We start from the raw sequence: 72,089 nt of genomic DNA, 5'->3' as shown, positions 1-72,089 counted from the left end.
TTGGAAAGATTATTTTTATAACTTAATAATGATTCTGTTTCATAATTGGTATAGTAAGTGTGATACATAATTTTCTGTTTACAGAACCCCAAATAATGAAAAACAGTTGTTTTTATACTGATTTTAAGAGAAAACTTAACATCTTACAGCAGGTGATTATATTTCTTATTATTCAATATAGGTTTGCACCATATGTAGTGGAATATATTATAAAGGAATTTAAACAAGAAGTGACTTAGTGCTTGAATTAATTTCCGTGAATGGAATGCCATGTGATTAGATTTATGAAAGAAAGAGGACATTATATTTGACAAAAGGGAGTTTCTAGATTTATTTGACTGGGCAATAGTGTTTACAATTGGCATTGGACACTGGAACCAAACCATCTTTTAGCAGCCAGTGTAATCATTTGCAAGCCAAGAAAATGTTTATATTCTTCCTTACGTATTGATAGATGTCTCTTCCTCCTTCTTCCTCCCCCTCCTCCCCTCCTCCCCCTCCTCCCCCTCCCCCTCCCTCCTCCCCCTCCTCCCCCTCCTCCCCTCCTCCCCCTCCTCCCCCTCCTCCCCTCCTCCTCCCCCTCCCCCTCCCTCCTCCCCCTCCTCCCCCTCCTCCCCTCCTCCCCCTCCTCCCCTCCTCCCCCTCCTCCCCTCCTCCCCCTCCTCCCCCTCCTCCCCCTCCTCCCCCTCCTCCTCCTCCTCCTTCTCCTCCTTCTTCTTCTTCCTCCTGCCAAATGAAAGTTGTGCTAGACTATTTTTTTCTCTGACTGTTCCTTGGACCTGATCATAGCTTTTCAAGGCCTTTGTAAAAGTTTAAATGGTTTTCCCTTTTATACTTCCTAAAGGAAATGTCATATATTTTAATATTTTGCAAGTGATTGTCTATGTGTAGGTTATACTTGTTGATCTAAAACAAATAGACAGCCAGTTATTTTTCCAGCAAAGATGGGTTTATTCAGGATCTACAGAGAATTGCAATTGAGGTCTGCACCCATGGTGAGCCACGTACAAGTGCTTGCACAAGCCAGGGGGAGGAGAACTCTTTTATAGAGGGGAAAAGTTGGGAGGGCTACAGTAAACAGAGTCCATGGCTTTTCATTGGCTGAGTTGTTGCCAGGAAAGAAGAGGAGGAGTTTTTCTTCTTCCTGTTGGGCTCTGCTGTTGTCATATGGTGTGAGAATTCCCCCTTCTGGTCTCCTGAGTCTATTTAATTTAGGTTTCTGTTTATTAATTTTTCATATTTTTCCCTTTTAATCAAGATTTTTCTCTAAAAGCATCACTGATCAAGAGTCAGGTTTTCCAGTTTCAGTGGCTTTTTGTCCCTCAATGCCAGGAAGGGCCTTTCCTGAGTGTTCTGTGTCTTGTCAGAGGGAAAGTACACAGATGGGAAACATATTGAAGTCACATCTGAGTAACAAGGAGGGGTAGGAGGGGCAACCTCTCAGGCACTTTTTATCGAAAGTCCATATGTTATCAAGAGCATAGGCATTGGAGAGCATCTGAAGCGTTATGTTATCATCAAAGGTTTGGTGACAAAATTCTAAGAAGCATGGTTCAGATATCTTGGGAAATCTGTCTCATCAGATGTTATCTAGTTTATTTCTGGAAAATCTTTACTTTCAGGTCACCAGATGATGTGCAGATCCAGGTAGATTTCAGCACTTTCTTTAGGTGTGTCAGATAAATCCAAGAATCTATTCCTTGGAGTTTGGTAGCACAAGGGATGATTAGCAGTACCTGATAGGAGCCTTTTCAGCAAGATTGAAGAAAGTTCTTCTGGAGGTGTCTTTTCCAGTAGATGAAATTTCCAGTGGGTCACAATATTAGCTGTGGGTCAAAAGAAGCAGGAGCCAAGTGCATTGGGCATCCTGTGACTATCTCAAAGGGTGAGTGTTTATGAGTTCCAACAGTGGTGGATCTGAGATTTAGAAGGACCAGTGGCAATGCTTCTGGCCAGGGTATTAGGAGGGCCTCTACAAATTTTGCCAATGGTGTCTTAATAATGCTGTCAATTTATTCAACTAACAGGATTTAGGGTGTTAAGCGCAATAAAATACTGTAAAACTGGCCAAACAGTGAAGACTTGTCAAAGCACCTGACCAGGAAACTGGATTCCCCGATTATTATGAAGTTCAAGAGGAATTCCCCAAGCAGGGATAATTTTTTCCAAAAGAACTTTATCCACAGAAGAGGCAGTAGCCTGTCTGCAAGGGAAGGCTTCAGTCCAGCATGAAAACATACACACCGTGATTAAAATACATTTATATCCATGTGATGGAGGAAGTTGTATGAAATCCATTTGCTAACCCTCTAGTGGTCTATTAGGCAGTTTAAAATTTTCAGAAAGTTCTCTAGAATTACAACCAGAACACCAGCCCCACTAACTTATTGTACGATCAGGCTTGGGCAATTGCTAGTGATGACAAATTAAAATTATAATGGAGTAATCATAGTTCAGGCATACAAAAATGGATTTGGGCAGCCATTGAGCACCAGGTCTCAGGCACATCCCTGCACCACTAAGAACTTGAATTTTCTGTGAACTATACCTAACCCAAGGTTTTTAAAACGTCTGCTAGCTGCAACACTGTGTTTCAAGGTTCTTCTCCCTTCTAACTATGCAACCATTTCAGAGCCCAACCAATCCTTACTTAGCAAGCACCCTTACTTCTTGCCAGCTCCAATTATAATTCTTGATAAACAATTCATATAACTAACTGTAACCTTGTGCTTCTTGCCTTTATAATCCTCCCCCATTTTGACAGTTCAAGCGCTTCTTCAATCTATGTCTCCCGGGCTGCTGTCCTAACAAACCCCAAATAAGCCCCTTTTTATTTTAATCAGGTCTCTGTTTCTCAAATTTTGGTTAATACTAGATGACTTTATTGGGCAATTCCTAGGGCTTTTCCAATGCCTGTTGATTGGAACAAAACATAGGCTCCCACACAAAATATCTGATGAACCTGTTCATGACTATTACAATCAAATTCAGATTTTTTAAAAGAAAGTTCTGGTTTTCCTTCAGATGTTGATTCCACTCAGTAGCTTTTAACTCTGTTTATTAGCGGACTGAACCAGGCCCTTCCCCTTCCAGTAAAAAGGACCAGGGTGGGATGGGAAACATGTCCACTCCATATTTAATCTGTCAAACCTGCTCTAACACTCTAGATGAGTCACCTAAAAGGAAGATTGCCAGAGTTTTTAATCTTCAACTCCAGCAAATGAAGGCCCCTAAATGAAACCAAAACCCTCCTAGTTTCTGCTCTTTCCTGCTGTTGAGCTCCATTTCTTTTTCCAACTAGAAGTCTAGTGCAATAACATTTAGCAATTTCTTCAGTGCAATATACTTAAACCAAACTCCTAGCCTTTACCCTTGTGATATTCGTCAAACAAGTTACAGCCTCTCCCACTTCTCTCTTCTTTTAATGGTGTCTCTATTTTCCTAATTATCTAAACTTGAAACTGTGGACTCATTGCTGACTCTTTACCTCCACAACAGCACAACAGTAATTAAATTCTAATCATATTTTTTTAAAAAATCATTCCCATTTTTTTCCTTCTCATTCCTATGGTTGATGCTCAAATACAGATCCTTAATATTTCTAGGTGTATGGCAATAGCCTCTTAACTAATTTCTGCTAGGGACAGCATTCTCTCCCACTTGTCTCTAATTCATCCTAAACGCAGCCACTAGGTGAATTTTTCTGAAAGGCTATTTTAAACACCTCTTTTTCCTGAAGCAAACCCACAAATATTGTCTTCCCTATAGCATGAAGTTCAAACTTTCTTTTAAGCCTGGCATTCAAGGTTCTGAACACCCTGACCTCAAGTCTCTTTCCTGTCTATCTTCTTTTACCCCCTTACAAAACCACTCTCTCTCGAAAACACCTGTTTACTCACTATTGCTCAATTATATCTTACACTTTTATTTATGCCTTTGTTCCTGCTTTTGTTCTCATCTGGAATATATTTTACTATTCTGTTTATATCCAAATCATAAATATTCTCTATGATGCCTTATACCCATTCTAATCCTTAATAACTCAATTCTTTTAAACCACAGTATATATTATTTATATAATCTATTTATAATTACATATAAAAAATTTTAAATCTTTATATTGTTATGAAATTTTTTTGTTACTAATTCCTTGTCTCTGTGTCATAACTTCTTTGTATGGCACCTGGCACAATATTGAATATATAATAGATACTCATACTTAATGTCTGTTCCATTGAGTAAAAACTGGTTCCCAGAGTAAATACCTTTGAGTCCTTAGGAATGAGGGTCTTATTTGGCTGTATTTAGGAAAACCATTAAAAAAACTCTAAATGATAACAATTGATGAAGAGAAAATCAGGATATAGTCACAAAAGTGCTAAGCTAATTATTCTTAAATGAGAATTAATAAATAAACATATGTTATAGACACTTGAAAAAGCAGACTTAATAGTGTATTTGAGAAAGAAAGTGATAGCTGTATATCAGTGAAGATATTTGGAAATATCCAATGGTATATATTTTAGTCTCTTTTCCTTTTATATTAAATCTAGAGAGAAAATGAAAAAGAATTATTTCCCATGGAGCTCTCTGTAAAACAAAGGGGAAAAAATGAGCAATTTGACAAATCAATGAAAATCTAGAAGTTGGGAAATCCCCTTAAATGATTTTTTAAAGGATTATCTAAGGATTCTTATTCTAGAATGGTTAAAGAAGTGAATGGGTTACTGTTAATAACTATAATGCTTATATAGAATTTGTCATGTGTAAGGCACTGTTCTATGTGTTTTACATATAGAATATAAAATCCTACACATATAGAATCATAAAATCCTATAACCACCACAAGGGGCAAGTACTATTACTAATATTCTCATCTTACAGTTGAAGAAATTGAGGCACAGAGGGTTAAGGAGTTTACCCCAAGGTCAAACAGAGAGTAAGTTATGGCACCAGGATTCAAATCTAGGCAGTTTACTTCCAGAATCAACATTTTTTCTTTCTTTTTTTTAAAAAATGGAAATAAAACATACATACAGAAAAATATCATTCATAAATGTACAACACAATGAATTATCACAAAATGAACAAACTTCCCAGGTAAAGAAGTAGAGGACTGAAGCATGAGGAGAACTTCTGGGGTAGAGAGTCTATAATCCTATGTTCTTAACTACTCTCTCTATCGCCTCTCAATAGATTTCTGGACATTACTCTCCACCTTAAAGTTCTTACTATGATTTCAGTTGAAGTTGATTTATATTTATAGTGCTCATTCTTAAAAAGCAATAGAAAATAACAAAAACCCAAAAAGCCTGAAATGTGACGTTATTTTCTTGCCAGAGTTTGAATACTTTTTTTTTTAATTAATAAAGCCAGAAATCATTTTGTAATTCTACTGAATCTCTGGCAAAGTAAAGTAAAGGCTCACTTCTGAGCAGCACAGTTAATGCAGTTTTTTTTTTTTTTCCTAATTTTTTTTTTTTTTTTTTTTTTTTTTTGCTGCCCCGTGCAGCATGTGGGATCCTAGTTCCCCGACCAGGGATCGAACCCACGCCACCTGCACTGGACGCGCGGAGTGCTAACCACTGGTCCGCCAGGGAAGTCCCAATGCAGTTTTAACTATATGCAAACCCTAATGCTCTTGTTGTAGGTCTGTACTAAAGGACAAGGGCTGCGGAAAGGGTTAATGGTGAATGATGTCACACTTCTGTTTCTAGTCTTCTATTTGTCAGCCCCCAGTACCAAACTATCCTGCAGACCCTTGAGCTATTCCTTTTGGAGTTTAAACTGACAGAGTCTCTTTCTATTTTGAAGTTCCTGACAAAGTTTGACCTTGTATCAATACTTCATGGATACGTAATTATGGTTTGAGACAATTAGTTTATAGATCAAATCCAATGGAAGAGGTCTTTTCTTCAATGGCATGCAGAAGTTAAAATATTGTCTTTTTTGAAAAAATTATTATTACCAGAGAGGAGTTTGGAGAGTAAAAAGTGGAGGAGATGGTGCAGCTATTACATTGCTATGCAAGTCGAAGGCGATTCAACAGGGAGACACATATATATTTAAGTATTCATGACTACAAGAAGAGGATGGCATTCAATTCAGTGTTGAGCACATAGTCTGTACTAAATATTGTTTGAATTGAAATAAGGTTCTTTTTGTGTTTGTTTTCACCCAGCAGAGATGTTATAAGCAAAAACCAAAGAAAACCTCTGTGCCTTTTTGTACATTATTATTGAACATTAAATTGTTACAAAACATGGGTGGTCATAGATCATATTAAACTAAAGTTCTATTTACGATCCTTTGATTCATTATATTATTTTTATATGGGAGAACGCACATACTTATTTTTCCTAATTAGAGCTTGGAAATATATGGCCACACTGCTTCTGCTTCTCCTTCTCACCTTTTAGTTTTTCACATATAAAAAAAGCGTCATCCCAATCATGATTACTGTGGTTCTGTCTTTGCTTAGCTAACTATTATGTACCAAGCCCAGCCCCTGCCCTGTTTCTCTGTTTTCTGAAAAGATGGCGTTGTTACTGTAACCAGGAACCCATATCCTGTATCTATGTTTTTCCAGGTTATTGTCCAAGATCTGAACTACATAACTTTTAAGAGAGTCACCTCTAGAGTCCCTCTCAGTGATCTCCAGAAATCACGGGCTTAGCTTTTGGAAGCTGATATATAACTGTAGTAAGTGTGTGATTAGCATGACTGGCCTCAGGCACAGTTGTAAAACAAGTGACATTTTGCAACTTTCCTTTCTATTCATAATTAAGTACCACGTAAATCAATACAGTCAGTCCCCTACATAGGAACCTTCAAGTTGCGAACTTTCAAAGACGCGAATGTGCGTTCGCGTGCCCAGTCACGTAAGTTAGCTCACGTGTCTGGCGTACATGGTCACGTGCGTGCATCCTCTACAAGTTGTTGTGCTTTTGTGTACTTTCCTGTATAGTACTGCATAGAGTACAGTAAGACAGTATCTTTATATCAAGCCCAGGATGTCCGGAAGCAAGCATAAAAGCATCAGTGATACAGCTGGTACTGCTAAGAAGCATCAGCTGTTGTACAGTAGTGTACCACTGTACTTTTCAAGGTACTGTCCTATAAAGATTAAAAATGTTTTCTGTATTTTTTGTGTTTGTTTTTTATGTATTATTTGTGTGAAAAGTATTATAAACCTATTACAGTACAGTACTCTGTAGCTGACTGTGTTAGTTGGGTACCTAGGCTAACTTTGTTGAACTTACGAACAAATTGGACTTACGAAAGCACTGTCGAAACAGAACTTGTTTGTATGTAGGGGACTTACTGTATTATGTATATAATGCGTATGTGTCAGATAACATTACAAAACTAAACATGTATTCTTGCCCTGCTTTGTTTCTCACAGGGTATAGTTATCTATGAGAAACTTTTAAAAATTAGGGAAAAGATTGCTCTTTAATAGAATTGTGTGACAACATACTGCCATGGGCAACTAACCGCCTCTCCCCATGTCCTAAAGTTACATTTCCTCCCCATTTTCTGTGATTCTTGGCTCTCTTTTTCAAGACTCCTTCAAAAAACTGCTCAAGGGAGTCATGGCCTTGGTCACAGTTTTATATAATTAATTCTCCTCTTATAAGAGCCACCGATGTATAGAACATGCTGAACTCAGTTATGAAAAGCATGCTCAACTGATTCATTACAATTGGAGAAATTCTGGGGCATATATTACATTCATAATAGGTACGTTACTATATCATAGACTGTATTTAGATTTGGTTTTTAAAAATATCACTCAGTTTCTTCTAGATCCTAGTTGTTTTATATCCTGACTGGGTAGCTCTTCCTGTAGCCAGACCCCTTGGGTTAATGACTTTCCTAATTAGTTCATCTTTACTTCTATATCTCAGTCCAATGCTAGAGCTATTTCTATACTTCCTTTATCTCTGAGAAAGCAGAGCTCTATTTTTTTGGACCTTAGGTCATTTTTTCTTTTCTAGTTGAAACAGAATCTAGGCTGTCTAAATTCTGTTTCTCAAGGCCCAGTTCAATTTTTCCCTCTGTAAAATCTCTTGCCTTCCTATCTAGAACTCATTTCCTCCTTCACTGAATTCCTTATAGTATCTATTTCCTAATACTGCTTATTTTATATATCACTCACTTGGTATATAGTCAACACAACAATTAGAAAAATATTATTATCTATTGTATGGTAGGTCCCATGCTATACACTGGAAACACAGAGTTCAACAAGGTAACTGTTCTAAGTGTCAAGGAGCTAATAATTTAGTGGAGTAGATTGTATATACACAACCAACCATTATGTAATTTTATAAGTATTACAATAGAAGTCTGAAATGGTGGGGACATGGATAAAAATTGATTAGTATGGAGAAGAAAGGGAGTTTTATAAAAAGTTACAGCTCATAGGAATGGAATGAATGAATGTATCCTTCAAGAATAAGCTTTTGGGCACCATTTCTTCCTGAGCACCTTCCCTAAGCTTCCAGACTAGGTTTGGTCCTCTTTCTTCAGTGCTGGATATTCCTCTACTGTAGCACTTATCCTATTATATTGTAATGAACTCTATATGTCTGTTTCTGCTACTATACTGTAAATTTCTTGAAAAAAAGACTGTCAATTTTGCATATCTAATACCTAACACAGTGCCTGGTACATAATAGATAATCAATAAATATCTTAAAAACTGAACAACAAAAAGAAAACATGAGTATCTGGGGAATTGTAAGCAATTTGGTAGAGTGTGAGAGGCATGGGAGAAGGGAAAGAAGTTGCTGGAGATCAGGCTAGAAAATAGACTAGCACAAAGTTGTGAATGACCTGATTAACTAGGCTACATAATGGGCCATGTAGTGTTAGATTTATATGCATATTTATCTTTTTATATGCATATTTCTGGCCAGAATGCATTTTTTAGAGACAAAGATTACATTTTATATGTCATAGCATTTACTTCAGTATGAGGCATACTTTCTTGCAGATAATAGATATTCATTCGGCAAGTCAAAGGATAATTAAATCATCAGATGAGAGCATTTACTTAACGCACTTTGAAAACTGTTATTATTTAGATGTCAATGATTATTGATTGACAGTAAGCAGTGACTACACTCTGCCGTAAATAATGATAGAAGAAGGATTCTTTTGATCCATTATTTTCCTCTGAACTGAACCTATTGCCATTCTGAAATCATAGAGCCATAGCAAACTTAAAATATTGAAAAGTACAGTTACTTTTTTGTATTTGGCAAATTTGGGGGCTCTTCACTCATGAAAAAGGATCAAATGAGATGAAAACAAATTAACATAGTTTTCTTGTTTGTTCGTTTTGTTTTGTTGTAATAAAGTTTTCACACTGTGTCTTGGCACCAATATAGAGTCTGTCAAATTTCCTCTCTTTGACCTTAGCGAGACAAGAAAGAAAAAACTTCCTGGCTTGCTAAGGCTACAATTCTGTAGTGAGAATTGATTTATACAGTAATGTTTCTGAAGTACTGTGAAATAGAGTTTGATTCAATACTATGCTTGTAACTGTTTAACAACTGGCTTTCTAGAAAGGAAAAAAAAAAAACTCCCTAATTTGTAGTGTTTGCTGATTTTAGCAATTTAAATGGAAATACTTCCATCTTGGCCTACTCCAAGCTACCCACAGGAAATGACGGACATTTGGGGTTGGGAAGAGATGCCAGTGTTCAATTAATTAAACTGTAGGAGCCAGTCTAACCTTGCTAGTGTGATGTTAATAATAACTATCATAACTTAAGAAATGTTTAATGAATATCTATTTACACAGCCAACTCTCTTCTAAATGCCTTACATGGTGTATTTCATTTAGATCACACAACAGCCTATGAGGTAGGTTCTACTTTATAATTCCCATTTATAGGAATCTGTGTCTCAGAAAGGTTAAGTAGTTTGCTCACATTACACAGCAAGGAAGAAGTGGACCATAGCTTCAAACATAGACAATTTGACTCCAGAACCTACTCACCTAAATATTATTCTATTTTGCTTTCAGGATAAAAAATTATGTTTAGCATAGTTTTTATGTTAAATGTATTTTGTATTTAATGTAAATGTATGTAATTCCTTCAAAATTTGAAGTAAATTGTAGTTCTATGAATTTGCCATGTCCAGCTAAATATTTATTATGCAACCAACCAAAACAAAGTGACTAATCTCAGCAGAAAAACTATACAAAAGGAGAAAGCAATCTAAATAATTACAAGTTTGTATGATAAAAATCATAGACATTTTGCTATCTCAAAATTTTGAAAAGATTCTTGTGAAAGTTTAATTGAAAAGAATTCACAATTAATTTTTAAAAGAGGTGTTATTTACAGTTGCATGAATTCCAAAATAGTACAGACTCTTGCTTTTATTTCAGCAGCAAAGAATCTTTTAATTGATGCTGAAATTTATTAGACCATCAGATGAGTGTTGGAAATAGTTGAACATTTCCAGCACCACCCCCCCCGCCCTGGTTGTCCAACACTGAGGGCTCAGGTAAATGATTATTTTTGAATAGCTAAATATGTAAAAAATATAATAGTACATTAATGAAATAATATTTAGAACTAAAGAAAGGGGAGCAGATGAAACTGTGGATGTCTAAACATACAACATGGCTGTAAACTGGAAGGACTTCAGAAGATTTAAGTAAGGCCTGACATTTCACTTTAGGCAAATGAACCAGCATAGGCCCAAGACTTGGAATTGTGAAAGGGCTCTATATATTTGACGAATGGTGAGAAGCTTAGTGCTGCAGGAAAGCTAGTTGTGTTGTGGAAGTATACAGAAGCTGAAAAAACAGTTTGGAGATGAACTATGAAGAACTTTGCATGTCAAATTAAAGAGCTTGTATTTTATTCTGTATGTATCAAAGAGTCAAAAGAAGTTCTTAAGTCAGGAAACATGTAACAAAGTGATTAATATTTTAAGAAGAAAAGTCACATGGTAGTGGTGGGTAGAAGTGGAGGGGAGACTAGTAAAAAGATCGTTTTTTTACTGTTCTCAGCAGGAGATGATGAGGGCCTGAAATAAAGCTGAAACATTATGGATAAAGAATAGAAGATTAATTCCTGGGTTATATTTGATATAGAATTAACAATATTTGATGAATGTCTACATAGGGGTGGGGTGATGGGGAAAGACTGTAAAAGAGAGAAAAAATTAAGGATAACACTAAGAGTCTGTAGTTTAGGAGAGTGGGTAGATAATGATGTCATTAATGAAAATTGACAATAAGGAGGTGATTTAAAGCTTCAAGTATTTGCTTATACATTGTCTCATTTAAGACCATTTTATTGTTACAGTTGTTGCTCTGCTGAAAGGTTAATTGCATATGTGGATATACAGAGCACCATGGTTTTCTGAAATATTTTTCCAACTAGAACTTCTTAGTGACTTGATAAAAATTGCTTTTTGTGTTATTTATAGCAATATTTATTTTAAATATTTTTAGTAAGTGATATTTTCCTCTTTAACCCCTGTATTTTGTTTAAATTTTTTTAAATAAATTTTTTATTTTTATTTATTTTTGGCTGTGCTGGGTCTTTGTTGCTGCGCGTGGGCTTTCTCTAGTTCCTGCAAGCGGGGGCTACTCTTCGTTGCGGTGCGCGGGCTTCTCATTGCAGTGGCTTCTCTTGTTGCGGAGCACGGGCTCTAGAGTGTAGGATCAGTAGTTTTGGTGCACAGGCTTAGTTGCTCCGCGGCACGTGAGATCTTCCCGGACAGGGCTCGAACCCGTGTCCCCTGCATTGGCAGGCGGATTCTTAACCACTGTGCCACCAGGGAAGCCCTGGTTTAAATATTTTTGTTAGTTGTTCTTATTAAGTGTTTAAAATATATTTGATTATCTTGTCAGTCTGAAGTAAAGTTTTAGGTTGAGTGTATTTATTCATCATTTACATGCTTTATTAAAAGACATAAAAGAGAAAAACTGTCCTGTCGAATATCTGGTCTTACCATGAAATTTAAATGACATTAATACTGGTAATATTTAAAGTCAATTTTTGGCTCTATGTTGGTATGATCTCAAGCAAGTCTCCATTTTAACATATAAAATCAAAACCAAAACAAGAAGCTTAAAACACACTTAAGACACCACAAAATCCATTTGGATTGGTAAATGTATAGTAACAGTAATATAATTACATTTTTTCTCATTAACTGAAGTTAACTGAGGCACTGGGGATGTAAAAATGAATAGATCTTTGCCCTGATTAACACAGAGTCTGGTAGAGGGGATATAAACAACTCAATACAATGTTGTAAGTGTTATAGTATAGTTGAAAATTAAGTTCTACAGGAACACAGATGAGGATACAAATAATTTTGCCTGTGGTTTGGATAGGGCAGGGATGAGGTAGAGCTTTCACAGCAGAGGTAGATTTTGGGTAGAACCCTTGTAGGCCGAATAGGAATTTGTCAGATGGAGAAAGAGAAGGGCATTGAGAACATGCATGAAAAGACAAGAAAATAACAAACAGTCTCGTGTAGGCAGCACAGGGCAAATTGTGAAAAAAGATGAAGCCAAAAAAGTTAAGGTAGGATCTAGTTGTGAAGATCTGCCATACCGTGCTAAGGATATTGGACTTCAGGCATCCTGTGGTACTGAGTGAATTTCTGACTTAACTCTAACAGGAGCTTTTGTCATATTTTAAGTATGAGGTTTATCTCATTCTTTCATTCCTTCAGAGCTGAACTGTAATAGGACACCAAGCTGAAAGGAATGACAGGTGCTGGCCTTAAAGCTCAGTTTACTGTTTTTTAAGGAGGTAGGAGTTTTCTAAGGAAGGGCAGGTAAAGTGCTATAGAAAAATGTGACATTTGAAATGGGCCTTGAAGAGTAGGGAAGATTTGAACGTCTCATTTATATTTTGATTAAGATGAGTTGAAGATACAATTTCTTGCATTTCTCATAACTATTTGCAAGGTAGCATTTTAAAAATAAAGGAAAAACACACGTAGTAGTTTCAATAGGCATTGATTAAAATGACAGTGGTCATTAATGTAATGTTGAAATAAGTGCAGGAAAAGACTTCTTTTCCTGTCTTCATTGCTATGCTTCTTCAGAAACAAAAGAAAACAAAACAAAAAAAACCCCATACATTTCTGCACACTTAAGGGCATCTTAGACATAGTTCTCAAACAATTGTTGAATTAAACTGAAAACTTCTGGGTTTATTTGAATTCTAGTCCTTAAACAATGCATAATTTTAAAATAATGGTGTGATAGAGATTGAAAAAACAGTGTGTTCTTGGGAAAACTAGCAAGATGAGAAACAAACACCAAGTTTGTTTCAGATCAATCTAGATCAATCTAGAATCACAAAGCTATGGCATTTCCTATACAGATAGAAAGCTTATTTCTAATGTTGTGTTAATGTACCAGTTACATCCACCTTGGCTATGCAAGTCAGTCTAGAGGCTGACTAAAGCATAGAACAGAGTGCATTCGAATGGAATGTAGAACTGCAGAAAATCTGGGATAAAAAAACAATGGAACTAAAGATACATAGAAGCAGCACTTTGAGAACTCCCTGAGGTATAATCTGAGCCACTGCCACATTCTTATTTACAGCATTGATGAAGTGCTTATACTGTAAGGCTTTCAACAAATTTAAGTAAACGTTTCTCTGGAGGAATTCACAGCCAAAGTAATGTCTAGAATTGGAATCACAGCATATCTAAGTATTTACAAGACAGGAGGCTGATGAACATTTTTTTACCTAAAGTATTATGCCAGTCATATTTTGCCATTTATACGCCTATGGGTTATGAAATTAGGATTCCTGTTGCACATTATTGCAGTCCTTATAATTTTTTTTTTTTTTAACCAGGGAACATACAACTTAACAACTTTGAAACAATCATCAAGGGGACTGATGTTTTTGATTACTGAGCAGTAATTGCAAGTTTCTTAATAAACATTTTGAAAATCATTTTCTTCTTTAGAAGTACAACATTCACAAAACTCAGAATTGACTGAAGATAATAAATAAATTGTTCTCAAAGCAGAGGAAAAAGAAAAACAACACTTACAAAATTTATTATGTGTGACTCAGAACTGTATGATTATTCATGCTTACAATAAACAGAATAGCTGAAACATATAATTTTTATCTTTAAGTAGTGGCAGTCACAATATTGGGAAAGACAACTCCACAGCGCATATGAAAACTCTTTTTTTTCTACAGTCTTAAAATGAAGATTAATAATTTATCTGGATAATAGTTTCTACACACTTTTTTTCCTGAAATATTCAGATCGTTAAGTACCAGTGCCGTCCTTTCCCAAAACACACTTCATGAGTGAAGTGGAAACCTGATTTTTCAATGCCACTGGGGTCATTAAGAGCATTTTGGAAAGTTTTTCCGCACACGGAGAGATTTGGTTTGGTGTTTACAGAACTACACGGTTTTACTGGACAAGACGCTCGGGAGAAACTGTGGAGAAGTCGCTTCTGAGGAAAACACGGAGTTTTAGAATTAAAATAATAAAGCTGTTTCCGTTCACAAATTTAAAAAAAGAGATTCTGACTTTTCTCATTAATTCTACCAGAGGGAAGACAAAGTTTCGATCAGCTACAACCCTGGCAATTGCAAAGGGCGCTAAAAATAGACAAAGTAACGGTCCCAGGCGCTCGGTGCTTTGAGGGAGAGAGACTACTTGGGACTCCCGGGAGTGCGGTGGCTGGGGGCGTGGCCTAGGCCTGGGCCGTGGGGGCGGGGGCGGGGCGTAGTCGAGGTGGGCTAGCCCGGAGGCTAGGGCCGAGGCCAGGCCTCAAGGGGCGTGTCAGGGGCGTGACCGAGGCGGGCTCGGGGGTGGTGGGGCTCGGGGGGGCGCGGTGGGGCGGAGCCACCGAGTCTGGCCGGAGCCTCTGACAGATTCCCTCAGATCGCTGTCATGTCGTTCACGCAGCGCGCGCCTCAGTTTGTGGAGCTCGGGGAGCCTGCTTCCTCTTTACCGCCTCCTGACGACCCTGATTCCCCACCACCCCGTAGTAAGCGGCCCCGTTTTGAGGAGCCCGGTGGTGTTTCTGAGGCGGGGTGGAGGCTGCCTTTGGTGCCTCGCTTGTCTGAGGCGGAAAAAGTCTGGGAGTCGTCGGCCAGACCCTTCAAGGCGCTCCTGGTTTCAGCTAAGGAGATTTTTGGTAACTCCACAGACTCGCGTGTGGAGAAATCTGTCGGTGAGAAGCAGATGTGTAATCTGGGATGCCAAAATAGCAGATTTGAGATGAAGAGTTGTTTGCGGTCTCTCCCCTCACAAAGTTTTGATTCTGGTTTGAAGGCTTCTAGAACGTCTTGTGAACCAGGGCTGTGTGACAGAGAGTCCTTCAGTGTGCATTGCAGTGATAGATCTGGAACAGAGGCTGGTCAGCTGCCCAGCGCCTCTATACATGATGGACAGGCAATTAAAAACGAGGATGGAAAACGATCTTTACTCCAGGGGAGAGACAATAGCCAGGAAGACAATAATTGCACAAAACAGACAGAAAATTCATTTTTAGATGTTACCTTTTACAAGGAAACCAAATCAACGTTTCATGATATTAAGAACAGATGTAAAGCTGACAGCGTTATGCCATCAAATAAAAAAGAAAATAGCATTTCAGCATCTACACTAAAAATATCAAAATCTCAAACCCAGCCCAGCATGGAAATTGCCAAACCCAGCTATTTTAGAGATTGCAGCACGATAAGTATCCCTGAGTTTCCAACTGATTTAAATAGCAAAATGTCTTCTGTCTATTTAAAGGAAATAATGAAGAAAAATGACAAAAATGAGGCATATGTGAGGGATTTCACAAACATTCACTGGTCCCAAAATAGACCTGATGTTAAGAAGCAAAAGTTACAGGATGATAAAAAAACTGTGGATGCAGAAAATATTTTTTCTGAATGTTATGGAAGTAACCACCAGTCACTCAGCAACCAAAGTGTTTGTGCGAGAAAAAAAGACTTGATCAGTTTACACTACTATAATCACTGTAGTATCAAGTCTGATGCAATAGACTCTGCAAAGAATTTCACTATAAAACTAGAAAATGCAAATTGGGAAGAGGCAGAAACATGCCTGGACAGCTACATATCTACCAGATCGGAAAAATTGAAAAGCTGGGACTGTAACATTTTTTTGAGAAAAAATAGGAAAAATTGTTGGATTATGGATAGTTACAAAACTAAATGTGAAACTATGAAAACAACTGGAGAAATATTGAATTTGCAACAATCATTAGAAACAGATCTTTTAAGCAAAGAAAATTATCACAATACAGAAGTCATGAAAACACATGAAGGAAAATCAGAGCCTCTCATGATAGAAACACTGGGTAGTCAAAAAGCTTTAATAAAAATTTTTTGGTTAAAAGGTAAAGGAGAAAACGATAATATGCTACAGTTGAGATGTTATACTACACAAAAAGACTTTCATTTAAGCAGTATTTTTGAAAATTTCATTACAGGAATTTTTTATTTCCTTAAAAGTATTTCAGGAAATCAAAAAGATAATAATATCTTAACCTGGTATGGAATTTTGAAGTGTAAAAATCAAATTGATGTTCAAAATCTAACAACTAGGAATATGAATGTCAATAGAAATAATGATATTTTAAGCATATATTTACAAGCCAGTGTTTTAGACCTTCTAAATATTATATTGAAAACCAACATAACATCTTTGCTCAATAACTTTGACTCTTTAACAATAATTGAAAATGATTCTAAATTAGAAGAGGGATGCATTTTCAAATGGGTAATATATTTGAATTATCCAAAAAATGTTACAGTGAAAAAACTTATCAGTTCCTCCAGTATGACGGTTAAAAACATACACTTTCCAATTTTTGAAACATATGAAAAAATTCCCCTTTTAATGGACGTTGATGACATCGATGAAAATTTTTTGACAAAAGAAATTAGTTACAAGAATAAGAGTAGTCCTGAACGACTCATGAGTGTGGGAAACTGGGTGCACTGTAGTCCTAAAACTGTTAAAACACATGTTAAATCTTGTCCTCAATTTATACAGATCCAGAAATATATTAATAAAAAAACTTATGAAATAAATATGCAGAACCAAGATTTATATTCTGAAGGAAAACAAAAGCATAATAAGATCAACAGATTTAATTTTAAATGCATATTTGAAGATTTCTTCAATATTAGGCAACAGGCTATACAGGCAAGCCACAACAAAAAACACAATGAACAAACCAATCTGACGACTATAACTCCGGTGCTAACTTTTGGGGACTTGATAAGTGAAATTGAAGAAAAAAAATATGACTTAATTTTGAAGGAGGAAGTAAAAGTCACAGCACAAAATTTAACAAACAGTTGCCAAGTTCATGAAGATATTAAGATAGAAAAGGAAAAGAAAAAGAGTTTTTATTCAACGGAAGGCATATTTTTTGTGCAACCAGTTTCATTAATGAGTAAGAAAGTAGGTGTGGAAGAAACTAAATATGTTAATCGAAATACTGTAGCTGACAGAAATAAATCTGAGAATATTTTTCAAGAAAGTGAGTTAGCTAATTCAAAGCATTTTCATCCAAAGAATGACTCTTCAGAATGTTTTAATCTTCAATTTGAAACTCATTTGAGTGTAGGGAACAATGAATGTTTTCAGGACTTATCTGCCAAGTGTTTATCAAGAGACGCTCTGACAATAGTAAACGATTTTGAGATGAAGAGTAAATTTGATTTAGTACTTGAAGAACTTCATATGTTTCATGAAATTAGTACGGAAAATGAAATTCTAAGCACTGTGGAAACCAACAATGGGCAAGAAAATTACTTTGTAGAAAATAATGATGTTGAGGAGGTAAAAACGGAGATTAAAAAAGGTTTGAAAATGGGTACAGGAAACAAAATATGTTCATCTTCTTTGCTCTGTGATACGATAGCAGGTCCTAATATGCGTAAAAAACACCAAAATTTGTTTAAATGGAAAAAAGTACCCAAAAATGGAGAGCAGGAAGTTCCTAATGAATATTGCTGTCTAAGAACATCAGAGGAAGAATTACTCTATTCTACTTCTAAGGAAGGTATGAAATTAGTTTTAAAATATACTTTCTGAGTTAAAAGAAAATGCTGCTTTTTTTTTTTTTTCTGTGTAGGCCAAATATATAATTTTGGCAAAAAAGAAGATAAGGTATAAGACAATGTTTATTGATGCGTTATTATTTTTCTATAAAGGGTTGTTCAAACATTAAATAATATACTGAAGTTGATGGGAACAAGTGACGAAATTTTTAAAAGGAGCTTTGAAATGTCCTGTTTTACTTATCTAAATATTAGGAGCCAATGGGAGGAAATATTCCTGAAAAAGTAATTTTTTTATAGTATTAACATTTTATATAAAAGTTACTTTTTGCTATAACACATTGATCTTTATTTTTAGGTTGTGAAAAACCTTCACCTGAAAGACCAGCTTTCTTCTCTGATGAATTTAAGGAAGAAAAATTTAATTATTTACTGAAGGGAGGTAAGATTTTTAGTTATTTTCTATAATACTTTCTAGATGATTATTGCGTTTTTGTACTTTTAGCATGAGGAAAATATACTTAGGGTGTTAACAGATAAATACAAAGATTTAATACTTTTGTAAACATTAATAATTTACTGATGCAAATTCCTATAGTTAAAAATTGGCTAAAAATTAAAATATCATTTAGAATGTAATTAGAAAATGCACTCTAAAACTGTTTAAATATTTGCAGTGATGCATTGCAATAACTATATGATAAGATAGGTGTTTTATATAGATATATATATAGATATATATACATATATCTATATATATATACCTAATATACACATCTAATGTATGTAACATTAATTAGCAAAAATGAAAAAGGCATTTATCTAAGTTGGATTTATGTTGATGTTACTCCCAATTATAAATTTATTATCATTGTTTTCTATTCTTGAAAGATTATGAGGCTCTTTATATGTACATTTTATGTAGTGATTTTGAAAGAAATTAGCATCATTTACATATATTAACATGATTTAGGACTATGGCATTTAAACTTTTGCTTACTATAAAAAATCAAACTGAAGAAAAGTTAAACAGCTAACCTTATCCTTTGCCTAAGAGGTGTTTAATATCAGAATAAGACACACTAAGTCTAACACCTGTTCTAACTTGTAGTACCAATGGGGGTGAGGTAGGAGTTGGATTAAAATTAGGGAATTATTTTCTGAATAACTACGTTTTCATTTGGTCAGAAATTGCTGGTATTACACAATAAGACTAGATCTAGAAATAATAATCATGTAGGTGAAGTATATTTACCAAACTATCTTCAGTCATGCATCATTTCTCAAAGCATTTCTCCTGGCTTCTCATCAGTAGAATTGCTGTCCCTGGTACTTTTATTCAGTCACTTCACAATTGCATAATTTCCTCTTTTCTTAGCTTACAATGAAATACTCTTAAAAATTAATACAAGTCCTTGGAAGATCAAAAGCCCATGGGGAATTTCTTCTCCCACGAATAAAGGAAATAATTAAAGGAACAATACTCTCTAAGACTAAAAGCGGGATGGTGGAACTGGCCTGAAAAGGATAGGGGTTGTTTCTTCTATAACAGGAAGAAAGGAAGAAATTGGGTTTAGGAACATATTCTCTGATAGAATAAAGGAAGATTAGGGAGCACAAACCCATATTGTCATCATGATGTTAATTGTGATAATAAAAAGGATATTTGAGGCAGATTAAAGTATGTGCCTAAATTGGGAAAGAAATGTTACACTTGTTGGAAACATCTGAACCCATGATGCTCTATTGTGGCTTCACAAGGAAAAGTTCCTCCTTGTCATGAAATATGAAAAATAACGTGTGAGGTCAGCCAGAGTTATTTAATACTATGTTAGGATCGTTGTCTTGCATCCACTTTCAAAGTGCATAAAAATGGAATGATCTTCCTGAGGCTTGTTAAAATCCATAGTGTAAGGGAAAAGTTGGGAGATACTGTGAAGTGGGGATAATAATGGACTAACTGCCTAGGGAGAGTGGGTGCCTGCTTATGTAGGGTGATTTTAAAGGTAATGGAAAACTTCTGATTGTACAGAAATGTTATTGATACCTACCCACTTGTCATCATGATGCCTCCAATTAAAGTTTCTACTACTAATATCTCCAGGCTATCCTATCTCCCCTTGTCTCTCTCTTCTCTCTTTGTGGTATAGAGAAGGCAAGTACTTTGAGCGTGTTAAATGCCAGCTAGCCAGTGTGCCAGGTGCTTTATATATCATTTAGCACCAATACTTCTCTAATTTTAATGTGGATATATGTCAGCCAAAGAATGTCACTAGTCACCCGACTCTACAAGGATTGAGTCATTAGCCGCCGCACTTGCTGACCTGTAGCGCACCCTGAAAGGAGTTCAGGGCAGAGATCAGGAATGAGGCATTCTGTGCTCTGGAAAAACTGGCAGAACAGGCCTTCAGATAGATGTTTTCAGGAGAAAATTGTATGAATCCAATTTCTTGCATCTTCCCATACTTAGAAAAGCACTAAAATAATTAACTAAGATATCTGTTCCTCCTGACTAGCAGTAACCTTCTACCAAGATGTGTGTCTGATTGCAGGTACCTCTTCTCCAAAATCACATATATGCTGACCTCCTCCCTTACCTCTTCAGAGCTATCTGAGAGGCTGTATCTTGGGGTATGGTCCACAGTAAGTCCCCAAATAAAACTGAAACTCACAGCTCTCAAGTGAGTTTTTATTTCATCTGACATATGAATCACCTGGGTGTCTTATTAAATGATTCTGATTTTGTTGTGTGGTAGGCTCTAAGATTCTGCATTCCTATCAAGCTCCTAGCAGATGGAGATGCTGCTAAACTTTGAGTTGAGCTGGAACTTTGAGTTACAAGGATTTAGAAAACAACTGACTTGGCATTGTTTCTAAAAGACCACTAACAACCTTCATGACTTTTTTCTTTAACATTGATTTCTAAAATGAGCAATTTCTGGTATTATGCTTGGATGTTTAGAATTGTTACACAATACAAAGCAGTAAGTTAATCTAGTATATAGCAATAATAAAAGGGATCATTATTTATTTTTAAAAAATGGTAGGAGATCCAAGGAGACAAAGAAGCATATTCTTATAGCCACAATTTAATGACTGTTTAAGGTCATGTGCTTTGCAAAAGACCTGCTGTTGATACCAATTGGTTCAGTGATTTCCCATTTCCCATCCATTGCAAAATTACCAGAAGTATCTATTGTATTAGGATGTGAAAGAGGAAAGCTATACTTTGAAAAAGTAATCAAATAGACTAATCATGGCTTTTTTCTGAAACAATAATTTCATAATAAAGAAGTACACAGCATAAATTGCTGAAATTACCTAATTTATAACCAAATCTAGTGTATCAGACATGGTCCAACAATTTTATTTTAGACCATCCTTTTTCATTTAAAAAAATGAAAAAATCTAGCAATACATTTTTCCTCTTATTTTTATAATTTTAATGTTGAATAAAATATCATAAACTGATTTATAACTATTTTTGTGTTTTCTCTCTATTTACATATAGCTAAATTTTGTATTTTATTTCATTATTGTTTACATAGATACACAGATTCTATTTGATTCAGCTTAGTAGAAATCATGCTGTTTACCTTTAATCATATTTAACGTTAGGTTGATTACACTGTTTTTAGCATAATGTGCTGTTATGTTAAGGTCACACTAATTCATTAAAGCTTGATACATTTTTAGCTTTACATATGTACCCTACTGTTTATTTTTTAAAAAGTACTCAAAGTAAGAGGTATTTTGTTAATGAGAGGTACTCATTATCAAGAGTAATTGATTCTACTTGTTTGGTTAACTGATTTAGTAACATATATACCTCCATGAAATGTTTTGAGCTTTTTAGAAAATGTTAGTGTGATGTTAAATAAAAACTTCAAAATTAGAGCCCTCCATTGATACATAACAGATGAAATACATTTGTGCTCTATTATTGATAATAATCTCTATTAGAAGCCAAATGTAATTATTAACAGTATAGTCTAGTAACTTCTAATAGAAAAACAACATGGTCGTTACAACCACTACATCAAGTTAACTTTAAAACCTATATAGTTTTTTTTTTGTTGTTAAGTCAGATTTCCTGACTGGAACGCTGACTTTATTTAGCTGCTATTTTATTGTATGTTTGGCAAGTTACTTAAATTTTTTGTGCTGAGTTTTCCGCTTTTAAAAAATGGAGATTGGAGTAAGTGAAGTAATGCATTCAAAGCACTTAGCTCAGTGACTCAGTAAATGTTGCTAGTATCATGATTAGAAGTTAGTAAAAAATTTTAAGCATAGAAACTATGAGTGATTTTTACTCCCTTATGTACTTTTATCGTCTTATACTTTTAGGTGGCAACTTTTCATATGGAATTTCAAGAGTACTACCTCTTAAGACATGCAGTCGACCAATCAGAATTGGTTTGTCAAGAAAAGCTAAGCTTAAACGACTTCATCCCTATCTGCAATAAATACGTTACGAGAACTTAGAAGAAGGTATTGGACTTTAATACTTCAAAACATTTCACATCTATAAATCTTCTGTTTCTTTCTTTGGATAAATGCTTCCTTCCAGCTTAGGAGTTTTGGGCTTTCTTTATTATAAAATATGGAGAGGGTTTTGTGTGTTTATGTATCTAATGTGTGTATCTACCTTTAAATGTTATAAAATATTTCTTTAGTGTTTCATATTGCATTAACAATAGTCACATTAAAAAAGCAGTGTTCACATTAAAGGCTTTTCATAATCTTATAAAATATGTCAACTTATTTTTCATGATATATGTATATAAAGCTTTTGTGGAGAACATTGCTAGTGTTTATTGGTTTCTCAAGAGGATCTATGACTCACAAAAAGGTAACGAACCACTGTTCAAATCCACTCTCCCTATTTTTAAAGTGAAAAAAAAAACAGAAGTGCAAAGAGGATGGGTAAGTTTTTCAAGATCACTTAGTCAGGATTGGGATAGAGGCACTCTCCTCTGTAGCAATTTTTTCATCTTTCTTTGTATTCACTTTCTAGTTTTAGTTTCTCCCTCCAGAGTCTATCTTTGGCCCCAGAGCAGACTTATGATCATGTAGTTAATACCTACTATTAATTTGTTTATTCATAAAACAAAAATATTTTGATACTCCTGCTACTGTATTAGGCTCAGTAATAGAATACGTAAGAAGACATGTATAAGACTGGCCTTGTGGAGCTTAGTTTCTGTACATAGAGGAAATAAATGATATATATAATTTAAAGGTAATCATTAGTAGAGTAATACTTTTCAAAACACTTGGCAGAGAAATAACAATAAAGTGGGCTACTTAGCAAAAAGTAAGGAAAGAAGGAAGCATCAAGAAAAGATAAAAATCAGAAAGCATGCAATGACAGAAGGAACACTGACATATCAATTCACAAAATAAATATGACTGGATTAAATTACCGTATTACAAGCCAAGGTTCTCAGACACATTAAAAACCATTTCAAATTCAGCTCTATACATTAATTTTGATCCCCCACCAGGTACTTTCTAACTTCAATATCCTGCTCTAATTTCTTGTTTCCCCCCCCCAGAACTCAGCACCTTCTCACACACTATATAATTTATATCTTGCTGGAATACAAGCTCCTTGAAGGCAGGTTTCTTTCCCCTCCCCCCACTAATATATCCCAAGTGCCTAGAATAGTACCTGCCCCTTGTAAGTACCCATAAAATATTATTTGAGTATACGAATGAATAAATTTCTACACCTGCTCATAATAGCTATGTCTTTTTGAATTCTTAATAGCTTTATGATCTTGGGAAAGTCTTTATATCTAAAAAAGGGATAATAACATCTCATGGGATCATTGTGATGATTAAATGAGCTAATACATGTGATATATTTATAACAGCTCTGACAGAACTCCTCAGTAATGAATAACAATATGCTGATACATAGTAAATACTCAATAATTAATAACTATTTAGAATGTTTGACTTGTTCTTTAATTTTTTTCCTGTATCCTGAATTAGGTTATCTTTAGGAGTATGCCTATTCCTTTGAGTCTGATGAAGATATTCCTTTAACTTTTTTTCTACATGGGTCCTCATCTTCCTTTTCCTTCTTTTTATTATTATTATAAGTCCCATGTTGGATTTTTCTTTTATCTTTATACAAGGCAGATCTCATCACAGTCAAGGTTTGTCTTCACAAACCAAGGTTTGTCCTTTTCCCTATTCCTTGTTGCTGTGTGTGAATACTGAATTTTGTTCTCATATAAGTTTCTCTAGGGCAAATTTTTGTGCTTCCAGTCTTATTCCTAATTTTAGGAGGTTTTATATATGCTTTCATTCTTTCTCTAATAAATAGTATATAAATTTACAACCACTATTGGTTCTTTCACACTCTGAACTACGTGATAAGTTTAAATTCCTAGCACATACTGCTGCAGTGGTTTTCCATGCCACTACCCCACTACTACTTTGATTTGTAGAGCTTTTCTCATTAAAATTTTGAGGAAGATTACACCTCCTCAAATGGGAAATTTGCTCATGCTAGTGTCATTACTCAAGTACGCCTTCCCCCAATACCACCTACCCAAACACACATATGCACACAGAAACAGACCCCACCTTCCCTCTTCTCCCTAGTTCTGTGAATTCTTGTCTCTGGAATTAGAAAGTTGGAGGATAGGAGGGAGGTAACATTTAGGCTCTTTTGCTTTTGTCTTCATAGCCAGGTTTAAAGAGTCTGCATTGAGGGCTATGGTAGAAGACATTTAAAATTGAAATCCACCCTCTCTCCACATTGTTCTTTTTATGTTTGTTCTTAAAATGTAGAAGTTGAATGCTTTCAGATCAGAAGAAAAATATTCAAAGGATGAAAGCCACTTCAAAAAGTACTTGCTTTTATTCAACCTTAGAATAAATCTCTGTGTTACTTCAGTTTAAAGTAACAAGCTTTTGGATGCATTAACAGTGAGCATGAGAAGAGAAGCAGAGCCTTCCACTAAATCAACTTGAAAAAGTTACGTTGATAGTCAGTGCCTTAAGTATGCAAACCTCCGAGTTAATGTCATCCATTTAACATTATTTAGTTAATCAAAATAGAAAACAAAATATGTAGTAAAGTTGATCTTTAGTTCCATCTAAATGGCCACATGAAAGGATATTTGTAGAGTTAGCCATCAGTTTGGGAAATTTTTCTAATAACACAGACATTATACATATTTACATAGACATACAGTAGTTTGTGACAGAATTTATACTACTAAAAATTATCTTTTGAGCTACGGGGACTAGGATATAAAGATATCAGAAGGGTTCTAAATTATATTTTTTCCATATAGTTGTAAAATATATCACTGAAGCTATCCTTCAAATATTCCCATTTTATGTTTTTGTTGCTGTTGTTTTTGTTTTTAAGCACGGGCACATGCTACAACAGCAAACTGAGAAGAAATAGTCATTAAACTATTTTACCTATCCGGGGTACGGGCAAAAGAATAAACTCATAATCTAAAAGTCTCTACAATTATGTTTCTGTAATTTAATAAATTTTATAATTTTGAGCACATGTAATTAAAAAAAGAAAAAAAAAGAAGAAGCCTTGGGCTTCGCTGGTGGCACAGTGGTTAAGGATCCGCCTGCCAATGCAGGGGACACGGGTTCAAACCCTGGTCCCGGAAGATCCCACATGCCGCAGAGCAGCTGAGCCCGTGAGCCACAACTACTGAAGCCTGTGCGCTTAGAGCCTGTGCTCCACAACGGGAGAAGCCACCACAATGAGAAGCCTGCACACCTCAACAAAGAGTAGCCCCTGCTCTCTGCAAGTACAGAAAGCCCGCGCGCAGCAACGAAGACCCAATGCAGCCAAAAATAATAAATAAATAAATAAATAAATAAATAAAAATTAAAAAAAAAAGAAGCCTTGAGGACCTCTTCCCTTAACTTCACTCATAACTGTTTACTCAGCATCTCTACTGTGATGTCTAATAGGCATCTCAAACCTAACATGTCCTGAACTGAGCTCCTGATATTTCCCCGCAAACCCCTCCTCCCACAGGCTTTCTCATTTCAGTGAGTGGTAACTTCATTCTTTCAGTTACTCAGGTTAGAGATCTTGGAGTCATTTTTGACACTTTTTTCTCACTAGGCACAGCTGTCCCACTGCCAAATCCTGTTGGCTTTAGCTTTTCTTGCCAGGATGATTGCAGTAGAGTCCCAGTTGGTCTCCTTGCTTTTAGTATTTGCTCCCCTTCAACCTATTCTGAACACATTAGCCAGAATGATTCTTTAAGATATGTCATAGCACATCACAACGCTGCTCAAAACTTTCCGAAGGCTTTCCGACTGACTCAGAGAAAACGCCGAAATTCTTAATTTCATGTACAAGGATATGTGATGATTTGACGCTCTCAGTTCCCTAAACTCCTCTCTACTATTTTCCCCTTCTTCATTCTACTGAAACCACACTGACCTTGTTTGTTGGATACGTTAGGAATGTCCCTGCCTCAGGGCTTCTTCACTTGCTTTCTTTTCCTGGAATGCTTGTTCCTAAAATATCTGTATAGCTTGCCCTGCACTCCCTTCCTTAGAACTTTATTCAAATGTCACTTTCTCAATGTGGCTCTTTCTTTCTGTTAATATTCATATGCCCCTTCCGTGCTTTTATTTTTTCCTCCTTAATACTTTGCCATCAACAGACTATGTATTTTACTTATTTATCTTGTTTATTGTCTGCCTTTCTCACTAAATTTTAAACTCTGGGAGGGCAAAAGTTTTTCTTATTTATCACTGTTTCCAGTGCCTAGGAACGGTGCTTGACACAATAAGTATTCAATAAGTGTTAGCTGAATGCAAGAATCAACAAAGTGAACAAGAATAGTTATGTCTTAAATGTATCACTTTGATTAAACTTTTCTTCTTGAGGCACATAGTTCTGCAAGTCCTGGCATTTAAAGTTCTCTTCCCTCTTCTTTGCTATTCTTTGTTGCATTTTCTCCTTGAGCCAAAGATGTCAAAACAAAGCTTGAATCTAGATCGCTTACTGTGTATCTTTCTTCAGAAATTATCTTTCTTCAGCTGCTTAGCTTGTCAGAATTTTAAATGTCTTCCACTTTTTTTATGAAGAGAAAAATAAGGTAGAACAAAGTAAAAGCATATATAATTTCTAAATAATTTTGAAAACTAAATTATAAAAATACTTCTCAAAATTCAATGTCCTATCTCTTATCCCATTTAAAATTTTTATAAAATCAGTTTAATTCATTTAAATTTTCTAATTACGTATTCCCTTTGCATTAGTAAAAAAAAAAACCCAGCTATTAGAACAAGTTTTTATTTATTTTTGCCTTTTTACTTTTATGTTTTCCTTTAAATAGTCTTTTAAATTTTATTTGTTTTTGAAATGTTAATATCTAGACACGGTACAAAATGCAAAGGATAAAGAAAAAAAAGAAACAGTGAATATAAGTCCTCTTACTTTTTGACACTCAGCGATCCGATTTTTCTTGATGGAGGAAGCAACTGTTAACAGTTCCTTGCCCCTACATATTTCTATGAAACAATAACTTTTTATTATTAATAAGCACATAAAATATTTTTACTTGTTATCTGTTCTGTAACTATACTTTTTTTTACAGAATACTTAATAAATTCAATAATGTATGTATTTCAACATGTTAAAAATTTGAGATTAAGAGGAGAAAAAACCTAATGCTAAAGAAACTGAAACATGAAAAGTCAAATGGGTTTAGTGTATCTGACATTCTGACTAACAATTTTTAAAGCAACTATAGTAATTCTGATTTAAATTTTAAAAATAGCCTTAATACCACTTTAACATAATATATTTAAATAAACATAATTTTATTGACATACTTAATTACATAATCCATATGTCTCCTTCTTCTTAAAAAATCTTTGTGATTGATTCTGCTGCCTGGCTAATTGCCATTGCATTTTCTTTCCCTTATGTCATTGCTCTACATTCAGTAGCTCTAATTCCTACTCATTCATTTTGTAATCTTCCATATATATATATACATATCCCTTCTCTTCTCAGAGTCTTTATTTCTCTTTGCCCTTCCCTGCCTCCTTTCACTAGAAAAAACACTCTTAAGAGTCACTGAGGACTTTGGCCATTTTTCAGTGTGCCTTTTCTCTTATTTCTTTGCATTGCTAGCTGTCTAGCACCTATGATACCTTTGCTTTGTGATAATACACTACCTCTTATATTCCTGACCATACTATTTTTTTTAACTCTCTGATTTTTAGATATAAGCAAACTCCAAAGTTTAGCCCATGGACTTTTGCTTTTTACTTCTGTATTGTATTCCTTAGACATTTCCTCAATTTGATGGGATCATTTACCATACCAAATCTATGGTTTAGGTGCCAAATTATATCTTTCTCAAGTTCTAATTTCAATTGTATAACAATAATAAAGAAACCTAATATCCATTAGATGTATGCTGTGAGTCAGGAGCTATTATAAATCTTTACATATATTAAATCATTTAATCCTTAAATAACCTCACAGATTTCTATCTCTGTTTTACATTGTGAGTTTAAATAACTGGTCTAAGTTCAAAAAGTATTAACTGGCAAAATTAGAATTTAAACCCAGGCAGCCTGCTTCAGGGCCAAGGTGCCTAACTGCTAACGTATACTGCTCTAATTTCCACATTGCTACAGGTCAATAACTTCAACTCATATCTAAAATCCTATCAGTCATCATTCACTCTTCTACCTGACACTTATTTCGTGCTATCAAATCCTGTTGCTTTCTTTTCCTAAGGAGTTCTCTGACCTATTCATCCTTTTCCATTCTTTTTATAATGCGACTTGACCTAATGTAACTTTCTGGGTGATCACTCCACAGCTTCCCTATAACTAAACTAGTCTGTTAACGCTTCACTTTCTCCAACTAATATTTTTCCATTTTACTAAGCCTCTTTCCGCTCTTAAAGTGCTCTCCTCTCTTACCTATTTAAATCTTATCCAGCCTCACATTACAATCTCTATAATGCTTTCTCTAACTATTTGAATGTGTTATAATTACTATGAACCATAAATAACATTAGTGCTTTCTTTAAAAATTCACTCATAAAACATTTATTACACCTGTCATACGATTTATCTCTTCACCTATCTAAGCTTGTGCATAGGCATCATATTAGGAACTTCTTTTTAGTCTCTAAAACACTTTATCAGTGTCTTGTATTCAAAAACGTTTATTGATTATATGCTGAATATTAATATAGCATTTATTTCATGATTTTTTATGCTTGGCTTTGTGTTTTTATTGATAAATCTACTAAGTTTGTAGCCTTTTTAGTTTGCAGAAGAGAATATAGCTAAATCCAATGGGGCTTTTTGACATTTTTGTCTTTGGCTCTTTCTTGCTTAGTCTGTCTCCCTCAGAATTTAGGCCAGCTTCAAAGCAGAACCCAACTTTTTCCTCACAAGGCTTGTATAAATGCCTTTTAAAACAAACAACACCTACTTAAATTGATTTACACACTTGTTGTTTATTTTTTTTAAATTAGTTAATTTAATTTATTTATTTTTGGCTGCATTGGGTCTTCGTTGCTGCGCGTGGGCTTTCTCTAGTGGCGGCGAGCGGGGGCTACGCTTTGTTGCGGTGCGCGGGCTTCTCATTGCGGTGGCTTCTCTTGTTGTGGAGCACGGGCTTTAGGCACGTGGGCTTCAGTAGTTGTGGCACGTGGGCTCAGTAGTTGTGGCACACGGCTTAGTTGCTCCGCGGCATGTGGGATCTTCCCGGACCAGGACTCGAACCGGCGTCCCCTGCATTGGCAGGCGGATTCTTAACCACTGCATCACCAGGGAAGCCCCTTATTGTTTATTCTTGATAACACTGATTTTCAACAAAACTTTATGAAATTTTTATGTACTTTCACCTATAGGCAAAAATCAATGTTTTATAAAATTATATTTTGTGTCTTTTAAAGTTTGTTTCACAAAACAATACCACACAAATCTACCACTATTCTAAATGCTACACTTGGAATGATTATCCTCAGCATTACTGTTATTGTCATTATCAGCCATCAAGTACCTTTATGAGTAGGACAACTTGCTATAGGACAAATGGACTTCGTGTGAATAACCAAAGTTTAGAGGCAGCTTATTGTAATGGGGCAGAACAAAGGGTTCTTTCATCGCCTGCTGGGTGGATCAGAGTCTTCCAGCTGCTACTTCATTTTCTAATCACTTTAGTAGCATTTTGTTCAAACATTTTATATACTTTCACAAAATTTCTCTACACGTCTAAATCTCCTTTTTTGGGAGTGACAAACTTATGGATAGAAAATTTTAATTTACATGTTGCAGAGTGGTATAGAAATTAGTTCAATGTATAATTCTGTGTACATACCGATTTATTTCTCTAAAACAGACTTAAATCACATATATTTTTTAAACTTTTATTTAATAATTAAAACTTTTTTTTGACAGGAAAGAAATTTCTTTAATGAACATATTTTGATTAGAATGCCACAAAGTTGGACTTGCATCTAGGAATATTTTCGAAGGTGCTGTATACACAGAAAGTGTAATAGCACCGAGGATTCATAAATATACAATGTTATAAAGTTTTATGGAGCTGAACATGTGTTTATCTGAAGAGATATAACACTCTCATGCTAGATTAAAACTCTTGTTAAGAAATGAGAGAGTATAGTTTTATAACCATTAACATTTTTATAATACTAACATAAAAAAATTAATAAACTTATTTTTAAAGTAGTTTCAGATTTACAGAAAAATTAAATAGAAAGTACAGAGTTTTTGTATACTACTACCCACTCCTCCTCCCCAGTTTCCCTGTAACATTTTGTGTTGCTGTGGTACATATGTTATAATTGTTGAACCAAAATTGATACATTAGTATTAACTAAAATTTACAATTTGCATTAGAGTTCATACTGTGTTGTACAGTTCTGTGAGTTTTGTCAAATGCATAAAACCATGTATTCACTGTTATAATACCATACAGAATAGTTTCACTGCCCTAAAAATCCTCTCTGCTCCACTTATTCATCCCTCTTCACTCCCCCACGCCCACAACTTCTGACAGCCACTCATCTTTTTACTGTATTTATAGGTTTGCCTTTTTGATAATATCATATAGTTGGAGTCATGTTTTACATATTTGCACCCTGGCTTCCTTCACTTAGCAGTATTTATTTAAGGTTCCTATAATCTTAACTTTTCTAGCCAGGGATCTTATATGAGAAGACTTAGGTTTCAAATATTTTAGGCCTTCACCTTCTATCAATACAGTTTCTTTTAGGGAAAAAGGGACTAATTAGAGTTCATTTTAAATTGTGGCTGTCTCTACCTATCAACTTCTGAAAGTGTTTCTCTCATAGATTTTCTTTTTGGGGATTCTTTAAAGGAATTACACTGTCAACATTAACAAAAGCTTTTCTTTTTGAACAGAGACATTTCAAAGCATTTTAAGCCATGATAAAATTGCTCCAAAGGAAGTTGTATCTTCTATTTTGTTAGCAAGAGCTGCACTTAGGAGCCAAAATGCACCAGAGACTAAATGGTCAACATTAAGATGCAGCTGTAAAAGTCTATGCTAGGCCTGGAAAGTTTCTACCAAGTGGAAATCAAAACCACTAACCAATATAAGGGAATATTTTAATGTGTTACTTTTGTGATGTATAATGAACGAATGCCCTATGATGTGCTGCATGGACAACCAAATACTATTAGTAATTCCAATTCTGTGACTATATGAATGTTAATAACCATCAAGTATGTATTTAGACCCAGTAAATGTCCATCAGTTTGCCAACTACTGTGTGGAATATTCATGTATATATCATGGTTCCAGATGAAGAGAGTATACAAATTTAGCTAATAAAATCTAAGAGGCAGGTATAGCCATTATTTTGTAATAACTTTAAATGGAGTATAACCTATAAAAATATTGAATCCCTATGTTGTACACCTAAAACTAATATAATATTGTAAATCAATTATACTTCAATTAAAAAAATACACCCACCCCCCCCCAAAAAAAATCTAAGAGGCAAAATCCATTAAACAACTAATATAATAGGAGATTTGAGATTTCATTCTGACTCTCTCTGCATGACCTTGAATATGTCATGTAGCCTCATTTGGCTTTCCAATGTTTCTTCATTTGGTATATTGTAATCACTACAATAACTTCTGATATTCTGTTGTTCTGCAAATGAAACACCCTGTGGGTTACTAATTGAAAATAAAAGAAGAAATACCAAGAGGGAAAGATATTGAACGTAGATAACAAAGAATGTGTAATATTTTTAGGTACTTTAGCAACTTTTAATTGCTATTAAAGGATGATGGAAAAGAAAAAGAATAAAGATTTAGGGTAGTGATCATCATTATCTCTCATGTATCTCAAGTAGGAAGTATATGATGTTTCCTAACTCATTCATTTATTCATGCTCTGAACAAACATTTACTGAGGGCATATGATGAGTTTGGAACTGAATAAATGACCTCATTTCTATAAATCCTCTCATTTGTAAAACTCAGGTTGTATTACTCATCATTCTTTCTATACAGGAGCCATCCTTTTAAGGGAACCTACCCATGGAATGGTTTGGGCCTGACTTGTAAGGAACTCCCTCTTAAATTAATTCCTATTCTATATCATAAGAATGATTGCTTGGATTTTCTGAGGTCTTTTATAAAGACAATACTATGGAAGTGATCTGTTTTCCACACCTGAAAAAAGAAGTTTCAGTAGCTCTAAAGTTTGTGATTATGGGGACTAGTGGAGTGAAGTAAGGGTTATGTGATCGATTTTCATGGGACTAACATTAGAGATAATATACATGAAATGTCTAGCACAGCTCCTGGTACATAGCAAGCATGTAATTACTAATAGTTATTATTATTAATATTTTAGAAAGGAGTTTTATCATCACTTATAGGTTATAAATAAAAAAGTTACCAATAAGGTATCCTGCCTTAAAGGATTCCACATATGAAGCATAGGCTGAGGAATATTTACCCTTATGCTTTGAAGTCTACTATTTGTTTTGAATATTTACTTTCCAGGACACTTTCTTTATTAAGGCACAATTCAACCATTATACATGTTTGGCCAATTTACTTTAACATGTGTAATGTTCTGTGCCAGGTCCCATGGAATTCCTTTTACTATAAAACAAATTTTAAAAGGATATAGCAGTTTTTTTATTGCAGTAAAATATGCATAATACAAATTTACCATTTTAATCATTTTTAGGTATACATTTCAGTGACATTAAGTACATTCATGGTGTTATATATAGCACTTTGGAACTTCTCTTTATTTAAAAATATTTTGCTTAGTTTTCCTTTCTTATCACATGAGTGACATCATAATTTCATAACAACAGAAGGGAAAAACTCTCATTTTTGCAACTCTTTCTAGTTTTTGACTCAAACTGATTTTATGGTAGAATTCTTAGCTATGGCTAACACATTCCTATGTGTCTTTGAAGACTGCTTGGGAATTTGTTAGAACTTGGATGTAAAGTTCCTTTGCTTAACAGCTTTTTCTTACAAAGACAGTACATCGAGGTGATAAGTTTTAAATTGAGATAGAATTATGAAAGTAATTGAGATTATACTTGAAATTAAATTTGCAAAATACTTAGTAATCTTTAGGCATAAAAATACTGCATATTGGTAAATTTGAAAGAAAGCATGAAACATTATTAGATTAAATAGATAAAACACATTATTTAGTTGAATAAACATTCCTTGAGTATTTGATATATACAAAACACTTGGCAAGTACTGTGATATTTATAGAGATAGACAAGGTATGGAGTTTTAATCTAATTGAAGGGAAAAACATATTGACAGATAATACAGAACAGAGTGAACAATCTTTGTGCTGTAGAGGTGTAGCAATCTGAAAGATTGAACCTGGCTGGGGAGTGAGAATTTATATGAAACATGTAGAATTTAAACTAAATCTTAAGATTTTTAATAATTATACATTAGGGGTAGGACAGAGAAGATTCTTTTCAGAATAGCCTGAAGATGACCAATTTAGTTTAACTGGAGATTTATACATTTGTTAATGATATATTTTTCATTTTATGATTTTTATATAAAATCATGGGGATTATAGATTAAAAAGAAAATATATTGAAGGACTTAATCCTCTTCTTATAGTGAAAAATTGTTCCTTATTTTATTTTTTGAAATTCCTTTTAATTTGAGAAATTGATTTGTGTTCAATAAATCAGAAGATTAAAAGAGGTTTTCTGGGATAGGAAGCATGTACTGAAATTCCAGGATTTAGAACAAATTAATTTTTAATATTTCACACATTATACCTCCAATAAAGAATAATGAATGCCCTCATTTTCTAGTGGTTCCTATGCCTTTGGAAAATTCTTTCTCTAAACCAGAAGTGCAGAATTGTAGCTAGTTTATCATTATCATCCTTATGTGTATTTGTATAGTTTTTGAAAAGTTTATAGTGCATTCTATATTTTGCATCATTAAATCTTCTTACCAATCCATTTTCATCCCCATTCCAGATAATGAAATTAATGTTTACTTTAAGAGACTTTTTCAAGTAAGCAGATTATAAGACTTTAGATCCTAACACAGTACCTGTCACATAGTAAATGCTGTTGAACTGAAATGAAGGCTAATGCTCTTTCCATTAACTTTATAACTGCTATCTGCTTTAATGTTGCTTTTCTTCTTTTCTTCCTTTTATTCTCCTTTCTTTTGAGTGCTACAGTATGCAAGACATCAGGATAACTCCTGGATATACAATGAATATCAAACTTGGTTGCTCTCATGAGGCTGACAACCTGGTTGGGAAGATACAGGAGTCATACATTTCAAAGTTAAAAAAAAATAAAGTCAATTCTCTTTTTTTTCTTAAATCTCACAGACTAAGTAGAAAGAAAGAAATCCAAAAAAGTAGAGTTATGTGTCTAATCATAGTGCATAGTATCTTAATCTTTAAATGTTAAAACATTTCTACATGTTTACAATTCTATTTATGAATCTATATTTTGAGTATTCATAATTTAGGGCATTGGCTAAAATTAAAAAAATTTAATGAAAATGTTAAATTTAATTTCCTCAATTAAAAAATATTTTTATATTAAACATTAAAGTCATGCATGACATTAAGTGATGGTAAGGTTTATGGGCTCTTGATGAACTCTGAATATCTTGTCTCCATTACTCATTAGTTAAATGTTAGCACCTTGCCAGTGCTGGGTTTTAAAAAGAAGATTGCAAATAAATGAGACATTAATAAATCTATCAACACATGAATATTTAACTCAGACATATAAGATTATGTAATAGTTTAAATGTTGCACAAAATAATCCATTTATGTTCATGTCCACATTTCTTATCACTTTAAACATATATGTATATATTTTAACCATAGTTTTATTTATGCTGAAGCCTAGCTTGACAAACAGGTGGAAAAGCTTCTAAATTTATTACACTGAACATATAATTTAAAAAATTAAAACATGACCTTATTAAAATTTTTTTCAAGTTGTCATTGGACAAACTAGAATAATGTCATATTTGACAATGTTCTTATATGTGAGAAAGGATTTTATTTAACATTAGTTAGTCCCTAAAAATGAGTTTATGATGAATTGATTATTACCTCATCCCATTCCTAATTGCAGATTTATAAGAGGTGAAATTTATTTAGTGATAGGAGTTAAAAAACACTTTAAAAAGATTGTTGAATAGATAGATTCAATATTCTTTAAGTTTTTAAATTTTTAACATTCCTCGACCTTCAGCCATGAAAGTCTTTTCAGTTTTGGAAACTCTGACAAAATATGCCTGCCTTAACTTTCTATTCTGAAGCAAAATGGAGAAATAAAAATATTTCTCCTGATAACTATGTGCTAATTTTCAGTTTCACTGATGTTTAAGAGTCTATGTTGAAAGTTCTTCTTTCTGATCTAATACTTAGTTCTTTAAATATTTCCCTCTGACTTGAGTACTATGGGAAACGTGGACCTCTTCCTCTGACATATGGAGACATAATCAGCAGACTGGGTTTTGGTTTTTCGGTAGAAAAGGAGTCGGGCAAGAGATGAAAATAAATGCAACGTTATGACTTTTGGTTACATCATACCCTGCATTTCCAAAAAGGGTGTGAAACAAATAAACGGAAAGCAGAAGCAGCATATTGTAGCAGAAAGAAGCATGGGGTTTTGAAGATAAATAGATCTGGCTCCAACCCATTATAATTTCTTAGATTCTCTGTTTCTTCATCTCCAAATTGTTGAGAGTAAGGCCTAACTTTCAAGGTTTTTATCAGAATTATAAAGTTTGTAAGCTGTCCAACAGAGTGCCTGGTACATGGTAGGCATTTAATAAATGATGACAATTAATATTTAACTAAGCACTGTCATGAACAGTTGCTCAAATACTTATTATTATTCATTAATATAAGAATAGAATTAACTTACTAATTCATCCAAAATATTTATTGGGTACTTGCTATGTATAAGGCACTGTTCTAGGCACTCAGAATATGTCAGTGAACAAAATAGACAGAATTTACTGCTCTTATAGATCCTAAATGCTAATCAAGGCAGACATAATATAAACAACAGACATTACAATTAAGTAAATTATATAATATGTTAGAAGATGTTAAATAAAAGCAGAATGGGGTAAGGGAGAGGGGCAATGTATGTGGAAGAGGAGGTTTTAATATTAAATAAGGTGGTCTGGGTAGGGGTCATTGAAAAATTAAGACTGAAACAAAGACTTGCAGGAAATGAGAGAGTAAGATCTGACTTGTGATTAAAAGGATCACTGTGACTGTTGGGAAATAGATGGTGGAGAGGAAAGAACAAGATAAAGATCTGTTAGGAGCTGAAATGGAACAGAAGCTTGGCCCAAGGTGGTAAGAGAGTTGGTGAGAACTGACTTTATTTTGGATACATTTTGAAGGTAGAAGCAAAAGAATTTTCTGACATTGGATGTGTGATGTGAGGAAAAAAAGTCAAGGATAACTCCAAGATGTTTGGCTCCAGTAACTTAAAGGATGCTGTTGCTATCAAATTAGGGGTAGTAGGCTGAGGATGGAGAAGGCTTGAGGGGTTGGTGCTATAAACGTAATTGTATCCCCCTAAGTTCATGTAGAAGAGTAACCCCCAGTGTGATGGTATTTGGAGATGGGGCCTTGGGAGGTAATTAGGCTTAGATAAAGTTGTAAAAGTGAGGCCCTCATAATGGAATTAGTGTCCTTATAATAAAAGAAACCAGAGCGCTTGCTTCCTTTCTCTCCCCCACCGCCTTCTCTCGTTCTTTCTCTCCCTGCACACACTGAGGAAAGGCCATGTGAGGACACGCAGAAAAGGTGGCCATCTGCAACCCACGGAGAGACCTCTCACCAGACACTGACCCTGCTGGCACCCTTATCTTGGACTTCCATTCTCCAGAACTGTGAGAAATAAATTCCTGTTGTTTAAGCCCAGTCTGTGGTTTTTTATTATGGCAGCCTGAGCTGACTAACGTAGTTGGTATCAGGAGTTGGTTTTAGACATACCGAATCTGAGATGTTTATTAGATATCTAAGTGGAAATGTTAAGGGTAGGATAGGCTAGTCTGGAGTTTTGAAGCAACACCTGTTTTAGAGATTTAAATCTGGTAGTCAACAGTTTATTGAAGGTATTTAAAACTGTGGAAATGGATGTGATAACCAAGAGAATGAGTGTAGATAGAGAAGAGGACTAGAGATTTAACATTGGGACACTCCAATATTAAAAGATCAATAAAAAGAAGAGAAAATATCAAAGGAGAGAAGAGAAATGAGTGAGCTAATAGAAAAAACAAGGGAGTGTGATATATGGAAAGCCAAGTGAAGAAAGTGTATCACTCCTTTCTTAATGAAGAAAATGGACATGTGGACACAGCGGGGGAAGGGGGGGTGGGACGAATTGGGAGATTAGGATTGACATATATACACTACCATGTGTAAAATTGATAGCTAGTGGGAGCCTGCTGTATAGCACAGGGAGCTCGGCTCAGTGCTCTGTGATGACCTAGATGGGTGGGAGGGAGGTCCAAGAGGGAGGGGATATATGTATACATATAGCTGATTCACTTTGTTGTACAGCAGAAACCAACACACCATTGTAAAGCAACTACAGTCCAATAAAAAAAATGTACTGCAAAAAAAAAAAAAAAGATTGACAATTGAGCTTAGAAATGTGGACATCACTGATGATGTTGAGTGGAATGGTTTCAGTGCAGCAACTGGGCAAAGCTTGATTGGCATGAGTTTAAGAAAGAGTGGGAGAGAAATAGGCCACAGTGAATACCAACGGCTTTTAAAGGAGTTTTGCTGGAAAGGGGAGCAGAGAAATGGGGGTAGTAGTTATAGGGGAAGAGTGAAAAGAGGATTTTTTTAAACATGGGAGAAATGATAGTTTCTTTGTATGCTGATGGAGAATAAGTAAAGAGCATAAAATTGATGTAGGAGAGAAAGGGAAGAATTGCTAGAAACTTGTCTACGAGTAGGCAAAAAGAGATGGTATCTAGTGAACTTGTGGAAGATTGACTTTAGACAGGAGCTTGAAAGTTTATTACTTCTGCTAACAGGTGAGAAGGCAGGTGTGTGTAGATGTGATGGTGAAAGTCTCTGGATGTTCTCTTTTGATTATTTCAAATCCTTCATAATATAGGAAACTGATTATATGCTGAGATTGATGTCTATAAAGGAGGTGTTCGTAGGATTTCCAAAGAGAGAAGAATATCTGAAATAGTTGTCTAGGAGAGTAGGAGAATCAGTAGACCAAGATCTATGGTTTTTTTGTCTGGCAATATTAGGGTCCCATTTGAGGTTCATGGTTGAATTTTAAAGTGAGAGCAGTCATGTGTGGAATTGCATTTTTCTCCAGTCATGCTCAGCTTCATGTGTTCAGACTTAGAGTTGGTAGAGGATTGGATATAACCAGTGGCATAAATTTCACCAAGCAAATTCAAATCAGTGAGAGAAGGGCAAGGAATATAACAAGGATTAATTATCAGGATTAACTATGTAATCTAAACTGGGTGAGGATAAGAGTAAGGACATCAAAAGGAATGAGGGGCAGTGAAAGAGTGGTAGGATTAATGGCTTGGAAGTCCCAGTGGAATCAAAGGATTATCGGGTTTGGAAGACTATAGGAAATGAGCTTGCAAGGTAGGAGATTGTGGCAGAGAATAAGATGTATGAAATTGAGATTATGGAGAGATTGCTGTGTCTAGGATCTGGCAGTGGGAAAGAGTGACTGAGGTAGTATGAGAAGATTATTATTATAGGAAAAAATTCAAGTAACTAACAGGTTGGAGTGCCAGGAGAATTTATTTAAATGTACACTGAAATTACCACAAATATGAAAGGAGTAGTATTAGAGAGTGACGGTGAGCCAGGCTAAAATTGTTCAGAAGTGAGGGGTATGACCTAGGGACTTCAGATGACAGCAATAATGATGGTTTAGAGGGTGAATTTGATAACCTGGTTTCAAAGCTATGGATTTTTAGGAAGGAGGTAGGGCAAATTCTTGAAAGCTGCAATGAAAACATGAAGGACATTTACCCTACTTCAGAATCAGTGGTAGAAGTGCCATGGGAGAAACACCAGCCTCCTTTTGAGAAGGCTGCAGGGGAAGCAATGTTTTTAGGGGAGAGCCAAGTTTCCCTCAGTCCAGTAAGGTAGAGTAGGTTCAGCAAGAGGCTGACACGTTTGAGAAGAGATTCATGGAGCAGAAATAAAAAGGCTGATGCTGGCTGGAAATTGATTGGAGTTATTGGAGACTGTGAGGTAACTGAGCATGCAGAGGAGGAAGAGTGGACGGGGGAGAAACTGAGGCCAGTTTACCTGTGCTTAGCACTCTCAACAGCTTCATGGAATGTGTCCCAGACTGTGCCTTCCACCTCACGTCTGCTCCTATTCTGTCTTGTACTTTAAGCCACCCAGTGAATTTATAAACAAATTGACTATCATTTTCTCACTAAAAATGACACGCTTAGAATAATGGACATTCTCAGAAAGACCTGCAATCCTTCCCAGTTTTCCTTGAGTGAAACTTGTGTCAGAGTACCCTACCTATTCTTTCCATTAGCTTTAGGTGAAGAGCATCCATACCTTCCCCTTCCCCAGCAGGAGAGAGACCCTCCACGCTCAAGAGTTTCTTGTTCTGTCTCATATTTATCCCATATTCACATCCCCTTCTTTCAGATCACCCCATTATGATCAAGAATAAGGGGTCAGGGCCCTGGACTCCTTATGAAAGGCTAGAAGGGAGAATCCCCACAGCAGCGTTGCAGGTTGTTACTGAGTCTCCAAGCTTGGCAAGAGGTTGATGACATTCCTGTTTTGTTACTTTCTATATTTATTGCTTTATGGATAGACCATGTGGCCTATACTATTTCTACATTTTGTAGTGTATTGAGATTTTCTTCATGGCCTAGTACATGATTAATTTTTATAAATATGCCATAGACATTTAAAAATAATGTATATATTTTAGATGTTAGGTACAAAGTTCAATATCGAAAAAGTCTAGCATTGTCATTATAGAATTACAATTCTTTTTCTGTGTGTGTACTTCTTTCAGCTTCTGAGAGGTGTATGTTAAAAGTTTTCATGATTTAATTTTTGTTGAATCTCCTTGGATCTAACTTTTTTTCCATTATGTAATTTGTTATTGTGTTGTTTGGTGAATAAAAGTTTAAATTCTTTTGAGGTATTTTATATTTTCTCAATATAAAATTTCCCTTTTTGTCACATTGATTTTTGCCCTACCTCTGCTTAGATATTAACAATGCCATTCTTGATTTAAATTTGGTATCATTTGACAGGAATATCTTGATATTTCCATTCTTTTCAATTTCTTTGTGTCATTCCTTTAAAATATTAAAAAAATATTTTAAATATTAAAATAATATATTTTTTGATTAAAAATAAAATAAAACTGAATTTTGCGTTTTGCTTTTTTTTAAAACCTCATGTGACAGCCTTCTTAGAATATGGGAATGTGATGTATTTCTACTTACTGTAATTACTTGTATGTTTTCTCTTTTCTGCCATCTTCTTTTGTCTCTTCCTTTTATTATGCTTTCTTATTTGCCCATATTTAATGCACTTTGTGACTTGTCCTGGTTTGATAATTTTTCCCATGTTTTTCCCCTTCTAGTGCTTTAAAAATTTGAGAGCCACTATTTTCGTGCTACCTTTAAAATTTCAACATATATGTATTTAAACATACGTTTTCCTATTAACACAGATAACTGAACAATACATATAAAACTTTCTCCCTCTTATCCATTTAAATAAGATGAGATTTTTAGGATACCTTTTCTTTGCTCTTGAGCACTTCCTTCCCCCTACACAATGATCTTGAATCATCTGCAGTTTTTCAGTTTTTTAAATGCCTATTATGTTTTTATAACTCCTTTCTTAACAATTATATATGTAATGTATATACAATACATAATTACATAATAATATACATGTATATCTTAACTGTATTTTACTTCATAAGCATATTATCAACAATTATTTGAATAGAAATATACATTTTGCTTGTTTCTCTGCTTGCTCGTGCCTTTTTCTTTCTGTGAATTTTTATTCTTCTTTTCTTTTTGTTTGTTTGTTTTGCAGAATTATGATTTCCAGAATTTTTTTTCAGAAAGGATAAATAGGTGGCATAGTGCATTACTGCTGTTTTAGCTGCCTACTATGTCTCCTACCTTCTTATGGCAATAACATGCTTTTCTTTAGAAATTTGCTCCTCTAGCGCTAGCCATTTGATGTGACCCTTGTGGCACTGTAAGTCACTATACTCTATGTCTGTGACCACAGACATGGGTATCAGGTCAATGTGTAGCCCATCATAGTACAAGATCCCCAGGAGCACAGGCATTTTTGTAAAAGAGGTGGCTCGAGTCTGATCAGTCTTTCCAGGGGATTTATATATACTGATGCAGTTTTGATTTGTTTTTACTAGTGGGATGATATAAAATCAGACTAGTTCCAACCATGTTTTCTTCTTTTCCCACAATTTGGAGGCGGGATATATTCAGTAGGAGAGAGAATGATGCCACAGACTGAAAAACAAACAAACAGATCGAGCAGAAAAAGAGAGAGAGAGGAAGAGTTGATGATAATAGTTGAGACTCTGGGCACAGTCAGACCTGCATGACCCCCTTTCTTCCCAGTTGTTTGAGCCAATAGAGTCCCACTTCTTTTTTTAAGATTTATTTATTATTTATTTTTGGCTGCATTGGGTCTTAGTTGTGGCATGCGGGATCATTCGTTGCAGCCCGTGGGTTTTCTCTTCAGTTGTGGTGCACAGGCTCCAGGGCGCGTGGGCTCTGTAGTTTGTGGTGCGCAGGCTCTCTAGCTGAGGTGCCTGAGCTCAGTAGTTGGGGCGCGCAGGCTTAGTTGACCCCCAGCATGTGGGATCTTAGTTCCCTGACCAGGGATCGAACCCACGCCCCCTGCATTGTAAGGCGGATTCTTTACCACTGGACTACCAGGGAAGTCCCTTTTTTTTTTTTTTTTTAATTTTATTTATTTATTTATTTAGGCTGCACTGGGTCTTAGTTGCAAATAGAGTCCCTCTTCTGTTTAAACTTATTTGAATTAGATTTATTTCATTTGCACCTGAAATAATCCTAACCAATCCAGGTAGAAAACTTTCTGAGTTCTTGCATGTTGAAAAACGTCTTTATTTTGTCCTCGTACTTGAATGATAGTTAATCTGGGCAAAGAATTTTACCTTTTCCTTTAGCCCCTGTAGACCTTTCTCCATTCCTCTCCAGTTTTATTCTTCTCCAAAGACTTATTGCTATCTTAAAGAGTATTGTGTTTAGTTACTTATTATGTATGTTGTTTCTAATGTTTAGAGAGGACAAACCAAATAAACATCACCCTTTACAGATTTTTGCTTTAACAAAACATTTCTACCTGGCTATACATGAAATAGGTTCACTTATTTATTTTTCACCAGCTAAGGTGATTTAAAGTAAATATTTTCAAGCCTATATTCAGGTTTTAGTTCTGAATGCTTTATAAATATGTCACATATTTCTTGGATTTTGGGACTTCAGAATTAGATCCAGTGTTTGAGAATCTGACTGATCCTGAATATCATGGGAAGATTATTTTATAATTCTTAAATCCTATACTTAACTTATGAATATCAGTTGTGCTTGCTTTAAAAAACAACTGATATTTTGTTGATTCTTATTCAGCTTTTTATCTTCTGTGATTTCTTGGTCTTGTTCTATTATTCTCACACAGAGTGTTCTTTTCTATGTGTTAATCCACAACAAAAAGTGACACTTGATGGTTTCTGCTCTTCCAATATTAGCTAAGCACTTTATAAGCCTGAGAAGCTATAAAACACTGATATAGAAAGTTTTGATCTACCTCCTAATACTTTGGTGAAAATTTAAGAAAAGAAAGTAAAGTGAGTCTTCTTTTGGTTTTATGTTGGTTTAGGGAATATTATAATGTAATAAGGAAAAGTGATATTTTAAATGAAGCTAGGTCTTATTCCATTCAGCTTTTGGTAGCTTATAATTGAATTCATTTGTAAAAGATTGCTGATCCAAAATATTTCATGCAATTGATGAACTACAGTATTAGACTTTGGGCTTTGGGAACTTTGGGAAGGCTATAGTGAATGCAGGGACCAGGGCTTATGGACCTTAATTGCTTTTTTCTAATTACTGAGAAAAAGAACTTCTTTTACTAGGCAGAGTAGATCAATGTTACTCGAATAGTCACTAGCTCTTAATAGTCATGGGCTTTTTTTTAGCAGCAGGCTTCATGGTAGTCATAGCCTAGACCCCTGATATTGGCACTTGAGTACACAAAAGAATTATCTAAACTTGTTGAAAATGTATAATTCTGAATCTTAACTTCAGAGATACTTACTCATTAGGTGTGGGGAAGATACCAGGAATTTGTGTGTGTGTGTGTGTGTATTTATGTGTGTTTTTGACAAATATCTTTTTTTTCTTTTTCTTAAATTGAAGTATAGTTGATTTACAATGTTGTGCCCATCTCTGCTGTGCAGCAAAGTGACTCAGTTATACACATAGAGACATTCTTTTTTAATATATTTTTCCATTATGGTTTATCACAGGATATTGAATATATAGTTCCCTGTGCTATACATTAGGACCTTGTTGTTTATCCATTCTAAATGTAACAGTTTACATCTACCAACTCCAAATTCCCAGTCCATCCCTCTCCCTCTCCCCTGCCCCTTGGCAACCACAAGTCTGTTCTCTATGTCTTTGAGTCAGTTTATGCTTTGTAGATAGGTTCATTTGTGCCATATTTTAGATTCCACATATAAATGATATCATATGGTATTTATCTTCCTGACTTACTTCACTTAGTATGATAATCTCTAGTTGCATCCATGTTGCTGCAAATGGTGTTATTTAGTTCTTTTTTATGGCTGAGTAGTATTCCACTGTATATATATATGTATGTGTATATATATATATATATATATATATATATATATATATATATACCACATCTTCTTTATCCATTCATCTGTTGATGGGCATTTAGGTTGTTTCCATGTTTTGGCTATTGTGAACAGTGCTGCTATGAACATAAGGGTGCATGTATCTTTTTGAATTATAGTTTTGTCTGGATATATTTCCAGGAGTGGGATTGCTGGATCATATGGTAATTCTATTTTTAGTTTTCTGAGGAACCTCCATACTGTTTTGCATAGTGACTTTACCAAATTACATTCCCACCAACAGCGTAGGAGAGTTCCCTTTTCTCCACACCCTCTCCTGCATTTGTTATTTGTCGACTTTTTCATGATGGCCATTCTGACTGGTGTGAGGTGGTACCTCACTGTAGTTTTGATTTGCATTTCTCTAATAATTAGTGATGTTGAGCATCTTTTCATATGCCTACTGGCCACCTGTATGTCTGCTTTGGGGAAATGTCTATAAGGTCTTCTGCCCATTTTTCGATTGGGTTTTTGTTGTTGTTGTTGTTGTTGTTGAGTTTGTATATTTTGGAGATTATCTAGCCCTTGTGGGTCGCAACATTTTCAAATATTTTCTCCCATTCCGTAGGTTGTCTTTTCATTTTATTTTTTTTTATGGTTTTCTTTGCAGTGCAAATCTTGTAAGTTTGATTAGGTCCCATTTGTTTATTTCTATTGCCTTGGGAGACTGACCTAAGAAAACATTGGTACAATTTATGTCAGAGGGTGTTTTGCCTATGCTCTCTTCTAGGAGTTTTATGGTGTCATTTGACAAATATCTCAAGTATCAATAGTTCTGATACTGGTTTTAAAAAGACCAGTTTGAAACCTAGCTAGATGTTAGCAATAGGTGGATTTTCCCATGCACCAAAAAACCTGCCTGCCTGTCTGTAATAATAAGCTTCAAATACCAGCTGGTGTTCAAGGACAATTCTGACTCCAATGGCTTCCATATTGTACTACTAACTTCAATTCTTATCTCTGACACCTCTAGACTTGGTGTCCATATATGCTTTTTCCAGAATTTGGATTTTGGCCTCTTCTCTAGTGACTGTGGCTTGACTTATCCAGTAATCTAAGTGTCTTCTGTTCCCTCAAGTACTTTGTACTTCACAGAACCAGCGACCTACCCTGGCCACTGGGCTGGGCTTAGTTTCCCTTAGAGAATGGTGAGTCAGACAGCAATAATGTCATTATAAATTCTGGTGAGATTATAGACGATTATTATCTACATTTTCACACTTGCACTTTCCTAATGAACATGTATTACTTCTATGAAAATTCTAACACAACAAAAAAATGAGAAAAATGTTCACATCCTTAAATATCACAGGTAATTCTAGCCAGAGGAGGACCATGTGAGAAGAACTGTAACAGTTTTGGTACAACTGGTTAGGTCATTCTTTCAATGTAGCTTCTCTCTTCTGAGCATTTCCTATCTTTCAGTGCCATATAAGATTTCTTAGGGCACATAATGGACTCATTATAGCAGTTTATTTCTCCTTGCTTAATTTCTTTTGACCTTTTATTTTTATTTTTTTATTATTTATTATTTTTGGCTGTGTTGGGTCTTCATTTCTGTGCGAGGGCTTTCTCCAGTTGCGGCGAGCGGGGTCACTCTTCATCGCGGTGCGCGGGCCTCTCATTATCGCGGCCTCTCTTGTAGAGCACAGGCTCCAGACGCGCAGGCTCAGTAGTTGTGGCTCACGGGCCTAGCCGCTCCGCGGCATGTGGGATCTTCCCGGACCGGGGCACGAACCCGTGTCCCCTGCATTGGCAGGCGGATTCCTAACCACTGCGCCACCAGGGAAGCCCTCTTTTGACCTTTAAAGTGAGTCTTTCTCTCCCTTATCAGCTCTCCTCTTGAATCCTAGGACTATGACATTGACCTTTATAGCTTATGCTACAGTTTTGTGGTGTCAGTTTGATCATGTCACTTCCCACCTCCACCCTCTCGTCTAATCCTCAGTTTAAACTGCTTCAGTGGTGTCCTATTTTTCTTAGAGACTGAAGTCTGTAACATGGTCTTAAACGTGTATTCTCATCTTTATTTACTTCTCCGGCCTTCGTTTTGCACTCCCACCATTTTCTTCCTTCTCAGCAGAGGTTGCACAGGCTCTTTCTTTTGCTTGGAACTTGGCCCCCCTCTCCTCCCTTCTTCGCTTATTTAATTCCTACTCATCTCTTCAGTTCTCACTCACATCTTGGGCAAATGTTCCCTGACTTCTGAACAAGGAAAACCTTCCTATTTCAATTCTCATGTTAGCCTGGACGCCTCCTTCCTGAAACTATAATTTTATATTTATTTGTGTGATTATTTTACTGGTGTCCACCAATCCACCTAGAAGTTTAAGATCCGTGAGAACCGTGATTATCTGCTTTTCTCAATATTGAATCCCAGCTTCTAGCACCATATCTGCTACACAGCAGGTACTCTTCTGTATTTGTTGAGAGAATGATTATACTTTCTGAATTAAATAATTAAATTGAATTAAAGAGTATACATACCAATTATGATAAACACATTAGCATGGCTAGAGTAGCATTCAGCAAAGGGGTTGCCTTCCTGCCTCTGCCCCATAGGTCCCAGACTTGCTTGTTATGATTAGATAGACTGTACAGACCACTAGACCAGATATTTAACTATAACTAAAGAAGCTTTTAAACTCAGACCTTATAAAGGTGACCAGTTGATTTGTATAGAATGTCAACCTGGAATTAACGCTGTTTACAGTTTACATATATGTAGTTAAGTATGAACATTTGTCCACCAATTCTAGGATATGAAAATTATCACATTAATTAGTTTTTTTTGAATCCAGCTAAACCGCCCTCACTGCTGCCCACCTGGGCTGGCAGGAGGTCTGACCTCAGTCAAGCTTAGACTGCTTGCTCTTCCAGAGACCCTGCCCTTGTTCTCAGGGCTGCCGTGTGTCTTATTGCGATCTCCACATTCCTAGTGTCTCTGCTAAGCAGGCAAGGCTGTCTTGCATTTGGGAAGATCAGATATTCCCTTTTTTCTCCTTAGTCTCCTTGGTCTGGCTTCCTCTTTTCAGTGCCACCAGAAGCCTCTCTCTCTCTTTACTCTAGACCCACTTAGCACACTCCCTAAAAGGGACTATTGAAACACAAAACTGTTTGCTTTCTGCTGGAGGTGAGGAGATAAGGATCCCTTAGGATCTTAGCAACATAATATCGACTTCTCTTTCCTTGCCTAGGAAGGAGAAAGGAGATATTAATACCACTTACTTACTTTAGTAATAACTCATTTTGTACATATGTGCATATATAAAGACTAATAAAGGTTCTGATATCAGCTCCTTTTTTTTTTTTTTTTGATTACCAAGGTGATAAGAACCAATTACTATGGGTTCCTAGGAAGTAATTCTGATCTAGTCTGAACACCCCACTCATTTCCTGTATTGTCAGGAGTGTGCTGGGATGTCTGTGTCTGACATGAGTATTCTTACTACTAACTCTGTGTCCCTACCTTTGCATTTACTCAAACATAATCTTAAGAACAGATTTGTTTTTAACCATCTGATTTCTATAATGCTTTGATTCCCTTAAAACAGATGGCTGGGGCTTCCCTGGTGGCGCAGTGGTTGAGAGTCCGCCTGTCGATGCAGGGGACACGGGTTCGTGCCCCGGTCCGGGAGGATCCCACATGCCGAGGAGCGGCTGGGCCCGTGAGCCACAACTACTGAGCCTGCGCGTCTGGAGCCTGTGCTCCGCAACGGGAGAGGCCGCGGCAGTGAGAGGCCCACGCACTGCGATGAAGGGTGGCCCCCGCTCGCCGCAACTGGAGAAGGCCCTCGCACAGAAACGAAGACCCAACACAGTCAAAATAAATAAATAAATAAATAAAATTATTAAAAAAAAAAAACAGATGGCTGGGTTAATCTGTGACAGTTAAAGGGACACTTCTGTGCTTCAAATGAAGTGTGGAGTCGGTCCTTTCTGCATTCAAATTGCAATTATGTTGCTTACTGCAATTATGTTGCTTATTGCAATTTTGACTTTCTGCTAGTGGTTCTTAAATGGGGGTGATTTTTGCCTGTCAGGGGACATCCAGCAGAGGGTTTGATTCTCATGACCCTAGGGGTGCTACTGGCATCTAGTGGGTAAAGACCGAAGATGCTGTGAAACATCCTACAGTGCTCAGGACAGCCTCCCCGCATTCCCATTAAAAAAAATCTGACCCAGTAGGTCTGTGTCTTTATTCCCGTCTTGCCCCTAGGTTCTTCATGACCATTTTTTAATTTTATTTTTTTATTATTTTATTATTTTTTAGATTCCATATATATGTGTTAGCATACAGTATTTGTTTTTCTCTTTCTGACTTACTTCACTCTGTATGACGGGAATAAAGACACAGACCTACTAGGGCATGGACTTGAGGATACGGGGAGGGGGAAGGGTAAGCTGGAACAAAGTGAGAGAGTGGCATGTACATACATACACTACCAAATGTAAAACTGATAGCTAGTGGGAAGCAGCCGCACAGCGCAAGGAGATCAGCTCGGTGGTTTGTGACCACCTATAGGGGTGGGATAGGGAGGGTGGGAGGGAGGGAGATGCAAGAGGAAAGAGATATGGGGTCACATGTATATGTATGACTGATTCGCTTTGTTATGAAGCAGAAATTAACACACCATTGTAAAGCAATTATACTCCAATAAAGATGTTTACCAAAAAAAAAAAAAAAAATCTGACCCAGAGTGTCAAAAGTATTGAACGTTGAGGAAACTTGTCTTACGAAAATTACTTAACCTTTCTAGAGACTTAGTTTCCTCATCCATGAAATAGAGATAACAATATCTACTTACAGGTCTGTTGTGCAGCAAAAATTAGATAATACTGTAAACAGTGAAACTAAATGGATGGTAGTTATAAATACTAATGTTAAATAATATAAGAGCTGAAGGTTTCTGAGAGCACGTTGACCACTGTTTCAAATGCACTTGGCTTTCCTTACGCTGGTTATTCCTCAGGTGACCACTTCTGTGCAGGATTTCAGCTGCTTCTCTTCAGTGTAACCTGAGAGCACTTTGTTTCAGGCTTCTCTTTGCCCCTCTCACGTCCTGAGCAGGGCTTCTCTGACAGCTCTGAGTGGACAGGTGGGGCCCTGTTCTACACTCATGCAAGTGCAAACCTGCAATGTGGGGCCTTTAGCACCCCTAGGGCCACCCTTGATTGCTGAGGTACTGAGTTGATGAATAAATGCTTCCTTCCCCTTTTCGTCCCCTTGGTGGACTGCTCTGAGGCTGCTCATTTCATGAAGCTCCCGGATGGTTCTGAGCACCAGTCACCCAAAACAGTGGCCAACTTGACACCATACAGATCTTTCTACTGGCTTCTCCTCCTCCTCTGTTTCGCTCCTCTTGCTCTCTCAGATCATTTCCCAAATAAACTGCTTGCATGTAGGCTTTTTTTCTAGACTCTGTTTTCAGGAAGCCCTATTGGTGACACTGCTAATCCAAGAGATAGGGAAATGGAGGCCCAGAAGGGTGAGGTAACTTGTCAAAGGTCGTACAGTTAGTGCTAAAGTCAACATTAGAAACAATACACCCTTATACTTTTATAGCGTTCTTGCCACAGCACCATAATTTCTCTCCACATTATAGTTTGGCTCAGCTTATCAATGCTATTTATGCGCTAACTGTTTTGGTTATTATTAGGGACTGTTAAAATATGACAGGGAGGCATATGCTAATCAAATGTGTGGGTTTCTAGAATGCCAGCAAACACTGTTTGTGCCATGGTTTAAAAATTATTTTAAAGATTTTTAGGTGTTCAACCATCTGGAATGTCTACAAAAATATAAAAATATATCACAAGTTTACATGATACTTAAATATACATATAATTGTACTTCTATAAGGTTTGAATAACGAGAGGTATTGTTAAAAACATTCACCAAAAATCTATGTTATTTGATATTTCGCAAAAGCTGTGGGTCATTTTAAGACATGAAAAAGGCATTGACTCTGGCAAAAATGAAATCCCACTGAAGAGTGCTCAAAATTGTTGATCAAATGTGTTGTAAAAAAAGGATTTAAAGGTAGTTCTTAAAGCACCTATAACAAATCTGACAAGTTAAGAGAAGGCAAAAATATATTGTTACTTTATGTGGTATTTACCTTGGCCTGTCTGCAGCATTACATTTTCCAGGAGTTGGAAAGAGCATGGTGCCCTTCTGCATAGATGGATCTTCTGTTGCAATCTAATTCACAGTTGCTCTTCACGAACTGTAAACTCATGCCAAGTGAGAGTTGATGCATTAATCCGTGTTAATATTTGTGAAAATGCATGTGAACACATTGAGTGAGTCATCCTAGAGTCTGGATTACTGTGCTGAAGAACAAAAATATCAGCAGAGTTTCTCCATTTGTGAGCTCAGAAAAGCATTAAGCCTCAGCTTAACTACCTCAGGAAGCACTGGATTTATACCAGTCATGCTGGATCAGGGCTTATTTTCTGTCCAAGTGGTGGTTCTGTTCTAAAGGGAGAAGAGAAATAGAGATGGTTTTGGAGACAGACAACAGAATAACCAGTTCTGAGGCATAGGTACTGGACTGCCGTATGTTAGAAAACATTCATGTTTTCCACCCAAATAGCCCAAGCAGGAGCAATTAATTGTATGTTTTTGTTGGTTTTGTTTTGTTTTTCACAGACTTCGAAAGTTAAGAGATGCTAGGTTGAAAACTTGCCTCAGAATGGAGATTTTCTTGCTGGTGCTGGCCCATCCATGATCTCCAGGCTATTTACCTTGTCCTAAAGGCCCACTTAATATGTGACAAGAGCTTGTGTGTCATCCTAAGTAACCTGGACTCTGTCTTAAGAAAACTGGCTAGACAATGGCAGTTTTTAAGCAGCGGAATGACTTCAGATATTATATTACCAGTGATCAAGAGTTGGGGGAAACTGGTGCTGGAAAGACAATTTTGATGCTATTGTTGTAATATAACTAAGAGATGATGAAAGATTTCACTTAGAAAGTGTAGGTGGGGCAGTGAGCACTCATTCAATTTGGGAGTAAGAAGAAATTACTTATTTCACTTGTTGATTGTATACTTTTACAAAACATATTTTGTGTATTCTTTCCATCACTGTTGGCTTTTTCTCAGATAGCTATTGTACTTTTAACATTTATTGGCATTCATTCATTCATTCACTTAGCTATTTATGGACATCAAACATAGGCTAGATTCTATACACAGCAAGAGGAAAGAAAAAATAAAGGTTACATGAAAACTGACCTGAGTATAGTGACAGATCCAGAGCTTGATTCCTGCTTAAAGGCAGTTGTAATCTACTGGAGGGGGCCTAAACTTTCTTTTAAAAATGGTTATATTTATTGCTTCATAGAGAAAAATAAGCACTAAAGAGCCAAGAGACGTGAATTCTATTTTTGCCACTAACTTTCTGAATCACCTTAGATAAATCACTTCTCTAGTTGTCAGTCTACTAATTTGTAAAATAAAGAGCTTGCAACTTTAAAATGCTAGGAGCTGCTCAACATCATTAATTATTAGAGAAATAAATGTAAATCCAAACCACAAAGATATCACTTCACACCCAGCAGAATGGCTATAATAAATAAGATAAGCAATAACAAATGTTAGTGAAGATGTGGAAAATGTGAATCCTCATACATTACTGATGCAGTCACTTGGAAAATAGTTTGGCAGCTTTTAGAAAAGTTAAACATAAAACTACCATGTGATCCAGCAATCCTACTCTAGGTTTTACCCGAGAGAAACTAAAACATATGTCCATACAAAGACTTGTGAGTGAACGTTTACAGCAGCATTATTCTTATAGCCCAAAACTGGAAACAGTCTTAATGTCCATCAAGTGAGTGGGTAGACAAAATGTGGTAGATCCATATGATGGAATACTATTCAGCGATAAAAAGGAATGAACTACTGACATATGCTACTTCATGAATGAACCTCAAAAACATTATTCAAAGTATCCATACAATATCCAGACATACTGTATGATTCCATTTATATAACATGTCCAGAAAAGGCAAATTTACAGAGACAGAAGGTAGATTGGCAGTTACTTGGGCCTGTGGTTAGGATGTGTTTAAATGGGCACGAGGGATCTTATTGGGGAATGAAATGTTCTAAAACTGACTTATGATCATGGTTGCACCATTCAGCAAAGTTATTAAGAATCATTGAATTGTAAACTCAAAATGGATGAATTCTATAATTTGTGAAATATATCTCAGTAAAGCTGTGTGAAATATGCTAAAAACCATGGAAATGGCCTCTGATTTCAGTATCCTTTGAGAGACATGCAGACAAGAGACATACTATGGTCAGAGTCAGCACATTTTCTGAATGTGATTTCTATATTCTTGCATAGAACCATTACTGGAATTTTTACAATACTCTTCCTTCAGTGCTTCTCATAATGTGATTTGATTTGTTTTGTCTCAGACTTTAATATTTCACATCCATCAAGCATTTGCCCGGGGGGAACCATATCTTCTTTTGTTTTCTCAGAAGGATAAAGGTGGTCTGGGGTATAAGAGTTGTCCTAGAGTTCATTTTGGGGATGACTCTACCTTGAGCAAGAGCTTCACACTATTTAACAAAAGCTGACTGATTAATAGCTAAGGAAATGCAAACATAAAGAGCTAGCACCTTCAGAGACACCCAGGAATTTGTGCAAATTGTCTTTAGATGTTATTCTCTATAAACTGATTAATAAGTTTCAAAGATATGTTTTCATTTTTGTTCTGCTTCCAGCCACTTTTTCTTTTAAAATTTTTTTAAAAAATTAATTTCTCTTCATTCACTAACTGAATTACATGTTAACCCTTCTTTTTAAGTATTCTTATTCTTTTCCATTTTATCTATTCTCTTTTTTTTTTAAACATCTTTATTGGAGTATAATTGCTTTACAATGGTGTGTTAGTTTCTGCTTTATAGCAAAGTGAATCAGTTATACATATACATATGTTCCCATATCTCTTCCCTCTTGTGTCTCCCTCCCTCCCACCCTCCCTATCCCACCCCTCTAGGTGGTCACAAACTATCGAGCTGATCTCCCTGCGCTGTGCGGCTGCGTCCCACTAGCTATCTCTTTTACATTTGGTAGTGTAGATATGTCCATGCCACTCTCTCACTTTGTTCCAGCTTACCCTTCCCCCTCCCCATATCCTCAAGTCCATGCTCTATTAGGTCTGTGTCTTTATTCCCGTCTTACCCCTAGGTTCTTCATGACCTCTTTTTTTTTTTTCCTTAGTTCCATATATACGTGTTAGCATACTGTATTTGTTTTTCTCTTTCTGACTTACTTCACTCTGTATGACAGACTCTAACTCCATCCACCTCACTACAAATAACTCCATTTCTTTTCTTTTTATGGCTGAGTAATATTCCATTGTATATATGTGCCACATCTTCTTTATCCATTAATCTGTCAATGGACACTTAGGTTGTTTCCATGTCCTGGCTATTGTAAATAGACCTGCAATGAACATCTTGGTACATGACTCTTTTTGAATTATGGTTTTCTCAGGGTATATGCCCAGTAGTGGGATTGCTGGGTCATATGGTAGTTCTATTTTTAGTTTTTTAAGGAACCTCCATACTGTTCTCCATAGTGGCTGTATCAATTTACATTCCCACCAACAGTGCAAGAGGGTTCCCTTTTCTCCACACCCTCTCCAGCATTTGTTTGTAGATTTTTTGATGATGACCATTCTGACTGGTGTGAGATGATATCTCATTGTAGTTTTGATTTGCATTTCTCTAATGATTAATGATGTTGGGCTTTCTTTCATGTGTTTGTTGGCAATATGTATATCTTCTTTGGAGAAATGTCTATTTAGGTCTTCTGCCCATTTTTGGATTGGGTTGTTTTTTTTTGATATTGAGCTGCATGAGCTGCTTGTAAATTTTGGAGATTAATCCTTTGTCAGTTGCTTCATTTGCAAATATTTTCTCCCATTCTGAGGGTTGTCTTTTGGTCTTGTTTATGGTTTCCTTTGCTGTGCAAAAGCTTTTAAGTTTCATTTGGTCCCATTTTTGTTTTTATTTCCATTTCTCTAGGAGGTGTGTCAAAAAGGATCTTGCTGTGATTTATGTCATACAGTGTTCTGCCTATGTTTTCCTCTAAGAGTTTTATAGTGTCTGGCCTTACATTTAGGTCTTTAATCCATTTTGAGTTTATTTTTGTGTATGGTGTTAGGAAGCGTTCTAATTTCATATGTTTACATGTACCTGTCCAGTTTTCCCAGCACCACTTATTGAAGAGTCTGTCTTTTCTCCACTGTATATTCTTGCCTTCTTTATCAAAGATAAGGTGACCATATGTGCGTGGGTTTATCTCTGGGTTTTCTATCCTGTTCCATTGATATATATGTCTGTTTTTGTGCCAGTACCATACTGTCTTGATTACTGTAGCTTTGTAGTATAGTCTGAAGTCAGGGAGCCTGATTCCTCCATCTCTATTTTTTGTTCTCAAGATTGCTTTGGCTATTTGGGGTCTTTTGTGTTTCCATACAAATTGTGAAATTTTTTGTTCTAGTTCTTTGAAAAACGCCAGTGGTGGTTTGATAGGGATTGCATTAAATCTGTAGATTGCTTTGGGTAGTATAGTCATTTTCACAATGTTGATTCTTCCAATCCAAGAATATGGTATATCTCTCCATCTGTTTGTATCATCTTTAATTTCTTTCATCAGTGTCTTACAATTTTCTGCATACAGGTCTTTTGTCTCCTTAGATAGGTTTATTCCTAGATATTTTATCCTTTTCGTTGCAATGGTAAATGGGAGTGTTTCCTTAATTTCACTTTCAGATTTTTCATCATTAGTATATAGGAATGCCAGAGATTTCTGTGCATTAATTTTGTATCCTGCTACTTTACCAAATTCATTGATTAGCTCTAGTAGTTTTCTGGTAGCATCTTTAGGATTCTCTATGTATAGTATCATGTCATCTGCAAACAGTGACAGCTTTACTTCTTCTTTTCTGATTTGTATTCCTTTTCTTTCTTTTTCTTCTATGATTGCTGTGGCTAAAACTTCCAAAACTATGTTGAATAATAGTGGTGAGAGTGGGCAACATTGTCTTGTTCCTGATCTTAGTGGAAATGGTTTCAGTTTTTCATCATTGAGGACGATGTTGTCTGTGGGTTTGTCATATATGGCCTTTATTATGTTGAGGAAAGTTCCCTCTATGCCTACTTTCTGCAGGGCTTTTATCATAAATGGGTGTTGAATTTTGTCAAAAGCTTTTCCTGCATCTATTGAGAAGATCATATGGTTTTTCTCCTTCAATTTGTTAATATGGTTTATCACATTGATTGATTTGCGTATATTGAAGAATCCTTGCATTCCTGGAATAAACCCCACTTGATCAAGGCGTATGATCCTTTTAATGTGCTGTTGGATTCTGTTTGCTAGTATTTTGCTGAGGATTTTTGCATCTATGTTCATCAGTGATATTGGCCTGTAGTTTTCTTTCTTTGTGACATCTTTGTCTGGTTTTGGTATCAGGGTGATGGTGGCCTTGTAGAATGAGTTTGGGAGTATTCCTCCCTCTGCTATATATTGGAAGAGTTTGAGAAGGATAGGTGTTAGCTCTTCTCTAAATGTTTGATAGAATTCACCTGTGAAGCCATCTGGTCCTGGCTTTTGTTTGTTGGAAGATTTTTAATCACAGTTTCAATTTCAGTGCTTGTGATTGGTCTGTTCATATATTCTATTTCCTCCTGGTTCAGTCTCGGCAGGTTGTGCATTTCTAAGAATTTGTCCATTTCTTCCAGGTTGTCCATTTTATTGGCATAGAGTTGCTTGTAGTAATCTCTCATGATCATTTGTATTTCTGCAGTGTCAGTTGTTACTTCTCCTTTTTCATTTCTAATTCTGTTGATTTGAGTCTTCTCCTTTTTTTCTTGATGAGTCTGACTAATTTTTTATCAATTTTGTTTATCTTCTCAAAGAACGAGCTTTTAGTTTTATTGATCTTTGCTATCGTTTCCTTCATTTCTTTTTCATTTATTTCTGATCTGATCTTTATGATTTCTTTCCTTTTGCTAACTTTGGGGTTTTTTTGTTCTTCTTTCTCTAATTGCTTTAGGTGCAAGGTTAGGTTGTTTATTTGAGATGTTTCCTCTTTCTTAAGGTAGGATTGTATTGCTATAAACTTCCCTCTTAGAACTGCTTTTGCTGCATCCCATAGGTTTTGGGTCATCGTGTCTCCATTGTCATTTGTTTCTAGGTATTTTTTGACTTCCTCCTTGATTTCTTCAGTGATCACTTGGTTATTAAGTAGTGTATTGTTTAGCCTCCATGTGTTTGTATTTTTTACAGATCTTTTCCTGTAATTGTTATCTAGTCTCATAGCGTTCTGGATGGAAAAGATACTTGATAAGATTTCAATTTTCTTAAATTTACCAAGGCTTGATTTGTGACCCAAGATATGATCTATCCTGGAGAATGTTCCATGAGCACTTGAGAAGAATGCGTATTCTGTTGTTTTTGGATGGAATGTCCTATAAATATCAATTAAGTTCATCTTGTTTAATGTATCATTTAAAGCTTGTGTTTCCTTATTTATTTTCATTTTGGATGATCTGTCCATTGGTGAAAGTGGGGTGTTAAAGTCCCCTACTATGATTGTGTTACTGTCGATTTCCCCTTTTATGGTTGTTAGTATTTGCCTTATGTATTGAGGTGGTCCTATGTTGGGTGCATAAATATTTACAATTATTATATCTTCTTCTTGGATTGATCCCTTGATCATTATGTAGTGTCCTTCTTTGTCTCTTGTAATAGTCTTTATTTTAAAATCTATTTTGTCTGATATGAGAATTGCTACTCCAGCTTTCTTTTGATTTCCATTTGCATGGAATATCTTTTTCCATCCCCTCACTTTCAGTCTGTATGTGTCCCTAGGTCTGAAGTGGGTCTCTTGTAGACAGCATATATACAGGTCTTGTTTTGTATCCATTCAGCCAGTGTATGTCTTTGGTGGGAGCACTTAATCCATTTACATTTAAGGTAATTATTGATATGTATGTTCCTATTACCATTTTCTTAATTGTTTTGGGTTTGTTATTGTAGGTCTTTTCCTTCTCTTATGTTTCCTGCCTAGAGAAGTTCCTTTAGCATTTGTTGTAAAGCTGGTTTGGTGGTGCTGAATTCTCTTAGCTTTTGCTTGTCTGTAAAGGTTTTCATTTCTCCATCAAATTTGAATGAGATCCTTGCTGGGTAGAGTAATCTTGGTTGTAGGTTTTTCTCCTTCATCACTTTAAATATGTCCTGCCACTCCCTTCTGGCTTGCAGAGTTTCTGCTGAAAGATCAGCTGTTAACCTTATGGGGATTCCCTTGTGTGTTATTTGTTGTTTTTCTCTTGCTGCTTTTAATATGTTTTCTTTGTATTTAATTTTTGATAGTTTGATTAATATGTGTCTTGGCATGTTTCTACTTGGATTTATCCTGTATGGGACTCTCTGTGTTTCCTGGACTTGATTAACTATTTCCTTTTCCACATTAGGGAAGTTTTCAACTATAATCTCTTCAAATATTTTCTCAGTCCCTTTCTTTTTCTCTTCTTCTTCTGGGACCCCTATAATTCGAATGTTGGTGCATTTAATGTTGTCCCAGAGGTCTCTGAGACTGTCCTCAGTTCTTTTCATTCTTTTTTCTTTATTGTGCTCTGCAGTAGTTATTTCCACTATTTTATCTTCCAGGTCACTTATCCGTTCTTTTGCCTCAGTTATTCTGCTATTGATCCCTTCTAGAGAATTTTTAATTTCATTTATTGTGTTGTTCATCATTGTTTGTTTGCTCTTTAGTTCTTCTAGGTCCTTGTTAAATGTTTCTTGTATTTCGTCTATTCTATTTCCAAGATTTTGGATCATCTTTACTGTCATTATTCTGAATTCTTTTTCAGGTAGACTGCCTATTTCCTCTTCATTTATTAGGTCTGGTGGGTTTTTACCTTGCTCCTTCATCTGCTATGTGTTTTTCTGTCTTCTCATTTTGCTTAACTTACTGGGTTTGGGGTCTCCTTTTCGCAGGCTGCAGGTTTGCAGTTCCTGTTGTTTTTGGTGTCTGTCCCAAGTGGCTAAGGTTGGTTCAGTGCGTTGTGTAGGCTTCCTGGTGGAGGGGACTAGTGCCTGTGTTCTGGTGGATGAGGCTGGATCTTGTCTTTCTGGTGGGCACGTCCATGTCTGGTGGTGTGTTTTGGGGTGTCTGTGGCCTTATTATGATTTTAGGCAGCCTCTCTGCTAATGGATGGGGTTGTGTTCCTGTCTTGCTAGTTGTTTGGCATAGGGTGTCCAGCACTGTAGCTTGCTGGTTGTTGAGTGAAGCTGGGTCTTGGCGTTGAGATGGAGATCTCTGGGAGATTTTCACTGTTTGATATTACATGGAGCTGGGAGGTCTCTTGTGGACCAGTGTCCTGAAGTTGGCTCTCCCACCTCAGAGGCACAGCCCTGATGCCTGGCTGGAGCACCAAGAGCCCTTCATCCACATGGCTCAGAATAAAAGGGAGAAAAAATAGAAAGAAAGAAAGAAAGAAAGAAAGAAAGAAAGAAAGAAAGAAAGAAAGAGGATAAAATAAAATAAAATAATTAAAATAAAAATAATTATTAAGAAAAAAATTTTTTAAAGTAAAAAAAAAAACAACAAAAAAATGGACGGACAGACCCCTAGGACAAATGGTGAAAGCAAACCTATACAGACAAAATCACACACAGAAGCATATACATATGCACTCACAAAAAGAGAAAAAGGGGAAAAAGTAATATATCTTTGCTCCCAAAGTCCACCTCCTCAATTTGGTATGATTTGTTGTCTATGCAGGTACTCCACAGGTGCAGGGTACATCAAGTTGATTGTGGAGATTTAATCCGCTGCTTCTGAGGCTGCTGGGAGAGATTTCCCTTTCTCTTCTTTGTTCGCACAGCTCCCGGGGTTCAGCTTTGGATTTGGACCTGCCTCTGCGTGTAGGTCGCCTGAGGGCGTCTGTTCCCCGCCCAGACAGGACGGGGTTAAAGGAGCAGCTGCTTCGGGGGCTCTGGCTCACTCAGGCCGCGGGGAGGGAGGGGTACGGATGCGGGGCGAGCCTGCGGCGGCAGAGGCGGACGTGACGTTGCAGCAGCCTGAGGCGCGCCGTGCGTTCTCCCGGGGAAGTTGTCCCCGGATCACGGGACCCTGGCAGTGGCGGGCTGCACAGGCTCCCGGGAGGGGCGGTGTGGAGAGTGACCTGTGCTCGCACACAGGCTTCTTGGTGGCGGCAGCAGCAGCCTTAGCGTCCCATGCCCGTCTCTTGCGTCCGCGCTGATAGCCGCGGCTCGCGCCCGTCTCTGGAGCTCGTTTAGGCGGCGCTCTGAATCCCCTCTCCTCACACACCGGGAAACAAAGAGGGAAGAAAAAGTCTCTTGCCTCTTTGGCAGCTCGACACTTTTTCCCGGACTCCCTCCCGGCCAGTGGTGGCGCACTAGCCCCTTCAGGCTGTGTTCACGCCGCCAACCCCAGTCCTCTCCCTGCGATCCGACCGAAGCCCGAGCCTCAGCTCCCAGCCCCCGCCCGCCCCGGCGGCTGAGCAGACAAGCCTCTCGGGCTGGTGAGTGCTGGTCGGCGCCGAGCCTCTGTGCGGGAATCTCTCCGCTTTGCCCTCCACACCCCTGTGGCTGCGCTCTCCTCCTTGGTTCCGAAGCTTCCCCCCTCTGCCACCCGCAGTCTCCGCCCGCGAAGGGGCTTCCTGGTGTGTGGAAACCTTTCCTCCTTCACGGCTCCCTCCCAGAGGTGTAAGTACTGTCCCTATTCTTTTGTCTCTGTTTTTTCTTTTTTCTTTTGCCCTACCCAGGTACCTGGGGAGTTTCTTGCCTTTTGGGAGGTCTGAGGTCTTCTGCCAGCGTTCAGTAGGTGTTCTATAGGAGCAGTTCCACCTGTAGATGTATTTCTGATGTATCTGTGGGGAGGAAAGTAATCTCTGCATCTTACTCTTCCGCCATCTTGAAGCTGCCTCTCTCTATTCTCTTTTGATTTTTTTTCCTTTTTGGAACTTTCGATTCCTTATTTTTGAGAGTAGTATTTGACTATGAAAATCCTTGCAAAATGTAAACTCTACTAGGGAAAAATATTATGAAGAGAAATAGACTCTCAGGAAATCAATTTGCTTTTTTTTCCTCAAGTGTTTATTGATGTAAGACTCAAGTAAAATCAAAACACTGCAAAGATTTTAGCAAATCACTTCTTGAATGCATTTCCTATGAAGGTATTTGCTCACTTAGGTGAAACAATTAAACCTTTTTACAGTGTGAAATCCCATTTAGCAATTCCTCGTATCCTAGAACTCTAGGACTGTTAAAGAGGTAATTATCTTGGACTCACCAAAAATATTTTGAATTAGTTTGTCTAGGCAAGTCTAGCGTCATAATTAAAAGAATAACAAACTGGACTTTAAGGGAAACAAACCTACGCTACAAACAACAGAGGCTTATTAAGGCATACCTGAACAAAGTCTGAATTTTACTTAATAGCACAAGAAAAGTAGAGCCTTGGTGATAATAGCAAACACTTATTAAGTGTGTACTATGTGCCAGAACATCAGGGAATAACTCATTTAATTTTCTGAATATTATAGATGAGGAAACTGAAACAAAGATATGTAAAGCAATTTGCCCAAGCTTACAGGCTAGAAAGGGGCAAAGCTGGGTTTTGAACCCAGGTAGCCTGGCTCCAGTCTATGTGCTTAACTGTAACACTATACTGCCTTGCTAAGTAGATGAGATTCTGCACATGGTACACAACAAGTGTTCAGTAGATACTAAAAGAATAAAAAAACACCATACCAAATAATATGGAAGTATACTAGTGCTACTGGAGGTATACTACTGGAAGTATACGATTACAAACTGGGGATAGAAAGACAGAGAACAATGCCTTCAAGAATCTGATGGAAAATAACTTATTACTTAGAATCCTATAACAAGCCAAACTTTTAATCAAATAAAAACAATTTTGATAACAAATACTCAGAAAATTTACCTTCCATGCATTTTTATTAGAAAGCTACTGGAGTGTAGATGCTAAATTTTAAAAAGCAGTATTATGGGATAGAGGAAATCATGGATCTATCATGGAATTTTCCAGAAGTGATCAGGATGAAGGGAAAAGGAAGACCCAAGAGAACAGCTCTGTCACAGGCCTGGAGGGCAACCAGTCCAGAGCAGAGTAGGAGTGCTCTGGAGAGAGATTATTGGAAAAAAGGAATTGATATGTTTTGAAATCCTTGAACATTTGAAAATTATACAGTAAGTATATGGCATATCTAATGGGACATTTGGGTATAATAAAGGAAAATAATCAGAAAATTAAGCAAGAGAATAACTGGCAGTTATTATAATAAATCCATGTGGAAATGGAGCCATGTACAAATGGCTTATATGATTTTTTGTATCTGTGCAAATCATTATACCATAAAAAGATAAATAAGGGTGATTGGAAAAACAAATACAATGCTCTAGCAGTTGGAAGGAAGAAGAGAGCACTTCCAGCTATGGTGGTTGAAAAGGTCTCCTGAAGGGGTGGCCTTTGAGCTGTGATGAGCTTTGTAAAATGAATAGGATTCCTATAAGGTGAGATGTGAGACAGGCTTTTGGGTAGGGAGAAAGGAGTAGATAAAACCTCAGATTGGGAAAACCTGTAGTGTGTTTAGAAAATAGTGGTAGTCCAAATATGGTTACTTGCCTTTGATGGAGGGGTGGAGGCAAAAGCTGGAAAGATAGATTAGGAGCATGAGGAACATAAGTGACAACTTGTGATAAGTACTATATGTTCCTGACTCACAATAGCCATCTTGTAAATACTTTTTGAATAAATACATTCCCTATTAGGTGGTATACAATTGACTTAGTACCTAGATTGATCTGAATTTTCCCCTTGAGCAAGGAACGTTGTCATATATTTCAGCCCACCACTGATGCATAAGCAAGCACCTGCAGAAAAGAGAAAGGATGAAATTTAAAATCCATCAGCAGCTCTTTACGCAAAGGACAATTAAAACTGGGAAGCCTTCAAAATGGTACATGTTAACTCCTTTCGTAAATTTTTTCATAAAATTTGAAATGCTTATATGTTACATCACAAGTCAGGAAGTGAGATAACTTGGACATGGAGAAGAAAATCGGTGAATATTGAAATTAGAAACATCTGCTTAAATAGGAGAGAGAAAGGTTTTGGTTAAAAGTTGGATGGAATAAATTGGAAGTGAAGAATTAAGAGTGAAATGGGAATTAGTGAGTGATTGGTTGGACAAGAAAGTGCATATCAACTGTATGGAAAAAGAAAATAGTTTTGAGTTGGATTTTGGATTTTGGATCTTGGTCATCCAAGATTTGGGCAAGACACTTAACCTTACTGAACTTCAGTTATACTCAGGTCATAAGGCGGTTGGTTATAACGAGACATTGGGTATAAAATATCTATCGCTGTGTGCCTGTTATGTTGTAGTTCTCAATAAATGATAGTAACCTTTCACCATTCCTCCACTTTCCCTGTCCCCCCATAACAGCATAATTGCTTAGCTTCCACACTAAAGTTCAGTTAGTAAAATGCAGAAAATTTCTATACACAAAGTCAGACAGAATTTACTTGCTAGATATCTACCCTGGTGCTGGATGTCTTTTCGTATTTGATCTGACTAGACACCAAATTCCATCTGGAGTTTATAAAACATCTCTCACTTATAATTTTCAAACAGATTTTTCTGCATGTGTCTGCTGGATGGTTTGAAAGCTCTAAAGAGGAATAAAATGGTGTGAAAGAATTCCAGGGTAGTATGTAGATTTCCCCATTATAACAAATAGTTTTCTTTTTTAAACATCTTTATTGGAGTATAATTGCTTTACAATGTTGTGTTAGTTTTTGCTGTATAACAAAGTGAATCAACTATATGTATACATATATCCCCATATCCCCTCCCTCTTATGCCTCCCTCCCACCCTCGCTATCCCACCCCTCTAGGTGGTCACAAAGCACTGAGCTGATCTCCCTGTGCTATGCAGCTGTTTCCACTAGCTATCTATTTTACATTTGGTAGTGTATACATGTCCATTCCACTCTCTCACTTCGTCCCAGCTTACCCTTCCCCCTCCCCGTGTCCTCAAGTCCATTCTCTACGTCTGCGTCTTTATTCCTGTCCTGCCCCTAGGTTCTTCAGAACCAATTTTTTTTTTTTTTTTTAGATTCCATATATATGTGTTAGCACACGATATTTGTTTTTCTCTTTCTGACTTACTTCACTCTGTATGACAGACTCTAGGTCCATCCACTTCACTACAAATAACTCAATTTCATTTCTTTTTATAGCTGAGTAGTATTCCATTGTATATATGTGCCACGTCTTCTTTATCCATTCCTCTGTCGATGGACACTTAGGTTGCTTCCATGTCCTGGCTATTATAAATAGAGCTGCAGTGAACATTGTAGTACATGACTCTTTTTGAATTATGGTTTCCCCAGGACATATGCCCAGCAGTGGGATTGCTGGGCCATATGATAGTTCTATTTTTAGTTTTTTAAGGAAACTCCATACTGTTCTCTATAGTGGCTGTATCAATTTATGTTCCCACCAACACTGCATAGAGTTCCCTCTATGCCTACGTCCCCTTTTCTCCACACCCTCTCCAGCATTTATTGTTTGTAGATTTTTTGATGATGGCCATTCTGACTGGTGTGAGGTGATACCTCATTGTAGTTTTGATTTGCATTTCCCTAATGATTAGTGATGTTGAGAATTCTTTCATGTGCTTCTTGGCAATCTGTATATCTTTTCTGGAGAAATGTCTGTTTAGGTCTTCTGCCCATTTTTGGATTGGGTTGTTTGTTTTTTTGATATTGAGCTGCATGAGCTGCTTGTAAATTTTGGAGATTAATCCTTTGTCAGTTGCTTCATTTGCAAATATTTTCTCCCATTCTGAGGGTTGTCTTTTGGTCTTGTTTATGGTTTCCTTTGCTGTGCAAAAGCTTTTAAGTTTCATTAGGTACCATTTGTTTATTTTTGTTGTTATATCCATTTCTCTAGGAGGTGTGTCAAAAAGGATCTTGCTGTGATTTATGTCATAGAGTGTTCTGCCCATGTTTTCCTCAAAGAGTTTTATAGTGTCTGGCCTTACATTTAGGTCTTTAATCCATTTTGAGTTTATTTTTGTGTATGGTGTTAGGGAGTGTTCTAATTTCTTTCTTTTACATGTAGCTGTCCAGTTTTCCCAGCACCATTTATTGAAGAGTCTGTCTTTTCTCCACTGTATATTCTTGCCTCTTTATCAAAAATAAGGTGACCATATGTGTGTGGGTTTATCTCTGGGCTTTCTATCCTGTTCCATTGATCTCTATTTCTGTTTTTGTGCCAGTACCATACTGTCTTGATTACTGTAGCTTTGTAGTATAGTCTGAAGTCCAGGAGCCTGATTCCTCCAGCTCCGTTTTTCTTTCTCAAGATTGCTTTGGCTATTCGGGGTCTTTTGTGTTTCCATACAAATTGTGAAATTTTTTGTTCTAGTTCTGTGAAAAATGCCATTGGCAATTTGACAGAGATTGCACTGAATCTGTAGATTGCTTTGTGTAGTATAGTCATTTTCACAATGTTGATTCTTCCAATCCAAGAACATGGTATATCTCTCCATCTGTTTGTATCATCTTTAATTTCTTTCATCAGTGTCTTATAGTTTTCTGCATACAGGTCTTTTGTCTCCTTAGGTAGGTTTATTCCTAGGTATTTTACTCCTTTTGTTGCAATGGTAAATGGGAGGGTTTCCTTAATTTCACTTTCAGATTTTTCATCATTAGTGTATAGGAATACAAGAGATTTCTGTGCAAGAGTTTTGTATCCTGCTACTTTACCAAATTCATTAATTAGCTCTAGTAGTTTTCTGGTAGCATCTTTAGGATTCTCTATGTATAGTATCATGTCATCTGCAAACAGTGACAGGTTTACGTCTTCTATTCCAATTTGGATTCCTTTTATTTCTTTTTCTTCTCTGATTGCTGTGGCTAAAACTTCCAAAACTATGTTGAATAATAATGGTGAGAGTGGACAACCTTGTCTTGTTCCTGATCTTAGAGGAAATGGTTTCAGTTATTCACCATTAAGAATGATGTTGGCTGTGGGTTTGTCATATATGGCCTTTATTATGTTGAGGAAAGTTCCCTCTATGCCTACTTTCTGGAGGGTTTTATCATAAATAGGTGTTGAATTTTGTCAAAAGATTTTTCTGCATCTATTGAGATGGTCATATGGTTTTTCTCCTTCAATTTGTTAATATGGTTTATCACATTGATTGATTTGTGTATATTGAAGAATCCTTGCATTCCTGGGATAAACCACACTTGATCATGGTGTATGATCCTTTTAATGTGCTGTTGGATTCTGTTTGCTAGTATTTTGCTGAGGATTTTTGCATCTATGTTCATTAGTGATATTGGTCTGTAGTTTTCTTTTTTTGTGGCATCTTTGTCTGGTTTTGGTATCAGGGTCATGGTGCCCTCATAGAATGAGTTTGGGAGTATTCCTCCCTCTGCTATATTTTGGAAGAGTTTGAGAAGGAAAAGTGTTAACTCTTCTCTAAATGTTTGATAGAATTTGCCTGTGAAGCCGTCTGGTCCTGGGCTTTTGTTTGCTGGAAGATTTTTAATCACAGCCTCAATTTCAGTGCTTGTGATTGGTCTGTTTATATTTTCTATTTCTTCGTCGCTCAGTCTCAGAAAGTTGTGCTTTTCTAAGAATTTGTCCATTTCTTCCAGGTTGTCCAATTTATTGGCATATAGTTGCTTGTAGTAATCTCTCATGATCCTTTGTATTTCTGCAGTGTCAGTTGTTACTTCTCCTTTTTCATTTCCAATTCTATTGATTTGAGTCCTTTCCCTTTTTTTTTCTTGACGAGTCTGACTAATTTTTTATCAATTTTGTTTACCTTCTCAAGGAACCTGCTTTTAGTTTTATTGATCTTTGCTGTTGTTTCCTTCATTTCTTTTTCATTTATTTCTGATCTGATCTTTATAATTTCTTTCCTTCTAACTTTGGGTTTTTTTTGGTCTTCTTTCTCTAACTCTAATTGCTTTAGGTGTAAGGTTAGGATGTTTATTTGAGATGTTTCTTCTTTCTGGAGGTAGGATTGTATTGCTCTAAACTTCCTTCTTATAACTGCTTTTGCTGCATCCCATAGGTTTTGGGTCGTCGTGTTTTCATTGTCATTTGTTTCTAGTTATTTTTTGATTTCCTCTTTGATATCTTCAATGATCTCTTGGTTATTTAGTAGTGTATTGTTTAGCCTCCATGTGTTTGTATCTTTACAGTTTTTTTTTTCCTATAATTGATATCTAGTCTCATAGCGTTGTGGTTGGAAAAGATACTTGATACGATTTCAATTTTCTTAAATTTACCGAGGCTTGATTTGTGACCCAAGATATGATGTATCCTGGAGAATATTCCATGAGTACTTGAGAAGAAAGTGTATTCTGTTGTTTTTGGATGGAATTTCCTATAAATATCAATTAAGTCCATCTGGTCTAATGTGTCATTTAAAGCTTGTGTTTCCTTATTTATTTTCATTTTGGATGATCTGTCCATTGGTGAAAGTGTGGTGTTAAAATCCCCTACTATTGTTGTGTTATTGTCCATTTCCCCTTTTACTGCTGTTATTGCCTTATGTATTGAGGTGGTCCTATGTTGGGTGCATAAATATTTTTAATTGTTATATCTTCTTCTTGGATTGATCCCTTGATCTTTATGTAGTGTCCTTCTTTGTCTCTTGTAATAGTCTTTGTTTTAAAGTCTATTCTGTCTGATATGAGAACAGCTACTCCAGCTTTCTTTTGATTTCCGTTTGCATGGAATATCTTTTTCCATCCCCTCACTTTCAATTTGTATGTGCCCCTAGGTCTAAGTGGGTCTCTTGTAGACAGCATATATACGGGTCTTGTTTTTGTATCCATTCAGCCAGTCTATGTCTTTTGGTTGGAGCATTTAACCCATTTATATTTAAGGTAGTTATCGATATGTATGTCCCTATTACCATTTTCTTAATTGTTTTGGGTTTGTTTTCGTAGGTCTTTTCCTTCTCTTGTGTTTCCTGCCTAGAGAAGTTCCTTTAGCATTTGTTGTAAAGCTGGTTTGGTGATGCTGAATTCTCTTAACTTTTGCTTGTCTGTAAAGTTTTAAATTTCTCCGTTGAATCTGAATGAGATCCTTGCTGGTCAGAGTAATCTTGGTTGTAGGTTTTCCCCTTTCAGCACTTTAAATATGTCCTGCCACTCCCTTCTGGCTTGCAGAGTTTCTGCTGAAAGATCAGCTGTTAACCTTATGGGGATTCCCTTGTATGTTATTTGTTGCTTTTCCCTTGCTGCTTTTAATATTTTTTCTTTGTATTTAATTTTTGATAGTTTGATTCATATGTGTCTTGGTGTGTTTCTCCTTGGATTTATCCTGTATGGGACTCTCTGTGATTCCTGGACTTGACTGACTATTTCCTTTCCCATGTTAGAGAAGTTTTCAAGTATGATCTCTTCAAATATTTTCTCAGACCCTTACTTTTCTCTTCTTCTTCTGGGACCCCTATAATTCGAATGTTGGTGTTTTTAATGTTGTCCCAGAGGTCTCTGAGACTGTCCTCAATTCTTTTCGTTCTTTTTTCTTTATTCTGCTCTGTGGCAGTTATTTCCACTATTTTATCTTTCAGGTCACTTATCCGTTTTTGCCTCAGTTATTCTGCTATTGATCCCTTCTAGAGAATTTTAAATTTCATTTATTGTGTTGTTCGTCATTGTTTGTTTGCTCTTTAGTTCTTCTAGGTCCTTGTTAAATGTTTCTTGTATTTTCTCCATTCTATTTACAAGATTTTGGATCATCTTTACTAAGCATGCGGGCTTCAGTAGTTGTGGCTTGTGGGCTCTAGAGCGCAGGCTCAGTAGTTGTGGTGCAAGGGCTTAGTTGCTCTGCGGCGTGTGGGATCTTCCTGGGCCAGGGCTCGAACCCGGGTCCCCTGCATTAGCAGGCGGATTATTAACCACTGCACCACCAGGGAAGTCTGGGAACACAGACTCTTGAATAGCGATGTTAACAACGAATCTTAACGTTTGCTTTACATTATATTTACCTGGGAGATTTTAAAAACCACTGAGAACCATACCTCTTCCCTGCCCGCTACCTATTAAACCAGAATCTTAGGGGGCGGGGTCTGGGCTTGCATGTTTTAGGAGCTTCCCAGGTGATTTAAATGTGCATTGAAGATTGAGAGCCCTTGCATTAAACCAACAGGAAGACATAGCAATGACTTTAATTATTATTAACTACCATGTGAGAACTATAATAGTTTCCCATCATTACCATGAGAAATTACAAGAACAGGGTGGCTTGAAACAGAAAAAATTCACTTACAGTTCTGGAGGCCAGACTTCTGAAATGAAGGTGTAAGGAGGGCTACACTCCCTCTGGAGGCTCTAGGGTAAAATCCTTCTTGGCTTCTTCTAGCTTCTGGTGGCCTAAGGAATTCCTTGGTGTCCTTGACTTGCGGCCACATCACTCCAATCTCTGCCTCCATCTTCACAACTGTTTATCAGTGTCCTATTTCTCTTATAAGGGCACTTGTCATTGCATTTAGTGGCCACCTAGATAATCCAGGATGATCTCTTCATCTCAAGATTCTTGGCAAAAATCTGTAAAGACTTTTTTTCCAAATAAAGTAACATTCACAGATTACAGGAATTAGGGCATGGACATGTCTCTTGGAGGGCCACCATTCAACCCACTGCAAGAACCTACTGTGTATTAAGCACCAAAATAGCTTTCGTGTGTTTATTCTCATTTAATTCTAATACTAGATCCATGAGGTAACAATATCCAAATTTTACAGATGTCAATATACAGATTACTTTGTCCTTTTGATAGAAGGCAACTACTTTGATATTGCTCTTGGGTCCAATTTTTGGCTTTAAAAATTATATCTGTGATTAAAAAATCAATAGTGTTATTCATGGAAATGTAGTATAACATGCCGAGCAAAGACCAGCCTAAAAAATGATTTTTTCTGGCATAGTCATACAACCATTCAAAGTGGGAAGTCTTGATGCATTTGTGGGGGTCATTGGCAAGTTTGGAGATGGTTATGCAATTAATTTACCTTTACTTGTTGACATAGTCTAGGTATTCCTCTTTTGATTAAGCATATGAAATATGTTTCTTTTCAGCTCATGACTATTTTTACTTCTGAAAAAGCAAGTTAAAAGATCACCGCTTAGTGTTTCTCTTATAGCTTGAGAGAATGATCGTTCCTGTAGTTTCACAGTGCCTAGTCCCTTCAATATTTAAGACAGGTTGAAAAACAACTGTTTTCATGGCTTAATTAGTCTCATTATGATTTCTTACCAGCAACAAATACTATTTCACATTATATGCCCCCAAATGTGTGGAAACTTGTTGATGTGGTATATTCTCATTTTACTTTCTAAATTTTAATTTCTAATGATGCTAGTTGATATTTCAGAAGGAACATGAATTTTTGAATCAGATAGGTCTTATGTATGGTTTAATTCCAGTCCAGGCACTTTCTCAAGAGGAGAAAATAATACCATAATACCAAAATAATACCATACATTGTAGGAATGCCATGAGAAGCAAGTAGGACAATATGCTTTCAAGAAACTTCACTGGTTATTATTTTTAAAAAAGTAATTCCTAAGCTTTCAGAATAATGGTGAAGATCTATGAAACTTTAACCCAAGCAACTATCCATAGGTAAAACACCTAGAAAAAATGATATTTTATTATGCTCACAAATTCAATTCCTTAGAAAATCTTTCTCTCTTAGAAAATTGTGTGTATTTATCTGTACACAATAGATGATATGGGTTTATTATTTTGGAGAAAAATCAGAATGGGTGGAAACTAATTAAAGAGTCAGGTCTTTAACATCATAAACACCCGCACATACCCAATAGCATACAAAAGAATGAAAATAAAAGCTCAGTACCTAATTAAAACTCATACTATCTAATTATGCTTTAACAGAGCAAATTAAAACATGCATACACTTAGTAGGCTACTTTCTTAAAGTGAAATGTATTTCAAATAGGAAGTAAATAAACTCTTGTTGGGCTGTTTTACAAAAGAGACTGCACCAAGTCTAAAACTTTTTAGTAATTAAAGTGCATTCAATTGGATTTTAAGAGTACATATCAAAAGATATATAAGATATGTCCTTTTTTAATTTAAAAAGACCATGTGAAGCTAGAACTTCCCTCTGGATCCGTTTATGAGATGTTTTGAATGGATGGACACTTTGACTCTATGTTCTACGGTGAATCCTCCACTGATTTAATGACAATGCCACCCAGTGACGAGAGGCCTCTTTCTCTCTGAAGTTGGGTCTTGTATATGCCTTCAGTGACAATTTACCTAGGTGCCCCATAATGTCCTAGGAGAGGACTGGTCTTAATAAGAATGTGAAATACATATTAAGTTCTTATTTTGTCATCTTCCTTTTTTATGCCCTTTCTTCGAGTACACTTTTCTTTTCCTCAGGTACTTCATGCTCTACTGCCATCCTAGCCCTTCTATTCACTATGAGAAATGGTTTACTAAGCCAGAGGGTTTTAACTGAGTTCCTCTGAATGCTTCAGGAATCCCTTCAAGGGACAAGGGGGTTGCTGATAAGGATGGGCTTCTAGTTCATCAACCTGCTCCAGTCAGAACAGCTCAGCTGTTGTCTGCTTTACTTCCTGTGCCTCCTTGCCAGATTTGTTTGAAAAAGGTTATAGCTGTAAAAGAGAAAGTTTGTAAGGTATATTAATAAGACTTTGACTTCCACTGTAAAAATTTTTTGACACAGAAAAGCTGAAAGAATAATACAGTCAACCTCCACATGCCCTCCTTTGAGATTCAAATGTTAACCTTTTAGCCTCTTTGCAGAATCATTTCAGAGAAAGTCACCCACCTAAACAGTTAAGCCTATGTCTTGTAAAGATAAGGACATTCTCTCACACAGGCAAAATACTATTATCGCACCTAGAAAATTCACAACAATTCTCATGTATTATCCAAAGCTAGATATTTAAAACCTTTCCAGCTATTCACAAATGGCTATTGTAACTGACTTTTTTGAACCTGGAATCTATCAAATTTCATGTTAAATTTTGGGTTATGCCCCTTTAGTGTAATACCACCCCCTCTCAATTTTATTTTTCGTGACATTGAATTATTGAAGAGACCAGATCAATTGCCTAGTAGAATGTCTACATTTTGGGTTTGTCTCTCTGTTTCCTATGATGTCATTTGTTTCTCTACTCCCTGTATTTCCTATAACAGTAGATTATGTCTAAAGGCTTAATTAGATTCCATTGATCATTTTTGGCAAAGAGTTCTTCACAAATATACTGTAGCACATCAAGAGCTTTAAAATGTCACTATTTGCAATGCTAGGTCTGATTATGTGGTTGAGGTGGTAATCACAAGATCT

The 72,089-nt window shown here is 36.2% G+C and overlaps 1 protein-coding gene across 1 annotated transcript; it reads left to right on the top strand.

Moving 5' to 3' along the window:
• The first annotated feature begins 14,931 nt into the window (after positions 1-14,931).
• RAD51AP2 (RAD51 associated protein 2) lies at positions 14,932-48,218 on the top strand. Its single transcript, XM_061168523.1, has 4 exons — positions 14,932-18,073; positions 18,430-18,513; positions 22,419-22,562; positions 48,170-48,218. The coding sequence occupies exons 1-3, from the start codon at positions 14,932-14,934 to the stop codon at positions 22,535-22,537; spliced, it is 3,345 nt and encodes a 1,114-aa protein (XP_061024506.1). The 3' UTR covers positions 22,538-22,562; positions 48,170-48,218.
• Positions 48,219-72,089: the final 23,871 nt, after the last annotated feature.

Source organism: Eubalaena glacialis, chromosome 14, assembly GCF_028564815.1.
Source record: "Eubalaena glacialis isolate mEubGla1 chromosome 14, mEubGla1.1.hap2.+ XY, whole genome shotgun sequence".
In the NCBI taxonomy this organism is placed as follows: domain Eukaryota; kingdom Metazoa; phylum Chordata; class Mammalia; order Artiodactyla; family Balaenidae; genus Eubalaena; species Eubalaena glacialis.
The sequence above is the reverse complement of the archived record's forward strand: the minus strand, read 5'-3'. Positions and strand labels throughout refer to the sequence as shown.

What these genes read in the sequence shown, in the direction of transcription:
- RAD51AP2 (XM_061168523.1), top strand. Translation starts at nt 14,932, where the DNA reads ATGTCGTTCACGCAGCGCGCGCCTCAGTTTGTGGAGCTCGGGGAGCCT. An exon ending in CTATTCTACTTCTAAGGAAG is followed by an intron (nt 18,074 to 18,429) that starts GTATGAAATTAG and finishes CTTTATTTTTAG; the next exon opens with GTTGTGAAAAACCTTCACCT. An exon ending in TAATTATTTACTGAAGGGAG is followed by an intron (nt 18,514 to 22,418) that starts GTAAGATTTTTA and finishes TTATACTTTTAG; the next exon opens with GTGGCAACTTTTCATATGGA.